We start from the raw sequence: 72,089 nt of genomic DNA on the forward strand, positions 1-72,089 counted from the left end.
CACACCCCTCTGCCACTGGTTAAACCAAACAAAGCCAACTTTCTTTTCTTTGTAGCACTAAATAAACCTAAGCAACTTTGAACATGGACATCCATCTGTGGAATTGTACACTCTTGGATCAAGCTGTGTTTGGTATTATGTGTTTTCCAATCCCAACTGGAATAACAGAATCTGCGTTCTCCACTGTAATGGAGGGTCATTAAACAGTTTGAAGCCACAATGAGGAGTCTACACCTCTGAACTCTATGATATAGCCTACACACATTGGTTTGTGGCCCCTGCTCTGCTGTGGTCTGATTTTGGCCAAGTTTGCTTTATGAAAAATACTCCCAGCTTGACTGAGGAGGCAAGAGAGAGAGGATGGCCCTGTGGGATGAGCACACAGTGTGCAACCAGTGCTCATGGGAGTGTAATTGAGGTTAGACTGCGATACTTTATTTCAGATACCTTTTGTAAACTTTTTATTTTATTTTAATATTTATCTAATATGCTACCGAAAAATGACCCGCCAAAGTAGCTTGTAAGAGTTACAGTGCACACCACTGCCGAATTCTACCTGCATATCAAGCCCTGTTTGAAACAGAAATTATCTCTTCTAGCTAAAAATGAATAAATAAATATAAATGAATACATAAGGCAGTGTAGGCTTCCAGCTAAGACTGTAACAATGTAAGAAACACAAGATATAAATAACCTGGAGAGGGAAGTAACAATGAAAATAACTTGAAATATGTTATTTATGATGTCATGACATAATAAGTTATCTGTCCACATTTTTGGCCCTGTTGAAATGTTTTCTCAGAAGAGAAATGTATTGACTTCATGGAAGATATTTCTTCTTATCTTGAGTTTTAAATACATTTTAAAAGAATACTGGGGCTCAGAGAATCACTGTGGCATGTTTCTGTAGCTCCAAAGCTAACTGAAATATTCAATGGGAGCACAATTATTTTGAGCAAAGAAGGAGAGTTGCAACATCTTTTGAGAAACACCATGAACCACTACGAAGATTACACTTCAGGGACACTTAAGCTTTGCGACAGTGGTTATTTCTTTGAATGAAATCACCACTTGACATCAACATACAATGAGTGATATTGTGCTGTTCTTCACTCTTTAAATGACACGTACATTTTACATTATAGTGGCGACTTACCAACATCAGAGTGTTAATGGACAACACAGAGGCTGGTAGCATATGCGCAAACTGACATCATCGAGTATGAGTTACCAAGGTTGGCCTCGGTTGGTACATTTGGCTTTCAGTCTTCTCTTCAGGAAGTGAAATGCATGTTCAATTGGATTCAGGGTGAGATGCCAACACAAGACCAGAACATATCAGTGGCCCTTAAAAACTCAGTGGTTTGTTTTAGCGTGTTTGGGGTTATTTTACCATATTTCTGAGGCATTTGGTTGAATCTGAATGGATAAGATATTTCTGTACACGTCAGTAATTTTAACCAACTCTTTCAGGTCTTGAGGCTTGAGTGCTTTGCATTTTGCAGTGAACCTTCCGAGGTTATGCTGATGTGGGCTTCTCTTTATTTTAGTCTTAGACTTCAGTCGAGACATGTTTTGATTATTTCTCGATTGATCAAAAGTCAGAGACACTGCATTCATGAAGGGCAAACTGTTGAATCAGTATTTTAGTTTCATTTAGAACTTCTAATGGAATTTCAAAGTGCTTTGGGTTAATGAACAGGTTTAAGTTATTAATTTCATTTTACTTTCCTAGCCAAGGAATCAGGGAAAGCAGATTTGAGAGTCTCTCCAGAGCCCATCCAATGCTACTGCACTGGTACTGAGAGGGACGGCCACCAGCCAGCTCCTCCTGCCTCACGCCCACCTGACCCACACATTAGCCGTTGCTATGGCAACATGCATCATCCTCCTCCCAGGCTGTGCAAGGACACACTGGTCCTATTATAGCGACTGCTTTGTTAAATTTGCAGACAGATACAAATCCCTATGAGGAAGAGACCCCACCCCCCCACCCCCACCCCAAAAAAAAGAAAAATGCAGCTCGGCCCTATGGTCTCCACTTCTCCATTGGGTTCTGCCAACTGCACACACAGGGTAGATTTTGGGGGTTGTTCATTCCACAAAAGGACAAATAGACCTGAATCTCCTGTTTTGGCAGCAGTGAAGCGAGCTTTGTCGATGATAAAATAGGCTTTCATTTGTTATCAGTGGCTCACAGCGTGTTCTGTTGTGGAGAGCAAAATGGGTTTTTAGAGAAGTCATTGGGTTCATGAAGACCCACTTTAGTCAGTCTTTAGTCAGAAGAAAAACACTATTGGGGAAATCGGCTGAGATACAAACACATACATACCCCGCAACAAGGAATGACACCTTTTCTGAACATTTTACAGAAATAAAAGGCAAATAAACTGAAGTTTGCTCAGAGGAAGAAAGTCCTCAGACCGTTCATTTAAACCATCTGACTTTCTGTTCTGCTGAGGCATAATTCTAATTTTTCCACTTACAATTGTTCTTAGCGGGTCTTGAAATAAAACTGCAAACACAAGGGAGAATGCATTGCACTGTTTGAAACATGTATCAGTATTTCCCTTGCTTATATCCATGTATTTTGTCTGTGGGCGCTAATTGGAAATACAACAAAGACGTCACTGAGCTGGAGTGAGTAGTATCTTTCCCTGGGAATCTAAGGAACTCTGCACTGCAAGGGGGAAGATATTTATTGGTGGTTGGGGTTGGGAAAGCTTGATCATAAATTCTGTTAGATCTGTTGCAACTGTCGTGAGGTGAGCAGTGCCTCAGCATCCACTGAAACATCAAAAAACCTTCAGCCAATGAGAGCCCTGATTTCCATCCCTGTGTCAGTGGCGCAGTGTGAACGCAGGCAGGAAAACACGTCAGCCACTCTTTCTCCCCTCCAGATGGACTGCACTGCTGTTGTCCAATAAGCACACACTTGCACACAGCAGACACACGAACACACGCACACACACAGACGCACACACGTACAGTACACACACACACACACACACAGTTAAGGCATTCAACCCACTTTACAACTCCCAAAAAAGACTGCTGCCAAGTGTCTATTCATAGGTTTGTTTTTGATGGAGCATGCATGTCTTATTTTTGTTAATAATAGCAATGTATCTGTGGCCCTGTTCGATCAACAGATGTAAAATGACGCCATTGTTGCCTTTCACTTTTTAATTTAGCACAAAGGCAAAACATTTTTAAATAAACATAAAGTTTATCAGTTAAAAACACACACCTGGAAAATAAACAACTGAGCGGTAGCTGATCAGTCAGGCCATGGTTCAGTCCAGATTCAGGGCTTATATGGACGTCATTTCACAGGCAAATGTACAGCCTCCAAAGCAGAAAACATACTGATTTGTTCAGAAAGCAAAGAAAAAATTGCATCCATGATGTATTAGACTGAGCTGCTTCCTTGCGACCATTGTCTCCCTTACTGTTTACGCAAGCAGGATATTATTAATGTGTTCTGCGTCTCTGTGACTGCCCCGTGCAGAAAATATGCTTATTTATTTAGCTTTTCATTCAGTTGTATTTTTCCACTGCCTTGCCATAACTATGGCAACCCAGAGCACTTATAGAAAATCTGGTTCTTTTATGAAGAGGAATCAAATATTTCTGACAGCAGATGTTCTCAAGTGGCTTCTGGCTTTTTGATAGCACTCCATCAGTCCCTGTCAATGGAAAGGTTCCTTTTTCTATTAAACTCACAGAAGATCCACCCAGAAACCACCTACCAGCTGCTTGTGTGCAGCAGGCTACAAGGATATGTGTGTGTGTGTGTGGAGGTGTGTACTATACCTTTGACAAATGGTAGACGCTATAAAGGGATGTGCGTTCACAACAATGATTAGGTATGATGTGGCATTCAATTGGTGAGAAGTCTGCACTGTTGTTTATGCCCACTGTAGCCTTATCGTCCTTAGCTGACAGCCCATCGACTTCAAGGTTTGAGACTGTAGAAAAACCAAGTGCCTGCTACTTAACCCACTGACTACCCACGGGCTAGTTAAAATTGAAACTGTTGAAGTCATGGGTGCCGCCATGTTGTACAATTTGGAGCCCGAGAGCTAAGGGAATGATTGTATTTTTACTATATTTTTACCATTGAAAGGGGTGGCTGAAACAGCTACACTGGAGCCAACTGCAGTGGCACTAGTGAGCAGAATCTCTCAAGACCAAGAAATGAGCCTTAAAGTTATATGAACATTTGTGACCTTTCTGTTAGCTTAAACAAGTCTGACCTCTTTCATTAGCATGGTATTTTGCCTACTCACTTACTGGATGTTTATCACACCATTTTCTAGAGACTGGAGGGCATGATAAGAAAAAAGGAAATAAAAAGAAAGGTATGATTGTTTCATACTATGATCAAAGTCGCTTAGATCACAGCTGTTGCCTATTGTAATGTTTGATCGAACAGTAACAAAACATCCTCATGTCTGTATGCTTTATACCCTCATGATGTGACATTTTTTCATAGTTCACATGTTCAACAGTTTTCTTGTTATGGCTCTCAGTTTTCTGTGTGCTCACTCTTTCTACCCTCTAAGCAGCTGACCCCAAAAAGCAGAGGCACATTCCCCCATTGGCCCACGCATGTGGCCCTCCAGACAGCAGGGGGCTCTGGTGAGCGGCAGCACCAGCCCTTCAGGAGCTGTCAACATTTAAGGGACCAGCATGATCAAAGGCTTTGGGGCAAGATGGAGGAGTTCCACCAGGAGGCTCGGCCCAGGGCCACTCCTCACCCTGGGAGGGCAGGCCCAGTGACGGGCATGTGCCCCCTCTGTGTCTCCAGCGCCGTGTCTGGGGAGGAGGCTGGCATTTCCCTTCTTCCTGTCGGTCCTAATCTTGGCTGTCAGTTGATGAATTCTGTAAAAAAAAAATGATGGGGTTGAAAGAAAGAAGGAAAGAAATAAAGAGAAAGAAAGAGAAATAAAGATGATGTTAATCAGGTATACTCATATTAGCATTTGGTTAGTTCTTACAAATGTAAAATACCAATAATATAACCTTATTACCTACTTGGTACATATGTAATGACTGGTTATCTGTGAAATATAATTGAAAAAATAAAATGATAACATTTATAATATACAATGATAATACACCCAGAGTGAGATATTCTCCACAGATAAGTGGTAACACGTTAAACGTTTCCAAACAGTATAAAGGTGTGCTGAAAATAAAGTGTGACTGACATTAAGATGCAGTTGACAGAAGTAAATGAAATGAGTGGCAGCTCTGGTGGAGAGGGAGATATCTGCCAACCTCTTCTCCATCAGTCCATCACTTCCTCACAAAAGAGTGAGTGAATCGCTCAGCTCAAAACCAAAAGTGTGGCTGGGAAGGGCACATTTCACATTTTGTGTATTACGACCACCCTCAATCCTTAGTGGATGCTGTGTTTCCTATGTGCAGATACTCTGTTTAAATGTGTAATCTTAGTGATGATGATGATGATGATAATGGTGACGATAATTATGGTTGTTATTGCCTTCTTGGTCTTTGAAAATGTTAGTCCTCTGTGTGCTTTAGTCACACAGGTTTTGAACACAGAGTCTTGTTATCCCGCTGAGTTGAAGTGTTGACTTTTGTGTTTCGCTGCTTCGCTGGCAGTAAAGCACAGATAATGTCACCCAAGCTTGCTTGCCAGTGTCATAACACTTGTGTGACTGAGGCACCATGGTGGGGAGCACTGCACCCCAGAGAACAGGGTTGATCAAGACAATTCGAGAAGAAAGAGTTTAAAGAAGATCAATGTAAAAAGTAACAGTGAACCAGTCCAGGGCCATTCTGAACACAGTATATTATATACAGGGACAGAGATGAGCGCTGCATAGCTTCTGTCTCCACTCATTTTTATTTAATTTTTTTCAGCTCAAATTTCAATCACTGCCTCCAGAACTCTTGCCCAGACCCAAGGCCAGTGCTGTTATTGTGGTTCATGTCGGAGTGCTGTCTCCGCAGGCAGTCTCTCAGAACTGAAGGCAGTTGTGCCAAACTGCTGAAGGCTGACTTTACACTGGCCGCCAATGCTGCAGCTCTTCAGCACTTCCATATATCCATGTACACATCTCCAAGTCTCAGGATGTGGAAAGCCTCTATGGTAAAGCAAGCTCCCTCAGGAATGCACCACACATGCAATATGGATGAAAATACACTAAGAAATAAGAAAATGAATTGTTGGATTTACTTAATAAAATTATGGACAGTGGTTGCACGCAATTTTAAAGTATAATAGTATTTGTGACCTCAACTGATTAAGTAGTTGTACAAGTATTTAATCAGCTGAAGTCAAATACAGAATACTTAATATTGTGTGCAAGCACTGTCCATAATTTTATTAAGTAATCCAACAATTCATTTTCTTATTTCTTAATGTATTTTCATCCATATTGCATGTGTGGTGCACTCCTGAGGGAGCTTGCTTTACCATAGAGGCTTTCCACATCCTGAGACTTGGAGCTGTATACATGGACACCCACAATTATTTTTTTTGTAGGAAGATATGTGTGTGTGTGTGTTTGTGTGCGTGTGCGTGTGTGCCTATTTATCTGTGTGCGCATGCTACATATTCATGTTTCTAAATGGTTGTTTCATAACTGTTTCTCTCTGCAATTCATAGAACAACATGAAATATATGAATGTCTATTAAGCTAGAGTATGCAGAGCAGCATTTTTATGGGCTCTGTGTGATATATATGTTGGTGCCTGGATGAGTGCGTGTCTGGGTATGTATATATACATGTGGGTATGTGTGTGTCAGTCAGAATGATGAACGCTGTCACACTCGAGTGTACGAGTTAACATCCTTTCCTGATCTAACACCCAGGCATTATGGATGGTCTTGTTCAGCATGCACATGGCTCGCGCACCCGGACATCCCGAGCAATCAGTAACCGTGCCAACAGAGCGGGAGGCTTGGAAACCAGCCATCTTCCATCAGCTAACCCAGAGGCAGCATAGATTGCTATGGGCTTTTATACCCATGTAACTCTGGTGACCCTTTCATAAACTACAGACTTTCATCTCTGTGATACTGTTTTGCACACACACATGAAAGGTGGCAGAAGCTGCTGTAGTTTTACAGACCCCTCTCCCAGATGAACGAAAATACACAGTGCAGTGTACATGCTGTGCCATTAGACCCGGACATGTTACAGTGAAGGTAGACACCCAGAAACACGAACAGCACTCAGCCCAGAGAGTGCCCAGCTGCAGGCCGGTGGAAACCAAGGGCATAATTTTCCGTTCAACATTGGGAATTGGGAGGGACACAGGGCGCACCCAGCACCCAGCTTTTTTTGTCAGCTATTATACAAGCAAATAGCATCATTCCTACAAGTCATCGTTCCTACTGCTTAGCCTATGCAAGACGATGGACAATACATTTATACAATGCATATGTTACACATGACAGATTTCCTGGCTCGATAACTGGGCTACAAGTCCGCAAAGCATTGCTTCAGACAAAAATTACAGGGCTAGCTAGTTGGCTAATAATCATTTTACAATAAAATTCACCTGTAACAGCCTTGAACTTTGCTCTTCTCAAAACACTCAAAAGCTACAGGGGGCAATGGGCTGTCTATATACACCATTCTAGGTAACTCTACTACTAACATGAGGACAAATGAATAATCTGATATAACTTGGACAAATGTTTGCTATGTGTGGATTATACAAATGTTACCGTACACAATTTTTTTTATCCCCAGTACGGAATTTGTAAGATCAAAAAGACTTACTGAAATTTGCAAATAAACGGTCACTTTTATAAACCATGCATATGATTGCCTGGCGGCTTGGTTACAAAATTGAAACACAATCGTCGATAGTCTTGTCTCTTTAGGTAACTGCAGGTAATTCTTTAAACATAATAATGAGGTATCTCAGTGGGGCTCATCAAAAGTTCTGCACGAATCCACTTGAAAAACGAATTTGAATAGTATCAGCTAAAACGGGCCTGGAATAACAACCGCTGAGCAGGGAATTTTACCGATAAAGTTACTGACAGCCACAATGCACCTTGCAGCAGGACAATGATACATATTGCTGAAGCAAACAATGAGTTTTCAGGGCCAGAAAGTGGGATGTTCTTGACTGGCCAAGGCAGTCACCTGCAGTTCGGTGAAGAACAGCAAATGAAAGACTGCAAATAACTCCAGCTGTAAGAAGCAACTCATTCATTGAGGTAGATAAAATAAATGTACTTTACAAATGGAAAACAACCATTTGATATCAGTCCAGGTTGCTTGTGTAGTTACAGTGCAATCAAGACATTGGAATACATTTTGATGTAAAACCAATGTCTAGCTCACCAAACATTTTAATATGAGCTTTTGATCATTTATGTAATTTCTGAAATGTATTCATTTTCTTTGCAGTGTGGGCAGCAGGTATTGCACATCCAGCTCAAGCTCAACCTGTCTGGCTGTGGTGCAAATGTCCCTGTTATTTTCTCACCATTTATTTAATCCTGTTTAGCTGCCAATGCTGCCTCTTTATGAATATCTGTCTGTCACCTCCTTTCATCCAGTCACCCAGAGCATTCCTTTCATTCCAGAGCTGCTCTCAACAACTTAAGGGAGAATAGTGCGCAAAAATGTCATGTTCCCTCCCAGAATATTTTATTTATATCAATATTTCTGTATTTATTTATTTATTCTTTCCTTTCCTTGCCTCCACCACTAACGAGCAAACCTGAGGTTGAGGCCCCTTTCACCCAGTAAGGAATGGAATGTCCTGGTCTACAAACCCGTTCATATCGATTCAATGAATTTCCAGCATCCACATGGGTTATACATAGCCTGGGAATAGCCTCATACACTGATAAAGGAGAGATTAGAAAGCTAAAGAATTATACAACATTTTGCATTACAGTGATATTAAGAAATAATGAAAAGATGAACATAAATGTATGTTGGAACTACAAGTGAAACTGCTTCACTGCTGAAAGAGAAATGGTGGATTTTTATTTCGGTTCATATTACTTCATAGAAACTTGCGAGAGGAGTCTTTCATTCATAGAATGAGTACATATTTTAGGGTGCTGGGAATTGAAACTGGTGCCTTTTCAACACCATTCCTCTCTCCACCATATCTTCATCACAATGTACATTCATATGTCAGTTTGCACCCTAGTGACAGTTGTTTTAGCTTACAGTATGAAAGTACAATTTGGGAATAGCGTGGGGGCACAGTACACTTTACTTGTATTTCTAGAAAATATTTGTTTAAATGCACCTTTCCTTATTATGTTTCATATTACAAGTTTAAAGTATTTTTTTCTCCTTTGAGTGCACTGCATAAAGGGAGGGGTAGCTATGGAGGTTAGACAATTATAGAAAAATTTAGCAAATTCTATCTGTCCTTGGTTCCCTCTCTCTCTTGTGTGTGTCTCTCTGTGTTATACCTCTTCCAGTGGAGACCTGGCAGTGTCATAAATATGCTTCTATGGTCACATAGTCCCACAGGGGGCTTAGTCCTGAGTTCAACCAAACTATTTCTGCGCAATACAACAGTTGTAACAAGTGAAAAAAAGGCTTGTGCCTTTCAGGAGTTTGGGAAAAAAGTTCAAAAATGGAATCCTCACCACAACTTGGAAGCAGAGAAAATAGAATTCAATATATATATTTTTTTTTTTCACCAGCAAATGTTAAAATGGAAAACACCGTGTGTATCTGTTACCTTATGTAAGTTGTATACACTTGCAGCTGCTGGATCCATATGTCGTATGCAGATGAGTTTCAATGCTTAGGAGATTTATATTTTCATTTATTCAGATGGGATGCCTTTTAAATCCTCTTGGGAATTTATTTAATAAAATGTGCATGCAGTGTGATGGTGCTAAACAAATTTTAATTAGTGATGCATAGAGCACTTGAACTGTATACACAGTATACTCCATAATGTTTGGGACAAAGACTGATTTTATACATTTTGGTTTCACCATATAAAATGACAGCCCTTTTATATATAGTCTCTTAATTTCAGTGGGCCATAAAGTTTGGGACAAATGGCTTTAGATGTGTTTCTGATTAATCAGGTGTAGTCAATTGCTTCCTTAGTGCAGGTATAAGACAGCTTTCATTATCTAGTCTTGATTTTAATGTTTTGTTTGCCTTTTGGAGGCCTTTGTCAACATCAGCACCAGTGGTGTGTGGTGTTTGACAATAAACTCAAGGTTGCTGAAAGTCAAGCTACAAAGTACCTAAATGAATCTTCCAAGTTCTGGAAAAAAGGTATCGTGGACAAATGAACATATACCAAACAAAGCTTTAAAACTGCTCATACAAAGGCAGTCCTTTTCTTCAGCTTCCATACTGTGTCCACTGGGATCTTCAATCTGAGCACAGCTCTGTTGTTAACACGGCTCTGTTGCTCTTATTGCTTTTCTTTCACCGACTCAGCTATTTATGTTAGGACCCTGAGAGTCGAGGGCTAATTAGTTTACAGAAAATAATGGTACATTTGTCCACAGTTTACACAATCATGGGGATTTTTGTAGTAGAAATACAAGTTTCCTTCCATGGACCGGGAGCGTTGGGGTGCCACAGTCTCACAATGATTTTCTGAATATGATTATTAGCTCAAAGTTCTGCAGTTAAATTTCATGAACATTGATAAACATATTTGTCCATAGACTTTAACAGTACTGTATACAAAACATAGTGAAATAATGTCAGATGTGAGGAACTGCTTGATTGGCGATTGTGATACTGAAGAGCTGCACTCTTCCAGCACGTGCTTACTGGGGGCGGTGTCCTTAGTTTCAGTGCTCACTGGGAGTCGAGTGAGATGGAGAGAAACTATAGGCATGCTGGCTGTTTATTCACACAAAAATATATGCAATGGTTCCATCATGTTTTGTGCAGAAGCAATGTTATGCATTTAAAATATGCATACAGGATATCCAAACATCCAGGATATTGGCAGGGCTTCTGAGCCCAGCATCCACACAGCTGGTTTGTTTTTGATTGTCTGAGGGAAGTGATTTGTGCGACGGATAGAAGCGGCTGAAATAGATCAGAGCATTACTCAGTAAGGGGTGAATGATACGTGATGAGATATGATTTGGCATTTGTAATGGTAACTATGGAAATACACACCACCATCATACATTCACATGACATCAATGGAAATAACATCACTCCTGTTGCAAATTATCAATTGGATTACCCATTGAAATGAGAAATCTGTCTCTATAAAAAAATTAAAACTTTCATTTTAAAATCAAAAATAACTTCCTCGATGTACTGTTTTGGAAAATGATCAGTAATCTTACGACATTTCAGATGAATTGGTAACATCAAATAACTGGAAACATCAAATAACAATTCCATTAAAGCTTAATGGAAACTCAATTAAAATCTCTTATTACCAGTCAATACTCAACATCACAAAAGGCAATCATACTCCCATAGCTCCCAGTCAAAGGTATCTCAATTATGTTTTATTTGTAACTGCACAGGCATATTTAACAATATGTAGCCTTGCCAAATTCACAGAACACTTTTGATTATCTGTTACAGCATGTGACTCGTGCTGAATTTTAAAATATACATTTTTATTTCTGTGAGGTACGCTCAAACGCATTAAATTAAATGTTCAAATGCCAAAGGGAAGCTTATGAAATGATTTTCTTTGGGGAATCTGAAATGTAAAAATGGGTTTGTACAGTCTGCTGGGTTTGCAACTGAATTCCAGCGTAATTATGCAATTGCCCGAGCTAGGAATATATCCTCCTCTGTAATTGTTCTAAATTGATATACAAAATGCTCACCGGAGTGATCGGTGTCCCTCAGGTTTTTTTAATTTATTTTTTATCATCTGTCTCTGACTGTTATGATGCTTTCAGAGGACATGAGCTCTGTTGTCAGGGAAACCAGTGGTCTGGAACAGCGTCTATATTGTCAACCTTTGATTCATCAATGACATTCATGAATGGCAGACACAGAATCCTGCCAAGGCCATTTCAGATGGATCTAAAAACTTAGGAATGTTATTGTCCTCGCATTCTCTGCATCCATCTAAGTCCTCAAATGAGAAATGCACCAGTCGAATTGGCAGTAAAGGAAGGGCTTTCGCTGATGAATAGAGATCCTAAGAAATCAATACAATCCATACAATTCATAATAAGAAACTGCATTTGAACAAGCCATTTGGACTTCCTGTAACTTTGACATCCCAACTATACGCTCATTTACATATGTCCGAAGTTATATATTCAGCGCGGCCCACCACGTAGCTGAAACAAATCCAAGCGCTCAGCACCAACGGCGTTCATTTCTTTGCAGAACTAGCCTTGGTAAAGCTCATGAGAGACGCTGGAGAATGGAAATGTATAAATTTACATGTACATCCACACAAACATCTTCTTATGAATATCAGGGCCTAAAATGGAACACTGGAAGGGCATACAATATGGAACCTTTCAGCCAAATATTCACACTTATTATTTTTTGTCTATTATACTTGTGCAGGGATAGGGATCAGTAGTCATTACACTTCTTCATGTGTTGACAAACCCATTGGAAAGTAATATATTCACATTAAACAGATTGCATTTATATAGGGCTTTTATCCAAAGTGCTTTACAATTAATGTCTCTCATTCACCGATTCGCACTGACATACACACCAATGGTGACTGGCTGCCATGCAAGGCACCAGCCTGCTCATCAGGAGCAAATGGGGGTTAGGTGTCTTGCTCAGGGACACTTCGACACACCCAGGGCGAGGGAACGAACCGGCATCCCGCCAACTACCATCAGATTGCTCTTTCCTCCTGAGATAATGTCGCCCCCATGGATATTACCATATGGATCCAATGAGCTTGTACTCCCCCTCGAGAGAAAAAAGCCTATAAATAGCCTATATATTTCTTCTAACTTCCCACTACTGGGGGAAAACTGAAAAAGGTTCCATTGCTTCACTGTTTATTTGCAATGAAGAATGAAGACATTGTTTGACTTTTGGGGAGCATTATTTCCCCAAAAAAAGTCAAATGTGTTTTGTATTAGTGGGTGATGGTAGCATGGTCTTTCACCGCGATCGAGCGCATGACCAGGCACTCCCTGAGGGGAGACAGATGGTCCCTGCCACATAGCGGGGTCCGCATGCCCCATCTCACTCTCACACACCCCATCTCCTGCTGCTGTCTGTGACTGTCGTGCACATTTATCCCCACGGCTCCGGCTCGCAGCGGGACCAGGCCCTGCTGCCACCGCCACACTGCGGCCTCTTTGCCTTCTGGGAGCAGTCTGGCACAGGAACAGAGTAATATCTGTTCTGCCATTACACACTGTAACCTGGGATGTAATGGAGGAACCTGGTGTGTAATGGAGGCACCCCTGCTGCACGCCTCCTTGCACTCAGAGAGGGGAGAGGGTATACGACACGTGTTGGGGTGGAGAGCAAGATGGGTGCAGCACACCTGGTGACAACCTCACACCTCCCACAAAGCAGTTGGTGCTCTCTCTGAGGCAAACTCCATTTCCATGGTAACCATGTCAAGGCAGACCAGCTGCCCCAATTATGTCAGATGTCATAACTGAAACCTCCCTTTGTTTCTGTTTTTGGTTTAAACATTTACCAGTTTTCATACACTACAAAGGAAAATAAACACAGAGTTTTTTATTTATTTTTCACTCTGATGCAATGCCCCTTATCAGATCTCAGGATCACATCTTACTCACTAAATTCCTAAACAACTGTTGTTTCATTTGTTCATTTGTTTTTCATTCTTCTTTGTACTTAATGTTTCCCTATGTAGCCTGTGATGTGTTACCCATCGCATGCTCTTAACATCTGCGCCATCTGTTAATATTGTAAAATTTTCATTTTTAGAATATATTAATATATATTAATATACATAATATTTTATCAAGTTGAAAGAAACAGTACAGCAGATGCATAAATCTCCACAGGTGTTTTAGTAAGCAAGTTCCTGTAGAATGAAACAGATGCATGAATGATTAAAAACAGAGAGATAAATAATGTATCATTTTTTCATTTGTGTTCACTTGATTAAATTGACATTTTTCTTGGACAAAAAGAGGCAGATATAATTTCTGGGGATAAAAGCAGTGTGTACACTGAAGGCCTGAAGGTTGAATTTGGAGTTTGTGATTCTGTAGCAGTTTTTCAACTGGAGGAACAGAATGACAGTAAATGGTTGCATAAATGTTGGAGGATTGTTGAGAAACTGTCAAAACAACATGGCGTAGTCTGACAGCTGGCCCGGCACCTCCCAAAGGCTGCATCGCTCCAGTTTGTACTCCAGAAATGACATCGGCATTGTGCTTGCAGAGAAATCTGTGACAGAGGAATTATAAATGTGCAACTTAGGCTAGGATTCAACCACCCTTCACCCTTAACTTTGACATTCAGATACATGCAAGTGACAAATACAATTAACTTGGCAAGTTAATTTATGAACAGCTTGTGATATAAATCAGGAGCAATTGTATTTTATTGTAAATCTCAAAGTTCATAATATAGTATGTAAATGACTAAATTACAAAAAAAAACTAAATCATTGATTTGTTTCTAGAATCGTAACAGTTTCTCAGATTATCTGCGACTGCTAGCCATCATGTTCCAGGGCAGACTGATGTAAACAGAATCTGTCATGAGAATGCACGATGACCCAAGTGCAAGACCAGGGGGGTGTACTACGAAGCGAGACTATGGGGTTAAGTAGCTAAGCAAAGCCCCTTGACAAATCAAGTCCTTGGAAAGGGGCGTCTCCCCAAGATGTTCCTGCAGAGGTTGGAGGTCTTTTCGCTCAGTCGAGACATAATTAATCAACTGGCTTTCTCTGTGGTTACAATATACAAAAGATAATATATTGTATCAGGTTTACGTTTATGTGTAGCCTTGCTCCCTCAACAGAAGACTTCAGGACAATTTGATAATTTTCACGATTAGCAATCTCGACTAACCCTGCCAGAATCGGTGTTACTTTTTGCCATGTTCATCATTTCCATCCATTTTATCCATTCATATATGAGGTGAGAAATATGCCACTCGAGTAGGCTACAGCCCATGCTGCACTGCTATACGTTACTTTTTGCAAACACCACTACGTTTACGGGAACGTGTACACCTCTTGGTTAACATAGCCTGTCTAGGATAACTACCTTCGTAGAACAGATTAAGTCTGATTGCGCTTGTTTGGCTTTGTAAAACCACGTTACGCAAATAAAAATGTCAGCTTATTTTGTAGTACATCCCCCTGGAGACAGGAGTTGAAATGAATATACTTTAATTCACTAAATCTCTATTTGTGTAGAAAAACAAACAAAAACAAACTGAGTATAAATACATACAATATCACTCGCAGCCGCCTTTAAGCCTTCTTCCATTAGGCGATGTGGAATTACTAAATTAGCTTGGAATAAATAAATGTTGCTGCCAAAATTGGTCCTGGTGGTCCCATCCTGTTCAGGGCATCAGAGTCTCCCAAATGTGTCCCTGTTAGTGATGGAAAGGATTTAGAAACACTACAGTTCAGCACATTACCATTATCATACATGGCTTTTGTCATGATTACAAACAGTCGCTCTTGTGAGTTATTTACTTGAAATAATACATTACAACTGTCTTATCAAACCAAAACTATGACACTTTCTGCAAAGCAGCTACAACTCTCTATTTTGAAGTGATAAGTCTCTCTTTGCAGGCTGGAGCCTTTGAGTTATTAAAGGCTTTTTTAAAAATCTCTCTCTCGCTCTGTTTATTTATACTTTTAACAGCGGAAGATAGATAAGTGTGCCACATGTCCCATCAGCATGAGATTATTAGTCATTGTTGAAGACAATTCAGTGAGTCATGAAGTCATTGATGCATCTAAAAAATGCATGCATATACAGTACTGTGCAAAAGTTTGCATAGTACCCAACCTTTTTTTTTTTCTTAGAAGTTGGTTCCATTTTTTGCTTCTCTCAATCAAACCAATCCATTCAATGATGTTGAGATCTGGACTCAGGGGTGACGAGCCCATTGTTGTAATGCATTGGTCATAACCTTGCATTAGAAATTGTTTGCAGTTGGTTGTCCAGAGAGTACCGTGTGATATGTTAAGATGTGTTCATATGTCAGCATTGATGATGCCTTGTCCTTGTCCAAGTAGCACTGATCCTCCACCATCCTTGACTAATGGTTGTAGACATGGTTCAGAGAGTCCATCATGGCTACAGCGACATTCATCCTGCCTTCTCTTCTGTAAATCTCATCAGAAGTATCTTCTCTAGGCATTTTATATGCACATGACAAATAAATCTGTAAGACAGCTAAGGTATATTTGAGTAGTTTTGTTTGAATGTTCGAGTCACTTTTGAAGGCAAATGGTACCAGCATAACATCACTGACCCTTTTGGTAACAACTTTAATTGGGAGGACACAGCTGCCTTTTGCACAGTACTGTACGTACTGTATGTACACATATGCACACGTATATGTGTATTTGTATATATAATATGCAAAGCTATGTGCACGCACAGACTCACACACGGACGAGGAGAGAGAGTATTCCTCATCTCTGGCCAATCCTAGTCGTTCTAATGAATTCCTGTTTCAATTAAAGGAAATTAAAGGTCACTGATTTAAGCAGGCTGCAATCAACACCAGATTTTGCTCTTTAATATCAAGCTAATTATAAAGTATATGAGATCCTGTAGGGCATAGAGTTAACATATTCAACTCAATATATCAAAATTAAAAACAAGTCAGGACCTCATCAACATCTACTGGTCTGTGTATTAGTACACTCAGTACAATCAGAATTATTAATTATGTTCCATAAAACTCTCATTCTGAAAGATGAGCATTAGAATGATTTTCTTGAGATTTATATTATGTATAGGAGCAGGAGAAGAAGCCATCTATTATTATTATTATTATAAAGCAGCATTTAGCATTTTATGTAAAACCTGCCACCTGTTCCGTCCACCCCCCTGCCCTATAGTGGCTCTCCTGGCACTGGGATATGTTCCTGTCAGAACACTAGCTCTCAAAAGGACATTGGCCCCCAAGCAGAGAATGTTCAATAAGCACAGATCCTTTGGGTCTCCATTGACGCAAGCCTGAGCACAGCGCATTGTGACATGGGCCTAACCCGGCTCATGGGAAACAAGTGCAGAGAATCTGCATTTCAATCTGTCTTGGTTTACCTAGATGTGAAATCATTGCAACTTATTATTTTGACTTGTTTTGTTAAGTTGTTTCGATTGCAACTATCTTATATTGGATGCCTTATGATCATTTTGCTGCCTTGCCATAATCATAATTTCCAAATAAATTAACCATTTTCACTTCCCTGGGCTCTTAATGTTGTCTCATATTTTATTACATGGGATTTCATTAACCATATGAACATAATATGCTTAAGCTCAAGCTACAGTACAATTAATCCATATGCTCTCTAGAAATCATGTGCATTCTAATCGCACTGTAACACACTGTAAGAGATCTGAGAGACCCAAGAGTGGAAGTCAAGATGTCACAATGCTCAGTTGTGAACGCAGTATTGTGTGTGGGCCTTATTGATCAAGAGCAGGGTCAGAGAAGGACAGATGCTGACCTAGCAAGCTCCCAACCCCCACGGGGGATGTCTCACTGGGCCAGGTGGCAGTCCATTACATGCTGTACTCAATACTTTCATTTACTACATTGTCGATACTCCACAGTGCCTGTCAATTGCTCATTTCATTTTGTACCTCAGTTTTGGAATCTGTGTACACAAAGCCCACCCCACTCTCTGTCAGGCGTCAGGAATGAAAAACAAATAGCAACCCGGAAATAATCTGAATAAGTGTCTTCATTAAACAACAACCAGCTCAGGCAGGCAATGGTCAAATGCAGGCAGACTGGTACGACAGAGGCAATCAAGTTCATAATTGGGGTCACAGGCAAAAGTCCAAGCAGAGGGCAAACGGGTATAAGAAGGATAATTCAATTATTGGTCGAGGTCACAGGCCAAAGTCCAAACACATAAGGTAGGCAGAACAAGCAAAAGTACAGAACGTGATCCAAGAATCGACATCAAAAAACAAAACAAAGAGACACAGGTGAACTGAATGAATGAATGAAAACTACAGAAAGCGAATAGGGAAAAGGGACACCTAAAAAAGGCAGAGAACAGAAAACACTACAACTGGGGAGCACGGAGTGTGACACCGTCTTACTAAAGATAACAAAAATTAATTTGATCAAATCCATCTTCTCCTCTTGTTGTTTTTTTACAAGCAGCCAGCCACGTAACCCAGATATATCATAATCTGATGGTAATGCATAATTCTGTACATTAAAAATTACAAGTGTCTTTATTAAACGACACCCAGGTCAGGTAGGCAGTAAATGACAAAATCTGGCAAGTAGGCAGTCTATATTTTTTATCCAAATGTGGATGCAGACCTGGGAATCAGGTTATGAAATCAGGAGTGTGGAGGTCTGGTTCTGAGTAACCGCTGGTGTACCAGGGAGCACTTTAACCAGATGTGCTCCATTAAGTATTCTTAAGCTGTATACATGTACGCCAGTGTAGGAAGAGCTGTGCTTTGCTAGCGAACTGTGGCAGTGCAATCTTGTGTTCAGATTTCTTGTCAGCTCAGCTTCTCCAAAGAGTTCTTCGCAGAATCTGTAGAAATAAGTAATCTCGCTTAACTTCAAGGAATCATCTAATTTTAAAAACATAGAGTATTTGCGAAATGTTTTTTTTTTTTGTAGGGCACACACTGAAATGCAAAAGCAAAAGCAATTGCATGGCAATTTTACTGTATCTCAAAAATATGATCCTGCTGGCAAAATTCTGAATAAATAATGTATGACTCAAAAGGTCTGTTTAGAAAGTGGCAAACAAATGCTTTCTCCTCACCTAAATCTCTTTACCACTATTTCACTTGTACATTTTTTTTCATCATGGAGGGATTTTTTTAAGTTCTTCAAAACAGTTGGGTGACAGGGTGTTTATCTACTGTATAAAGATGCTATATCTTGCAGCTTTGTTTTAAATGTTGCCTGAATGCAGATGTAAAACTGCAGCTAATGGTTGTGCCTGTCCTCACCTGGGCCCAGTAGCTGTGATCTATAAATGTGTTCCTTTATAATAATTTGTTTCATTTGAAGAGCATCTTAACAGTATGTACAGTTATAGAAGGTAAATTCTGCTGTACCACTATCAGTGTTTAGCACCCATCTGGGTGGTTCATGGTAGCCACTACATGGTGGAGAGGGAGAGATTATTTGGTCAATAAAACTAGGAAATGATGAAATGGCCCTCTAAGCAACAACTATACACACACCAATGATTGGGATTGTTTAAATGGAGGGACCCCATATTTGTATAAGTTTCTTCTGCAAGGAAAGTGCATTATAAATGACCATGGACAGAGTGCTCTTCTAAATTGCTGGACTGAAAATGTATTTTTCAGGGTGAAATTGTTAAGTCATTTCTCTAGAGGAATTTTCTTTTTATGTGTTTAAAATTTTTTTTTTTTACATTTATTCTTTCTGTGGCCAAGTGAAGGAACACAGTCTCACCATTCGGGTTATGTTCACACTTCTCCACCTACGGAGGAGGGAAGGTGCCAGTGAGAGTGACAGCAGAAGCCCCGGACTCATTTAGAAGTCAGGATGCAGGCTTGCTTATGCAAAACACACTTCTCTATATCTCCTTTCCAGCCCCACTACATTCATCTGATCTGAATCAGGTTTTCTGCCACAATGTAACATCCTGGAGTTCTGTTTTCACAGCGAGAGTAAATGTATTCTTTTCTGTGTAAGTTTCTCATCAGTAAAGCATTTTGTTTGTGTATGCTAAAAATAAAATACTGGGCATGGGGAACAAATGTTTGACGTTTAGACATTGTACTCCTGCACGAAAAGAGACCAGCACTGAAGATTAATATGAACTTGCAGACACTTGTTTGGAAAGGCAACTGTCTGTGTGTAACCACATCAAATAGGTTCTAATCAGCATGGCTGTCCTAGCATAGGATCTGCCCTTTTAAAATATTTAACTAAATAGGCCCAATGTTGCACTTCTGCAGTATGTTTTTGTTGTGAAAGAACAAGACCACAAGAACTGACCTCATTATATGACCTGACCCGAAATGATAAATGATTGTTCAGCACAATTAATTTCAAATAAACTCTAACAGATTATGGCTCCACGACGGCCAAATCCAGTAGGATGCAAAATTGAGCACCCTTGGTTTAAATATCTGTTCAAATGAATCTGTTTATGATCAAGCAAGATTGCTTTTTATTTTAATTTTTTACTATTTATAAATAATATAAAAAGGAAAAGGGCCCCAATCAAAAGTTTTGGAACCCTTTTGGAGTACCAACGTTTTTGTAACTTTTTTAAAAGATGATTACTAATGCCTAGACCCAGGTGATTTACCCATTAGGGCTTCAATGAGTCAGGTGAGTATAATTCCAGAGCTGAACTTTTTATTCTGAAGTAAGTCCATGCCTTCTAAAGTATCTCACTTCAGTGGCTGTTCTACCTGTTGTTATTAACCATAGGTTCCTCTAAACAGTTATCCAAACCATGAAGATGGTTCAATTTCACCGTTAAGGGGAAGGCTACAAATAAATATTATTAGAAAATGGAAAATAAAGTCAAGGCAAGGTCTGGAAGGCCAGGAAAGATTCCAGAAGCGTGGTTGGGAATCAAGACAATGATCTAAAACATACCTCAAAATCACCCATGAAGTATCTTCAGGAAAGATGGAAGAAGGTTGTAGAATGACCATCACAGTCCCCAGACTTGAATATTATTGAAAAATCTGTGGAGAGATCTCAGAAATGCCATAAATGCATGGAGGCCGAAAAATATTTCTGAGCTAGAGGTGAAGAATGGGGAAAAACTCTAAAAGTGAGAATTGAAAGACTCTTAGCTGGCTACAGGAATTGTTTACAAGCTGTTATAGTTACAAAGGAGGAGTAACAAAGTAATAACTGACAGGGTTCCCACACTTTTGCAGAGGGCTTTCTATTATTTTGAAACTGTAAAAAATGTAATTAAAAGTAATCTTGCTTTAAAATTTTAAGAAATGTGTCATGTTTAACATTGTACCATTTAGAGGTCAGGTTCGCTTCTGTTAACTTAGATATTAATTGTAAAAGGTTTCTGACCAGTGGTGCCCACATTTTTTTCACAGTACTGTAAACTCGTTAGAGTTTAATTAACACTGAACATTTTACTGTGTGGGTGACACGGATTGGAATCCAGTTTCAGGAAACTGCTCACTCCAGGTAGATAAAATCATTTGCAACAATTTACTGGGACCACTGTCATTTTTTGGAAGTTGTATTTTCATTATTTATATTGTCGAGGTTATGCTTCAGATTTACAAGAGCATTAGGCTAAATTACGCATTTTATTAAAACCAATTGCTATAATAACGATGATGCTGATGATTGTTCGTCTTTTTTTATATTACTACTAGTTACTACTAAGACTACTACTACGACAGGCTTGGTTTTTCTGTAGAAACTATATAATTGCATCCACATAGACACTTACATTTGCGCTGGAAAATGCGCGCAGGGGAGAGATGTCAGAAGAGCATCACTCATAGCTTTCCATGGATAAGTATTTATTATTCAATGTTATTTGAATATATTGCCTAGCCACACCCCTCGGCTGTTCGTCAGATTAACTCGCTTAACTCCCTCTTTCTCTACCCCCCTGTCTGTGCGCTATTCTATCATAACGCCGTGTGCTTTTCACTCCTCAGTCCACAGCGAAAGCCTAAAGCGCGCAGCGGGTGCAACAGAAGCGCTAGGATATACCCCCTGACTTTTTAGAAAGAAGAGTACTCTGTTTAAAAAAAAAAGAAAGTCGTAGGAGAAGATCATCAGAGCGGTCAGTCGGACGCTTCCTTCTGCGAAGAGGACTGGGAAGGGAAACACGACAGTGGAATTGAAACATTTACTGGCCAATTGTTGTTTTTAGGTAAGTGAACACAACTGGAGTATGTTCATACTGACTTGTCACTTGGCGAACTGCAGTGACTGATTTGCACTCGATAAATCGTGCAGCAAATAGGGTTAAGCAATTGTTTTTGCAGGGTAAACGATTTCGCGCTTTCCACGTGCAGCTACTTTTCTCAATTACTGCTGGATTTCACGGAATAGCTGCATTACATCTGCAAAGTAGTATTTGGGGGGGCAGTGTAAGTCCATGCCTTGGTTAGGGAAGTGGGCTTGCAGGTTCAATTCCCAGATAGGACACTGCCGTTGTACCCTTGAGCAAGGTACTTAACCAGAATTACTTCAGTAAATATCCAGCTGTATAAAAGAAACTGTATACTAAGAAACAAACTGTAAGAGCGTCTGCCAAATGCCTGCAATGTAGCGTAACGTTATTAAAAAAACTTCAAACGTATTCGATTGCTACATGTGTTGGTGAGTATACGAAACGGCTGAATGAGTGCAGAAACTGACAAGGATGTATCAGCATATCTGTAGTTAATCACAGACTGCTGAACATTGCGTTATGTTACGCTTTAGAGACTGCTCAATATTTATACTTTTATTATCGTAATACGCTTACTTTTTACCATTTTGGAATGATTCGTCAAGACCACAAGCAACGCACTGAGCAACACTGCTGTTTCAACACGATTATAGCATTCTTAGTGAAATGCATTTATTTACTTAAAAATGAATGGCTTTACCATAAACGCATAGCATTGTGTTGGACAATTTATAAGATGCGTTTTTAAATTTAGCCTACATGCACTATTGAGAAGACACATTTTATGCCTGGTGTGTTTTTTTTTCTTCCGAGTGCGACATATGCCTATAATTTAACTTCATGTAAGTATTTCAGTACCAAAAATGTATTCGAAAACAGGCAGAAGGCAGGCGGACAGCCTTGGTAATCAGAAGCCATTTGGCGTGATTACAGTTGAATTTCCGAACAAGTGTCTACAATTTCAGCTCTAATCTGAGCTAATACCAACAACAACAAATACTGGAACAGCCTATCACTTGTAAAAAGTCTTGAATTACAATTTTCCCGATGCACTTAAACACGAAAATATTTCGCTAAGGACCGATGAAACATCTTAGGTATCCGAACTGCGTTGATAGCGAAAACTCTCTTAGCATTATGTTGTAAATAATCATTGTTTGATTTGAGGCAATATTGAATGAAAACATTTTCACACTTTTCCTATGAGGTTGTGCTGAACAACAAATGGTTGCCTTATTACTTCATTCACTAGTTTTAATGACCACAACACACCACATTTGGCCTACTGTTCCCTCTTTTGTCATCTGGCCGCACAATCTGGTTACCTTATATTGGCTGCTATTAAGCTCAAAGTCTATGTTCAGCAGAAATAAGAAATTTGGCATCTGCTAGAATTCAGCACAGTAAAATCTTACACAACTGTACTTTACTGTATAGCATAGTAATTCATCCTAATGCAAACAATTTATTACTGTACAATACAGTAAAATATTGTCGGCTGACAGACACTAGCCTATACCTTTGCTCACATTTGTGACAGTTAGATCCCACATAGGAATTGCATGTTATTTAATACATTTCTGACATGTAATAATATTAATTATTTCACATTATTTGTTTGAGCTCATGGTTTTCCATAGCTTTCCTTGTTCAAGTGCAGAACTAGGAGCAAGAGGGATGTGCGAGTGAGTTTCTATGACACTCATATTGCAAGCACTTAATGCTCCAATTTTCCCCAGCGCTTTCGGAATGATAAAAGGCGAATATTAACAGCATGACTGGATGTTCCTGTTTCTGCGTCCACACGCCGAGCTGGGCTGTCAAACTATCTGCTGGCAGTGGACTCTCTTCTTACATTTGAAATAACTTTCTCTAGTGAAGTTCAACATAGAATGAAATTCAACAAGTTTTATAATTTTGTTCAGCTGAGAGCGATGGCGCGGTTACCGTATCAGATTTAAAGTGTGACTCCTTTTGTGAGACAGGTAAACAGGTTTTCACATTTCCCTTGAAAAGTGAAATGTTTAGTGCGGCTTGTTTAGAGCCGATGTTGTTAGTTAGTTGTTAGCTCTAATATGCTTCCTGACAAACAGGTGGGAAATAATCTTATTTTGCTGTCATGTCAGGTTCTCCTGTGATGTAGCTGAACAGTGATGGAAGAACTGAGTCCTTTGTACGATCCAAGCTGTGTGACGCACGTTTTAGAACTAAATGAATAAATAACCCTCTGAAGACCGGAGGGGAATATCATGAATCAGTCCCTCTTCCCATTTTTGAAGGGTTCCAGGTTTTGCTCGGTGAACTTATCCAGCTAACTCAGTAATCCTGCTTCGTGAAATACCAACCCCCCCCCCCCCCCCACACACACACACACCCTTTCCTACTGAACACCGACAAGGATAGAGTTTCTTAAAGCCAGTGCTGCTGTATGGGCGAAACATTCCATTGCTTCTTTCAATGACAGGGCGTTCTTCTGACAAGGTTTGCCAAATAAAGTCCCAAAGTCATGCCATAATTCTTTCCCCAATATTGTGAGTGATGACAGAATTAATTCCTCAGTTCCTGTTGAAGGTCACATTAGCAAAGGCTAATGATTAAGGTGAAGTGAAATATGAGATTCTGTCACCAAATTTGGAAGCTACTCTGCTTCTCATTTTTAAAAAGCTAACATGTTGTACCTTTCAATACATAGGTCATTGATTTTTTAATGTATTGTTATTTATGTTACACCGTGACACTTTTTCATTGCTTCTACATCCAGAATCGTTGCACACTGAGTGCATTGGCTTTAGGCTGAATTCCTGTGATGTGATGTCTGATGTATTGTCTTGTGAGTCCTTAATTATGTAATGTGTTTTCAACACCACCTGTTTTATTATGCTCATTTTGTACACTCATTACTCAGAACATAAATTGTATTATCATAATCAGGTGTGAGTGGTTTATGGACAGCTGATAGATTAATGTCTACACACAGAATTCACAGATTACCATGGCATTTATTTTCTGGGAAGATGTAGTTGTGTTGCATATTACGCAATTTCATTGAATTAGAATGCTTAGAATTTATTGTCAGCGTACAGATCAGCCCATCTGTGGACTCAGTTACACTGGATAATGTGCTCCATTGATTATTTCAGCAGCCTTTTCTTATCTTGTGCCTTTGGAGATCTTAAGATCTATGTCATATATGTACATCAGTATTTATTTAGTGAAAAAGTGCAGAAATGTCTCTGTGTGAACATAATATTTTCAAACCAATATGTTTTTCCTGACTGGCTGTGATTGTTTTGATTGTGGTCTCTGTAAAGACAAAAATCATGTTTGCTTTCAGATTTATTTCCTTTTTTTAAGTTTGACTTCAGTAGGGATCCTCCATTTCCTCTATATAAGGGATGGACAAGGTGTCTGTGTTTGTGATGATCGGCAGCCTCTATACCTCATCTATACAGAAGCACAATCTTATGGCAAGGTCCTATGGTTAAAGATTGTATAGATTTTCCTCCTTATTTAACATATTGATCAGAACATAAAGGGTCTTCTCATTGGTGAGCTCGAATGCACACCTTCACTCCTGGTGGTCCTGGTGGCAAGGTTACCTGTCGCCAGAATCTTAGCCAGTGAAGAACAGCATGTTGACAGAGAACATAGACACTGCCACGACCTGAAGATAATTCTACAGCACTGAATAACCACGACTGGTTGTGCTAAGTCTTTTACAAAATTGCATTATGAATTATGGCACAGTGAAGTGTAGTGTAGCCGGGTGTGAGTTGGCTCGCACTTTAATGTATTGGCTAGGGGTCTGTGTCATTGCTGAAGGTATACCAGTATTTTGGCAGGCACACAACACTGTTTGGAGTTCAGAGCTGAGGATGACCGAGAACCACAAACACTCTTGCTTCAGTATGTCATCTACTGTACTGTATTCTACTGTATGATCTCCCCATCCTCTCCCATTGACATTCTTTACACTTACTACTACTACTGCTACTAATAATAATAATAATACTAATAATAATAATAATAATTATGATGATTATTATTATTCATTCATTCATTCATTCATTCATTCATTCATTATCCTAACCCGCTTATCCTGAACAGGGTCGCAGGGGGGCTGGAGCCTATCCCAGCATACATTGGGCGAAAGGCAGGAATACACCCTGGACAGGTCCCAGTCCATCGCAGGGCACACACACCATTCACTCACACACTCATACCTATGGGCAATTTAGACTCTCCAATCAGCCTATCCTGCATGTCTTTGGACTGTGGGAGGAAACCGGAGTACCCGGAGGAAACCCACGCAGACACGGGGAGAACATGCAAACTCCACACAGAGAGGCCCCGGCCGACGGGGATTCACACCCAGGGTGTGGGATCATTTTGTTTTTCTGTACTGAACTGACCTATAATGTTTTGTTCTCATTAGAAGTTTCCAATACAGGATCCCTAGAAAAGTCAGGGTGTTGACAGATCAGTCGGTTCTTTTTGTCTATATGGCTGCCTTAATGGGTATTCCTTAGGTTTATATCCATTAAGAGAACAGTAAATATATATTTTTCAAAAATCTTTATTTTCCCTTCATTTCTTTGTATTATTCTTGCAGGAGTGTCAGTTTATTGATGTACAGTAAACGGTGGAGCAGTTGAAAGCTGCCGTGGGGCGTTTTTTGATTGTTTTTCTTTGAGATTTAACAGAGCCTGTCTAAATGTGCTCTTGCAGTGATTTACACATTCATTATGAGAGCATATCTATGGCTCTGGTTCTATGGCCAGTTTATTGCTGCATTACATTCCCTCTCTGTGATGGCTCAGGCGCTGCTGCTGTCCAGTAAAAAGCATAATGGCTTCCCTACAGTCAGAATTCTCTGGCCTCCCCTAACAGAGCTTTTTTTTTCTTTACATGCACTGAACTGGTTCACCATGACAGCAGAAGCAGTTGGTAACATTGTTATTCAAATAAAGGAGCCCATCATTATGCCAGGGATTGAATTGTGCTGCATTGAAAAAAGCCCTGTGTTATCTCTAGCTGCCATGATGGCTCGCTGCGCTTCAAAGAGGAATGTGGAATTAGCATGGGCTTCATCTAACAGTGGTCTCTCAGGAGATTGTGTCTGGGTGGTTAATGGGTCAGGTGTCAGAGTTCCGAGAAAGACAGTTGTTAGAGTTCAGAAATTCATTTTTGGGACTTTTTGGGTTGGTTGATAAGATCTATTTTTTTGTGCTGTCTCTATTTTAAAGAGGATTTTGGTCACTTGGGAGTTTTTGGCAAGTCCCAACATTGTCCAAGATTGTCTATTAACCTTTGCTTGGAGATGAACAGTTCCACTTTAGTATGTACACCTTTTGGAGGAACGATTGATTTATGAAGGTAAAAGGCAGCATCAGGCATGCCACACTGCCTCTGCATGGGGAAAGGAAGAAGCAGTAATAACAGGAAACTGAAAAAAAGATGAATAAATTGGAAGATGTCAGTCTCTCTTTTGTCAAATAAATAATACCACAAAAAGCTGATGTGTACTGTTCAGAGTCAAGTATTTGCATTCTTCTTTGGCCAACGCACAATCAGTCTGCTACATAGTACTTAATGATGTGTGCATTTTCATGGCTACATCAGTGTTGCTCATTCTCGATGCACAACCAGACCAGTAACTATGCAGCCATCTAAGGGCAAATAGCCTGTAGGTCAAATGCAGATATGCCCTGCTGCACACAATAATGATAGTGACAAATGCAATTTTTTTGTATATGTCTGTAAATGTCGCTTGGAAAAAATAATATAGGCATGTACATGACAGATTATATGCAAACATTGCCCTCAATATGTCTTGCGTATGTATACGCACTGAGAGCCTTGCTGAGGAATAGGAGACTGAAGGAGGAATGACACAATGCTGTATTAGTATTTTAATATGATAAAAAATTGTATTTGTGTCTTCAGGACTTTCCGGACTGCGTCTTTTTTTTTTTTTTTTTACCTCAAGACACATTGCACTGCTGTTTGCTTCATTCGGTGCAATGGCTGTCACATGCAAACAGTGTTACCATTGTTTCTTTAGAAACCCCTCGCAGTGTGAATGGAAGTATACAATGCAGGTCTCTCAGTCTTGCTTTGTGTGCATGCCTGCACATTTGTGTACGCTTGTTCAATGTCTTCTGTCTTTTGTTGCCAAGATCTTGTTTGTTCTTCATGGGTTTTGTTTTCCTGGAGAAAAAAAGAATATCAAAAGCTGTTTCCACAATGCCCAATTTTCCCTCTTTTCACAAATGCTGTGGAAGACAAAACAAAACATAAACAGATTTATTTATTTTTATTTTGTATTTTATTTATTTATGTATTTTTATTTATTTATTTATTTTCCAAAGGGCAAGCTGAAGTGTTTATGAAAATGTAAGATATAGTCTGTCATGATGATGAAAATATCTGACACCAAACAACCTTTGACCTCTCTCTGAGTGGGCGTTGGCAGCGCATAGACGCTGAATGAATTGGCCATATTGAGGGAAGAGAAAGAGCAGCGCGATGAGGGATTTGCAGGCCTGTATGAAGAGAACATCCCTTGAGGCAGTCCTCCAACTCATCTCCACTGAAAGGGTTACGCGTGGCACCAGCCAGCTTCAAAGAGACTCCGACAGATAGCATCTACAAATAGCAGTTTTAAAGGGGAATTTTTAATAGAAATTGATTAATATTTCACCTCCGGTTGATTCATGCTGCCACCATCGACATTTTCATCTTTGAGAGAGTCAGTTATGTACGGACGGCAAAATGGGCATGTTCTTCTCAGCTCCTTCACCACCATCCTCCAGAGAGGGGCGGGTCAATCTAAGTCCCCACAGAACGAGCCTATAAGGGAAAATGCCCAGCACTAACATAATTTGACACCCGAACCACTGGCTTTGTTCTCAACTCGAGCTACCACTGGGCTGGCTGTGAAAGGGCCGGGGCGGGGAGCGGAGCCTCACAGGCTGTCTAAAGTAGGAGATGCTCCTGGTTCCTGCGGAGAAGCCTGGTGTTCTGCCTGCAGCTGTTCTTCATCTGAAAGAGAAGGGCTCTCTGGAGAAGAGACAGCGCTGGGTCCACAGGGACAGCTCAGTTACAGCCCTGCTGGAATGCAGAGAGACAGCACCGTTATCATCTGTGGAGCTGCGCTCCGCGGGGATAGATAATAGGGTTTGTTCTTAATGCCTTAACGTCATCATCACAATTATTAGCTGCATTGTTGAATCTCATGTAGTCACATGGAGGGATGTATAGGGAATAAACAATGAACAACAACGGCAGTACAGTAAATTCCTGGGCATGCAATTCACTTCTTTCTTTTTTTTCTTGTTCTAAAGGTGGAAGACTTTAAAAATAATTACATTTAAATTTAAATTATTGATCAATGGATGTTGCTCACTGTGAGCTTTCTGGTGCAAAAAAGAGTGCAGGGTCTGCATTTTTTTTTTGTTTTTGCACCAGCATCATGGTAGCAGGGATTTCAGAAAAACTACAATATCCATGCATGTATTCAATAATGCAATGAAAACAGTTGCATCAGGGAAACTGCAGGAACTCGGTCTAACTTGGTTGAGGGGTGTGCTGCAATTATGACTAAATCTGGGTCTTAGTCCTTCCAGGGAAGATGATGTAATAACATGGTCAAGAACTTACTTATTTATTCACAATTCTCTCAAGACAAATGCTAATATGTTCTGCTTCTTTAAGTAGGTCTTTTTTTTTACTTTAGTGTTGAAGCGGTACAGTGGACTGATTCCAACCACGATGAAAAAATGACGATAGACACCTTATGACAGTGTGAGAAAATGTGAAAACTGTTCCTCTCCAGATAACTGCTTGTTGGATAGAAGGCTGAACGAGAAAGAAAAAATACAAAAAAAAAGAAATTTGCGCCAAAAAAGGCCCTAGAGATTCAGAACTTTTTATCACTTCAAAACAGGAACAAGCAAAAGTGGCCCTGCTGCTCCAGGTACTTGTCAACACCTAGCAACACGCTCTAACAGGCCTGCTTAACAAGCATTACCGCTGAAATTGGTATGTGGGCCCGGTGCCAGGAGCGGAACGAGGAGCATCGCTGTGCTCAGTCATTTGGGAGTGAAGGTGTTCTGTGTGCGGTAATAATGACTTGCATGGCTGGGCCGCATTGAGGAAAACACTGTGGGTGGTAATTGTGCTTACTGTGTGAAAAAGCACAGAGTCGCGGCTCAGTGACAGTGGATACTGATCCAATACATTTCAAACATTCAGAGTAGGTTCTCCTAATTACACAGAATTTGTTAGCTCTTTTTGGAAGCATTGCATTAACTTGTCAGATTTTAGCCAACAGGTGATTAGGTGAGTCAACATGGCGAACTGCAGGAACACTAATTGCATTGCGCTTTTGAATGCTTTCACATATGCTGCTAAGGAGCGCTCCAAAGCTCTGTTTGTTAAATTGGATGAACAAGGTCTGCACAGTGGGCATGGGTCAATAGGTGTTACCAGGGAGAGCTGGATTTTATCCCATTTTGATTTAGGCATTTTCCACTCTGTTGACTCAGTCCTGTGTTGTTATTACAATTACTATGACAGGGATTATTTATTATAATTATTTCTCCCATGTTCTGGTATTAAAGGAAAGTTGTTAATTTTAGTTTATATTGATTTAGTTTAGCTTTGTAGCTATGTTTTTGAATGGAGCAGGTTTGTGTGCAATGCAGAGTGATTTAGATACAGTTTATCAGGACCTGATGTGCTTACAATGCCTGTTGTAGGTTGAGCTGCATTAGAGCTACCTGAAGCGAATTTTCTTCCTTTAACTACCAAAACCAGTCATCATAATTCCACCAGATCGTGTGCCTACTGTATCTAAAATATCTGTCATCTCCCAGAAATATAAATGATACAATGAAAAAAATCTTTTTAGGTTTACAATTAACTTATCGCCAGAGGAGCAGTACATAAATAAAAATGTTCCAGCTGGCAGGAGCTCAGTAGAAATGGAGCATTTATCCTCAAATGTGAGTGTTAACTGGCAGTTTGTGCCGCCAGCTCGGTACATTCTGCGAATTATTGTTGTTCTTGTCGTACAAAGATGGATGGGAATTCTTGACAGTGGTACAGGCACAGCACTGCAGCACTTCTGTAGCACTTAAGCCGGTGATGTAATAATGTTGTGGTGATCGTTACCAGTGTACTCCATTGTGTTTGGTCGTTTGTATATTTATTGCTGTGTTGTTCTTCCTTTCCCTTATGCTGTCAATGGCATCATCACTGACCATGCATTCTGATATAGCTAAGGTTAGTTACTTTTGGTTGACTCAAGACAACGCAAGTGTTAAGCTGTTGCTAACCTGGTTTGGTGAGCGAGAGACTAGGTGGCTCCTAAATTTAGCCCCTACGCATCACAACAACACATTTTGTCCTCCCCACCCCCCTGCATTCATCAGGAAGCCACAGTACGCACACACAGATGAAAGACTTGGTAACCGAGGCAACAACAAAAAAAAGAAAAGCATATGCATCAGAACACCATGGGCAGCTCAACCAGTCCATATAGTAAAGCATGTAGAAGATCAAGCTCACCTTCTTTGTGAGTTAGCTGTGCTAAATCCGACATGTGCTCCCTCACAGATCTTTAGATCTACCTTACTACTGTACCTGTGTGCAGACATTTACAGTAATTACTTGTGTGGTCCATTGAACAATCTTTGTCCCACCATGGTTTTGAAAGCACTGCTGGACCTTCCGTGATGTTCTACGGCGTTTTCACATTTTCACTGTATGGTGTTGTCATCAGGGCGGCACGGATGGTGCAGTGGGTAGCACTGCCGCCTCACAGCAAGGAGGTCCTGGGTTCGAATCCCCATCGGCCGGGGCCTCTCTGTGCGGAGTTTGCATGTTCTCCCCGTGTCTGCGTGGGTTTCCTCCGGGTACTCCGGTTTCCTCCCACAGTCCAAAGACATGCAGGTTAGGCTGATTGGAGAGTCTAAATTGCCCATAGGTATGAGTGTGTGAGTGAATGGTGTGTGTGCCCTGCGATGGACTGGCGACCTATCCAGGGTGTATTCCTGCCTTTCGCCCAATGTATGCTGGGATAGGCTCCAGCCCCCCTGCAACCCTGTTCAGGATAAGCGGGTTAAGATAATGGATGGATGGATGGATGGATGGATGGATGGATGGGTGTTGTCATCAGTATTCTAGTATTCTCTCATAGGCTCAGTTTTCTAAAACTCTGTCCTGGAGTGTTCCTTCACGGTGTTGCAAAATATATGAATAAAAATAAAACATATTAATATATTGCTTGTCCTTGATTGAATGGTGGTAGGTTGCATTCACCCTGGTGAAGTGAAAGGGTTAACTTCCCATTCATGCGTTCCCCAGCTCCCATTGCGTGAGTCACCGCTCGTTCATGGGCTTCACAATCTTCTCCGAGACGCGCACTCTGCTCTATAGAGTCACTCACTGACATAGTGCTGTAATTCTGACTGATCTTCCTCATGTTTAGCCCAGGCGGAAGTGGAGTGGACATGTTGAGGTTTTTAGTGTTGAAGTGATAGGCTCGAAAAAAGGCTTTCATAAATAAAAGGCAAGTGTCACTCAAGCAGAAAGAATGCTGAGTTTCTGTTTAGTGATGCAATGAGTCAGAAACATTGTCCATATTTGTCTGACATTTTTATGGAACTGTCAGAAGTCCTTGAGACATTTCTTTTCCCCCTGAGTCTTAAAATACACTTCAGAAGAGTATGACTTTGTCCTTTGGCAAGATGTGAAATGTCACAATTGTATTAGTAGGGTATTCATGCACTATGGAATGTTGGTAATAAGGACATGTATATCAGCAAGCTGAATGCACAATAAATTAATAGTCAATGTCGAATTCTTAATTGGAACTGTAAAAATGTAAATATTGAGGCATGGGAATATGTAAATTGTGTGTAAAGAGTTTGCGCATAAAAGGGAGGAGGAGATGGAGGAGGAGAAGGAGGAGGAGGCAGAGACATGGCGAGGTGTGTGAGTCAGGAGGTGCACCCAGCGGGGGGACATGGAGCAGGTGGGCCCTGCTGGTGGGCAGGGGGGCTACTGCTCCTTCGAGACTCTGGGCCATCTGCAGGCCCTCTCCTGGCCCCGCCTACCCATCCTCCTGCTCGCTGCGTGTGTTACCCTGGCCCTGTGGTGCATCTCACATGGCAAGTGTGTGTGTGCGTGTGTGTGGGTGTGTGTGTGCGTGTGTGTGTCTGTCTGTGTGTGTGTGTGTGTGTATGTGTGTGCACGTCTATGTGTGCGTGCATGTGCTTGTGTGTGTGTGTGTGTGTGTGCGCGCTTGTGTGCGCTTGTGTGCGCGTTTGTGTGTGCATGCCTGTGTGTGTGTGTGTGTGTGTGTGTGTGTATGTCAGTGTCTGTGTGTGTCCATTTGTGTTGGAGAGAAAGCCAGTTTATTAAATCCAATAGGCATTCATCCACCATGTGTAAGTGTGTTGATATGCTGCTATAAAAAAAAGTAATAATGCATTTTCTTATTGATGAATGTCATAAATGTGTTATTAATTAAGCAGGCACTCTGGTCAGCCTTACCAGGACCTCAGAAGTCACAGTCCACCATGTCTGGACTGCAGCCACCCTCCTGAAAGAGCACCTTGTTAGTGACCCATATTATCTGCCCCCATGTCGCTCTGTGTGTGTCTTGAGTCAGCTGAACGGGATTTCAAAAGTGCAATTTGCTGAATTTGGCTCTCCGTCCCCCTCAACACAGCACGCACTTTCTGAAAGTATCAGCCCCTCAAAGTGTTCAAAGGCAGGCCTGAGGCCTGGGGATCTGGATCTCTGGCTTAGTGGTTAGCAGCATGTTTTAAGACTGTTGCCTGCCTATAATTGAATCTCCAGTCTTTATGTCGAGGTTTGTTATTCACACAAAATCTGCATGCAGGCATGAGCTATTTTAAAGAAATGTTGTGGTCTGTTTGACCCAGGGAAATTTGCTTTCATCTGAAATTAGTTCTCAACTGACACGTATCATCATGCAATTATCATCTGAGTAAAAGTAAGTCCGATTGTTGAAAGAAAATCAGTCAAATGAAGTGCAGACATTGGACAAGACAGTATGAAATGTTATGGGTTTTTGTTCTGGCGTTTGCTGGCATTTGCTGGCATTTTATTTAGGCAAATACTATGTGTTTATTTATATCCAGCTGTATTACTCGATGGAAAAATATTATGCAGGCTTGTATTGTCATTTATTTTGAAGAGGCTAAAAATATCCATATTGTAAATTGTTTATTGCATCTCCCATTGATATCCAAGGAGTTGTTCAATACCATAGGCCATACCATTTTTTTTTTTTAGCTGGGTACTATATTCTGTTAAGTGTATTTTTACAACAAAAAAAATGTATGTGCTATGCAAGTAAAATTGGATTGATTAATTGATGCTTGATAATTAATGAATTAATTATTTTCTACAATATATACAGTATGTATTGCATATTGTGCTTTCGTGAGGCTTATTGAATCATGATTCAGCATAGCGATGATGTATTGGGATATGTGTGTGCTGAATGTGTGCCTGGGAGATTGGGGTTGGGATGGGATTGCAATGGGGGCTCAAAATGGAAAATGTCATAACTGAATTACAGCAGTAATATGAGTAACTTTATACTTCTAATCTTGATTGCAGTGTGCTAGATATGAGCTAACTGAGATTCATGTGCTGTGTGAATAGGGGATTGTCTTTCTTTGCAGTGGGTGTAGTGAGAGACAGGGGTAAATAATATAATGACATATTCCGTGTACAGAGGATCTGTGCCTCCTCTCAGTTCTGTGCTGTACCACTGAGCTGCTTATGTTCTTCCATCTACTCCCCTAACCCCCCTGCCTTCAAAACCTTCTCATCCTCTGCTTCTCTAACTTTGTCTTCCTCTCCTTTGGTCAATTTCTGCCTCTCTTCTTCTCTCTCTTCTGCCCTCTCACCCTGTTTCTCCCTCCCTCTGTTCTCTCAAAGCCTTTCTCTTACTGTGTCTGTCCATCTGGAAAGTTAAGAAATGTCTCTTATATAAGGATTACAGACGACTTGCCTGACAGAAGCTGTCTTTGAAATATCCTTTTTCTTCTCCCTGCGACAAAAAGGAGTTTCATTCAGTCTATCTGCAGCCAAAATTAAAACCAGTGTTTTAAAAGCTCTTTCACATGTTATCAGGCAGGTGATGAGTAGAGCTCAAGGTGAACACTTCAACCTGATGACAGGAGCATTAAAATGGTTGTTTTCACCCTGCCTTGTCTATCTTCATTGGGAGAAAAGGAAAAAGTAAATGCAAGGGGAAACTGAATCATTCCCGGCATGCAAAGAAAGCAGACAGCCACAGTACTTTTATTCAAACTTGTGCATCCCCTTGGCCCATTATGTAACATGACACAGTGTACTTCCAGCCAGGATCGCGGTGATCAAAGTAGGCCTCCATCAGACCAGCTGTGTGTTCACTGTCTTTGCCATACTAGTGCACTAATCAGAAAATAAATATTTACATCCTTGTCACAAAGAAAAACAGTGTTATGTATAAATATGTGCGATGTACACTCACTAAGCACTTTATTAGGTATTTGTTAGACTTATTTTTTAGACTTATTGGTCTTCTGCTGCTGCCTATCCACTTAAGAGGTTTGTGTTCAGATGTGCTTTTCTGCCTACCACTGTTGTAATGTGTGGTTATTTGGGGTACTTCCTGTCAGCTTTGACCAGTCTGGTCCTTCTTCTCTGACCTCTCTCAATGTTTCTGCCCGCTTTCTGCTTGCTGAATGTTTTTTGTTTTTCGCACCATTATCTGCAAACTCTAGAGGCTGTTGTCCGTGAAAGTCCCAGGAGATCAGCAGAGATCAGCAGAGATACTCAAATCACCCTGGCTGGCACCAACAATCATTCCTCGGTCAAAGTCACTTAGATCACATCCCTTTCCCATTCTGACGTTTGTTCTGAAAAACAACTGAACCTCTTGACCATGTCTGCATGTTTTTATGCATTTAGTTGCTGCCGCATGATTGGCTGATTACATAATTGCATTAACAAGCTGGTGTACAGGTCTACCCTAATAAAGTGCTCACCGAGTGTATATCACATGAGATGTCGGGCTGTAATGATCTGAAACTGATATTGAGCGGAAGGGGATTGGTCAGGGATTTTCGTGCTGAAGGCGGTATGTCCCAGCATGCCTCATTGTGGCTCATTAGCTGTGATGACGTTCTGCCTGTGGTGCACGGTTGTTTGCACGGTAGTGCAGGCCAGTGAGCACTTTCTTCTGGGTGAATGGCAGGTACGATACTGTGTTTTGGTGGGTTATCTATTCCTTTCCTCTCTTTCTCTGCTTCCCTCTCCCTTTTATCCACTGATATTTAAGCTCACTAAGCCTCCTTTTCCACTGATCGCTTGGCAAGCAAATAAATAAATAAGCACATAAAAATGCAATTTGCATTTGTATTGTAACAAACAGTGTGAGGGCGCTTCACTTACCCGCTTGTGCTCCTCCAGTGAGTGTGGGGGTGAAAGTGCCAGCTCAGCCATTCTGTCCTTCTGGAGACTTCAGAGAGTCAGGTCAAGCTGAGGCCGCACTGCATTTCTGCAGTAAGGCCTTTAGACCAGCCCAGTGTCACTCAGTGTGGATGAAGGGTGCAGGCTTTCTATGAATGTATCACGCCTGGTGGACTGTAGATCCTGTAAGGCAGGTTTAAACAGAGAGCAGAGCAGGCTGTTTCAGTGTTGGGTGTGCTGTCCATTCACCAGGCCAGGACTGTGGTTGGTCCACAGACCTCACCAGTCCCATTCGCAGGAATGGCAACAGCTTGATGATTGTTATGTCAACTGCTCTCTTACCAATGGTCTTACCAATGGTTTTGTTCGCTGCTTTCTGACACTACGCCACTGTGCCTCTTAACACTAAAGATGGAAACTCAATACTGAGCACCCTGGAACTAAATCCTTGCGTGTAACGCTAGTGGACTACAAGATTAAAATATGGATTTGGACCAGATGGTCTTTGATTTATTTTGAAAGGGAAAGGCTAACAGGATTCTAATTAAAGTTTGTCTGAAAATGAAAATAACCCTGTTTTGAATGGCAGCCAACAGGGGGCGCACACTAAGCACTTTCCATGGGGTACACTTTCAAATGCTTATTTACATTTTAAATGCATGTATATCTGATGATATGATATAATGGATTCATTTGAGGTAATTGAGCATTTAAGAATAAATCCCAGGGAAAGCGCTTATTTGGACGTCCCAAGCGCACATCACTTTTTTTTCCTCAGATCATTAATAACAAAAACTTTTAAGACCATCTTAAAAACGCAAGTGAAGTTTTACTATAGTGGCATGAGATTCAGTTTACTATCACAATGCTGGGGAGATTGAGGTGTTGCTCAGTCCATACGTTTGCCGACCGTAAGCAAAGTTCAAGTTCACATTTGATCTTTTAGTTGATTTTCGTCTGAAGTATTTGTGAAATTATCTCATTAAAGTGGCTGATTGAAAGTTGTGTAGCAGCACAGAATGTGATTATGCATCTGATTATTCAAGGGGAAGGTGATGTCATGATGACTTTTTTATGTAGTTAATCATGTTTTCCTTCTTACTTCTTAGCAATTGCAGTTTTTCCTTACATGTCAGAAGTCAGTTACATCAAATTGGTTATCTTAATGGTGACTGTTATTGACTCAGGACTGTGGAGAGCTGGTATGGAGAGCAGGGGGACTGAACCTGAGTCTAACAGGAAATCTGAAAGTGAGACGCTCTGTAATGAAGCAGAATCCAGAGTATGAGAATGATAAAGCAGTAGTACTTCGATTGTAGGTCTCCAAGGAAAAGTAAGTTATTCCAGCAAGTTGTGTTGTTTGGCCAGTAGGGGATACTCTTCATTGTAAACCATAGACATGAATATTTAACTTCACAGGCAAGCACACCTTCTGCTATCCTAAGTTTATGAATCCCAGGAAGTAAGCCTGTGATTCATAAGACTGCAAAACACTGGAGTGAATGGGGATTATCAGACTTGTGCAGGTATTTTGAAACTTGTTTAACAATTGTTACATTTCATTTTAACAGATTGTAAAAATTATATATAATAAACCATGTACGTTTTAATAAACATTTCCCCAAAATGTCTGGATCAAAGCAACCATTGTTTCACAAACTGCTACACCTAATTAACTTGTGTGTGTGTGAGAGAGATAGAGAGCCAACAGGATATAATAGTTATAAAGCAAAGCAGGTCCTGAAAGAGACAGATAAACTCCTGGGACTGACCCCCAAGGGTTTCTGAGAGTGTGAAAGGTCCCGTGGGAGGGAATTAGGCGGTTCATAGGATTTCAGAGTGCTTTTCTGCACTGTCACATCAGACAGGTACATATTCAAGGGCAGTGTGCATACATCGAAACATGCAAACATGCACACACTCACACACATGTAAAGACATTAAATCAATTCAGCAATACACTCATTTCTTCATGAGATTCCCTCTTTTGGAATTAGATAGTTTTGCACGGAACCAAGCGCTGTTGCTGTCCCCCACAATATCCTTTCAAGGGATGTAAGCTACAGTAAGAAGCCCCACTTATATATTATATATATTTTACTTAATCATATGTTGAGAAAAGAGACATGATGTACACTGCAGGTGTGCAAAAGCAAGTACAGTATTTTAAATCTGTGACAGCATAGTCAGCATCTCTGTTTGAATAGAAGGATGGAAAGGAAGATCTGTCCTGCTGGAAAGCTGCTTTTGAGAACTGGCCGACTCTAACGTGTAGAGAACATTCATCATCACAGTCTTTATTGCTCTCTTCTCTGTTTCTCAGCTCCTCCGATTTACTGCCTGTCATTTGTCCTGCTTTGCACTTCCAGGACCCCGCAGTCAGCACTCTGACAGTGTCTTCAATTAGAAGGTTAGACAGGTGGGCCACATTAAAGATGAACCGCCTGTTATTTATGTGAGGCATGAGCCAAATATTTCATGCTATGTCATTCAATGCAGGGAACAGAAAGTGTCTGTAAGCACAACAGCGCAATGAAAAGCCCAATCTAATGAGATTAGGACCGGAAGTGACTCCTTTCATCTTCAGGGGAGGAGAGTGACTCAATCTGAAAACGGAAGATGTTTTCATTGTTCCTAGTCATTAAAATGTGCTTACATTGCACAAATCTATCTAGGAATCATTATCCCTCATTTTTAATGCTAGTCATTTCTAGTTCGAGTAATATACATACATCCAGCAGCCACTTTATTAGGTATACCTATCTCGTACCAGGTTGGACCCCTTCTGCCTCTTGAACAGTCTGAATTATTTGCGGCATGGATTCAACAAGGTGCCGAAAACATTCCTTTTAGACTTTGGTCCGTTGACTTGATAGCATCATGCAGTTCCTCCAGATTTTTCAGCCACACATTCACGCTGTGAACCTCTCATTTGGAAGGATCCATAGATGGTAGCCCTAAAGTGATGCACATTGTCAACAACAATTCTAAAGTGGGCATAATTACGCCAAATTCTGACTCTGCCATGTGCACATCACAGCAGAAAGATTTCTCAGACCAGGTGACATTTTTCCAATCTTCAATCATCCTGTTTTATTGATTATGTGTCCACTGTAGCCTCACCTGCCTGCTCTTAACTGACAGGACTGGAACCCAGCGTAGTCTTATGCTGCTGTAGCATCTTCACTGTGTTGTGTGTTCAGAGATGCTCTTCAGTGAACCACTGTTGTAAGTGGCTGTTATTTGAGCATTTGTGACCTTTCTGTTACATACAAGTCTCCCCATTCTTCCGTGACCTCTCTCATTAACAAGGTGTTTTTTAGCTACAGAACTGGCACTCACAGAATGTTTTTTGTTGATCACACCATTCTCTGTAAACTGTAGAGACTCTAGTGCATGGAAATCACAGGAGGGCAGCTGTTTCTGTGATGCTGGAACCATCATGTCTGGTACCAATATTTCTGATTACCCTGACATGTCCATATTTTAATGAATTATGATGAAAAGACCTACGTTGAAAGACCTACTTTTAGCCTTCTCATTTTAGCCAGCTCTACGTAAGGAGCTAGGCTCGGTTAGTGCTTGCATTAAAGTTCTCCATGTTAAACTAGATCACTCCTGAAAGTGGTTTGGTGATGGTGATGTAGGTTACGTTCAGTACTCCAGTGGGGACATTCTGCTTTTGGGAGGTCTATTGGATCAATCAGATAAGGTGGATATGGGACTCTTGTTTCCTCCTCTTTGCAGAAGGCATGTTTGAATATATGCTTTAAGGGACCTTTGTCTTTTCCCAGAGAAACAGTAGGAGGAATGTAGAACATTTCTCCATGGGTGGTCTTCATGTTGAATTTGCTCCATTCTACGTTTCTACTGCAATGGGAAATTAAATGGGTAGTGGGCTTGCTCAGCTTTGAATAGGGCAGTAGGAGTGTGACACAGGAAACATACTGATGATATGCCCTACATCCAGGCCTATTTCTGTCTTGATCTTCATACATGTGGTACATAACATCGCTCTTGTTATGGGTTGGACATGGGGTGACGGCTATGGGAACAGGCCATGAGGGACTTTAATAGCCAATGAAAGTTTTCCCATTGGAGTGTGAGGCAGATTGGATGCAAGGCAGTGGCAAGAGGCAGTTTTTGTTTTGAGAAAAATCGCAGATATCCCGTTTAATTTGGGAGTTAACCCAACCGTTCCCTTTAACTGCTCAACCCCTGGGTGCCTTCCTCGTGAATAATTCACTGTGATGTTTCTCTCTTGTGGAAATACATTTTAAAGGTAATTAGGTACCCTGAATTCATTTGGTTCTCCACAGAGAGAGCTGCACTGCAACCCTCCCCCCTGCTGCCTTTCAGGGTGAGGGACACTATGTGGTCCTTCATGCAGTGCTGAAGGCGCGCTCACACACATACACATACTGGAAAGACAAGCACACACACATGCACATTGTGTAAAGACAAGCACACAATCCTGACAGAATCCTGTCATTCTCTTCTGCAGTGCACATTTGAATTTGAAGGAGCTGGCAGCACGTACATCAAACCAGATACATCTGCCCTAAGCAAGATCATAATGAAATGAAGTCTTGGCTGGATTCAGCATCACAGCCTTCCTGCGTGCATGTTAAACATGCTGTTCTTCCCATCACACTTTGCCCTGTGCTGTGTCTGGTGTGCTGTGCGTGCCCCTGGTGTGACAGTTTAACTGAGAGAGGGGACAGTCCCCTCTGCCCTGTGCTGTGTCTGGTGTGCTGTGCGTGCCCCTGGTGTTGGGGGTTAACTGAGAGAGGGGAAGATTACCACACAGCGAGCTCACAGAATGGTGCAGAATAAAAGCTGCTGGCAGAGCGCTTTGGTTATCTCCATTACACAACCGTCTTGAGTATGAAAAGTGAATAGTAAGATTAATGCTGTTTTAGCCGACAGCAGATTAGTGCTGTAAGAGGGAGGCAGTGGTGTGGAGCTGTGAGGCAGCTGGGGGTAAATACACCACAAAGCCTGCAAGAGGCTAGTGCAATCTTTTACAAAAATGAAGATTAATTTATTCTTCACCAGTGCATGTTTTTGCTCATCTTTGAGTGTATATTCATTCACTTTTTATTTTATTTTAAATCCTTAATGTGAGGACAGAAATACTGTGTGTCGTTGTAATTTAATAATACGGTGTGCTATCAGGCAAGAGACTTTGGCTGGATTTAGATGAGAAAAAAAGACAAAACAAAAATATAAAAGGGAGACTGAGAGAAGGAAGCGGAGGCAGTCAGACACAACGAAAACGAGTGGGAGACAGAGAAATTCGATTTTTTACTTTCGACATGTAAGTCTGGGGCACATATGCTGTCTGTGCGAAGGAATAAGCATTGCATGAGAAAGTAAAGGCAGGCGAGAGAGAGAAAGAGGCAGAGAGAGAGTTGGAGCATCCATTAAAGGCTGAATCAATGGACCCGTGCGGTTTTCGCAGAGGGGGTATGAAATAGCCGAGTGCCTGTCAGGGTGCAGAATGAGAGAGAGAGAGAGAACCCAGAGGGGCTGGTGCCGGTCAGGTGAACTTGCGGCCTGGCGTTGGAGGGAGATGGAGGGGCACGCTGTGATGAAATACGCTCACGCCCCTTCCCTCCATCCTGCAGCCACCACAATGCTTTGATAGGGAAGAAATTCAAAGGTGGAGAGACACCAAGGCTCCTCGGTGCTTTCAGACGGTGCTGCAACACACTAATAATTGATCATGGTGCGGTGTTTTTTTTTTTCCTTGCTGCTCATTATTTTGCACTACCTCTGTTTCGTGTTGGGGGGAGGGGGGTGAAAAAGCCAGAAAGACAGAATCGGACCGTCCACTCCAGGCAAGAGATCTCTGCAGGCCGAGTGGCAGCTGAGCTGCATTACATTACATTAGATTATTGGCATTTGGCAGAGCGACGTACAGTTGTTTAGACTAAGCAGGAGACAATCCTCCCCTGGAGCAATGCAGGGTTAAGGGCCTTGCTCAAGGGACCAGCGGCTGTGCGGATCACATTGTGGCAATACCGGGATTAGAACCACTGACCGTGTCCCAGTCATTTACCTTAACCACTACGCTACAGACCGCGTTGCATTCACTTTCAGGAGATGCTCTTTTCCAGAGAGGCTTGAGTTACAGTTTTTACTGGTTTTATAGACACTGAAACCTCGGTTGCCCGGCGCTTTTGTGCCTCTTGTATGTATCCAAATCCAACAGGAAGGCAAAGTAGTGTTGAGAGCTGTTATGGATGCGGAACTTTCCTAAGCAGGTGAACGACGTGATGTATTCATGAGGTGCTGTCATACTGCAGCGCAGATGTACCCAAATCAGAGGAGGCACAGAGAGTCCTTTGGAAAAGCGAAATAAGGGGTACGAGTTCATTCTGCGCGATGCTCTGGCGCACGCTGTGCTTTTTTAGACATTGTTCACGCAGGACCCCGATGAAGCCCTAAAGTAGGCTGTATGATGTGAATAATGAATCCCTCTGCGCCTCTGTCCTCATTATAATCCCTATTATACGTAGCCGTGATGGATTCAGTGCTGCTGCCAGCCCTCTCTCTCGCTATGATATCTCTTCCTGCCTGTTACGTTCTCCACACAAGAGAGGGTATGTCATGTGACGGATAAAACAAAAGGTCTGATGCATATTACGGTGATGTGTTTGTTATTATTCAGTATGTGGTCCTGTATCACCTGAGATACCATTATGATGAGTTGTTCTATACTGCCTGTGATTGTTTTCGAATCTGCTGTCTCTGCAAACTTCCGTTCTTGTAAAGCTGTTGGATAATCATAATCACAAATAGAGCTGCTGGGTTTGTAAAATATTACAGTGACAATAATTACTCATTCCTGGCTGTTACTAAAGTGTTTATAAAGCATTGTTTTTGGCATAGTCTTTGGCATAGCTTCCTCTTGTCTGAGAATACTTTGACACTAATGGTGCTTTTCACAGATATGCTATGTCATTAGCATACACAGTCACACCCCATTGTGAGCCTTACAGGATTCCTGTAGAGCCAGAAGTTACATCATTCACTTTTACATGGGCTTCGGTATTAACAGATTTCATAGAAACAGTCAACATTATCACTTTTCATGTTTAATACAGGGACAGACAGAAAAGAGTACTCATAAAGGATACTGGTGTGTTCTCCTCCAGGTTTTGCTATAAGCAGGGTGCTGAGAACTAAAGCCCAGCTGTCAGCACTAACCTGCTATTACTAAGACCTGGAATGGCTGAAAGCGTTATGTATTGGGAGCGTAATAAAAAGGTGCCAGTGTCTGAGTGTGAGAGGACAGGTGGTGAAAGCAGGGAGCTGAGGAACGAGTGTGGGTCAGCGAGCAGGTTGGCATGCAGCAAGGCCGCGCAGGGACCAGCCACACCCGCTGAGAGTCCTCTCCCGCTCACAGCCGCTGCGTAAGCAGAAATCATTCCCAGATATTCCAGAGAGAAACAGCAGGAGCACAGCTCCGCTCCCAGAGACAGGCTGCATTCCGGAGCCCGTCTTAACCCCCTTAACCTCACACGTGTTCCCTTCCCACCCCCACCCATCTCACCCCTACTCTCACCCCTCTTTTCAGCCCCTCCCACCCCTGTCCTCTCACTCCTCTCTCTCCCCCACTGCCTCCCTCCCACACCTCTCTCTCCTCTGCCACTAGCTCAGTTAATGCTCATCCAGTGACATTTAAGTGCTCTGCTAATTGGCTGTTTGTTAAGTAAGTCCCATGGCCAACATGCTTATTAAAGTTAAAAGGAACACAGAAATGGGGGGAAATAAATAAATAAATAAATAAAAGACCAATGTGCCATTTTAATTTAGGTTACAGAAAAGACACAAAGCTGTTGGCAAATGTTAAACTATAACTGAATATTTAATTTTTAATTATTTTTATTGTTTCATAGCATTTCCTTGGGAATGATTCATTGATGTTGAGCTTTGACAGGCTTGTTTGATACCTCTGAACTGTGGAATCAGCCCACACTCCCAACTGCCCCTGCTTCTCCGTTTTCCCTCCGTGGAAACAATGGGGCTTTCATTTGTCATGCTATTTGTACACCCGTGATTATATTGTAATTATCACACACATATCCATTAGGGTAAGAGCAAACAAAGAGTAGTGAATAGGCTCTTTTTGAGCATCTCCTGTGCAGATGTTAAATGTGATCAAAGCAGTGATGTCATCTGTTTTGTTCACCTCCCACTGACTGTTTTCAGACCCTATTTAACCTTGACACCTGTGCTGAGTAATAACCGCCAACTCTTTATGTGTACAGTTCCCAGTTGTTGAGATAAGAGAAAGTTAAAGAGATAGGGGGTGTCAAAGAGGTGAAAGACAGACAAAGAGAAAAGGAGAGATAAGAGGGTTTAAACGTTCGAGTTTGAGAGATTCCGTGGAATGGAGAGACATAAAGGGAGTCTGTCGGAGAGGGGTAGCTGGGTTTTCTCTTTTTGCTTACATTATATCCAACAGACTTCCCTGGCTGCCCCCACCACAGTGACCATACCACACAGCTGCACTGCTGCAGGCACAACCACATCAGAACCTCAAGAGAAAAGGAGATGAACATCGAAGAAGCTCAATACTTAATAACAGGGGGACTGTGTACTAAGTCATGTATTAAACAGAGGGAGCTTCAAAAGACCGCTTTTATACTTTAAAAATAGCACCGCACTCAGTTTAATAAATAAAAAAAGTGCTACAACCTCCCATTTCTTTGCACTTGTCAAACAATTGCTATTGTGATCCAAACAAGCTGTGCAGTGATTTCAGAAGGCAGAAGGAGAAGTTTTGTGGCAATAAGAGTAAAGAAAATGCCCTGACTTTCCTGGCTCTGAGATGCTGTCCACTTTCTGCATCAGATATGACAAGTGGTGCAGTGGTTATGTGAGCTGTAAGAACCCTGGCTCAGCAAGGCCTGCTTACATATAGTGCAGCTGTCTCAGAAACCTGTTTTAAAAAATGGTGCCCATTGCCTCTTTCTTTGCTACTAGGCATTTTAGTTTTTAGCACTGTCCTTATCGTTTCACTCAGTGACCAGTTCTTCGCCTTTATTTCATGGAGTGACAGCTTATGCCGCTAAAACAGAACACGGTCTCCACTATAAGAGTGGCAGACAGGGTGCTGTAGATGTTAGATTCTCTCACACATTTAATCAGTCAGGTCCTCAGGGTTGAAATCTGAAAAGTTAATCAAATGAGAAAACTTTGACTATGAAAGCTATTTAGCATTGCAGATAACTAAGTTTTCAGAGTAGATTTATCTGACTTGTGGAAGGACAAGATTGATCTAATCTTACCTTTTATGCTGCAGTGACATGATGAAATTCGCCTTGGCTAGCCCCAGGATTAAGTTTATAAACTCTTAAATTATCAATCTATAAAAAAGTCCATTTAGATTTTCTATTCCAAGCCAAGGGTCTATTTTAAACTTAAAACTTACATGTCTGTGTTTATTTATTTACAGTATGGATGTGTAGTATAGTAACCGTTTGGCTCCTAGTTTTTGTATGCTAACATCACTAATACTGCAACCCTTGCACTTTTTACATGACTTTTAAAATTTTTTTTTTGAGGGCAGTGGTGTTTAAGAGATAGGAGGGCAAAGGTGCTTATTTAAACAGATTCACTGGCATAGGATAATATGTACACCAGGAGGTAATCAACATTCTCCGTACTTTTGAAATGTCTCATTGATGCAGGTATTTGGTAGAAAATGAATGAATTGCTGTCTCTGTGGTTTTTTAGTAAATGTCCCTTGTACAGCAGTTACTTAGTAGTGCACACGTCATTGTGTCAGTGGTGACACATGTTCGTTAAGAAGGACATTGGCTGGTGAGTCATTCATGGAGTGACATAGAGTCCACTGTCACTCAGCTACACGTATGTTTCAATGGTCCTTGGGCCATTGAATAAAAAAGGATGTAATATATTTATCTTTACAAGAAAGCACACAACAGCAGTTAACCTAATTTGAACATCTCTAATTATGAAGTTTTTCTGTGTTCTGTGAATACAGGCCCCAGGGCTGTACTGGATTTTGCATGATAAAAGGGACAATGTGACATCATAGAGTCATATGGTGTCACACAATGACAGAATAAAAAATGAATTTGAAAGCCATCCTGTCTATTGCGGAAATGTCACACCTCCGCCACTCACTGCTGGAACAAAAGCTCACGCAGAGCTGCCAACTGATCTTTTCAAAACAATTATGCTAATGCTAAATGCTAAAATTAAAACACATTTAGAGACAAATAAAAATACTGATCACACAGGTCTAATTCAGAATGCATTCTTAGAAACAAATATCATTTCAGTTTCTTATTATAATGCGTAAAATATTTTTGGATTACATAAATCAAAGCAAAATTAGGAAAAATATGATAATTTTGTTAAATTGTAGACCTGACAATTCACACACTCATGCATATAAATACAGTATACACATTCCACTACCAGGGAACAGGGATCACGAAGATGGATTTCAAAGAATACAATATATCTGCTGGTTTCGATTAATTTAATTAAGGAATTATAATTCAGTTATTTAATTGAACAAATCCTTGAAGAACCTTGTGACCATTTTAAGATCATGAATTACATTTTAATTAGTTTGCAGAATTTAGTGATTTTAAATGGATGGTATATTAATATATTACGATGAGAGCAAGTTTAACTCTGTTTTCCTTGGTGGCGCACTCTTCAGGGGCAGCAGAGGTAATTGTGTTTTAAGTTTTCATATCTGCCGTTTCTCCACACTTGCAGTCTTGCTTCGTTGGAAGCGATTGCATATTTTTCCATTTATTAGCCATAAATCTTTATGTCAGACAAGCGTACTGTTTTATGTATTGTACTGTACATTCCTAGAGCTGGATTCTATTGAAGGAATATACACTATGTGAACCACCTTTCTCAAGTGCTCATAAGAATCAAATTTCCAATAACCTGACTCTGAATCATTGCACAAAACTGAAAGGGTGTATAATTTCGTGTTTGTGCATACTCTGAATTTGTGTCTTTGTTTGTGTTGTTGCATAATGTTTTGTGTGTCCAATTGTTTTTTGTTTTTTTGTTGTGTATTTATATACTATATGTTGTGTAATGCTGCACAATAGTGAACGATGATGTGTCTTTCAGGGTAGGAGTGGCCATGCCATTCGGCTGTTTAACGGTGGGGGAGAAGAAGGATTATAACAGTCCATCAGAGGTGGCAGATAAATATGACCTGGGACAGATTGTTAAATCGTGAGTACCCTCATCTTCTAGAATAGGACGGGAAGAGCTGAATTGATAATCATGCTACTAATGTTCATTTGTGACTACAGGGTCTTATGTAAATGATGACACTTGTGATAGGAATAGTCTTTTGAGTAGCATTTGCCCTCATTTGCAAAGATGAACTGTGCATTTGCATGTAGCTCAACTAAATTTGATCTTTACATTTAATACATTCAATTTTTACACATCTCTCATTCTGGGGATAACATTCTTCAATTATTAATCATTTTAATGTTCACTATGTTAAAGTTGCAGCATCAATCTGGGGTAAAATATTTGACAGGACCATCCAATTTAATGTTGATTTTGAGAAGGTATGTCCACTGCTGAATTTAATAGTATTATTCCATCATTTTGATGAAAGAATAAAGCTGAAGGATATATGTGAATTCCCAGCGGATGGTTGGGTAACGTTGTCGTGTTCATGACTCCCATCTGCAGGGAAGAATTCTGTGAGATTTTCCGAGCCAAGGACAGGAACACGCTGAAAATGTTCACCTGTAAAAAGTTCCTGAAGAAGGATGGGCGGAAGGTCAGGAAAGCAGCCAAGAACGAGATTCTCATTTTAAAGATGTGAGATTATGGCCTGCTTTAATACCTGTGTGATTTCTGTGTGTTTTGTTTCACATATAATCATTGCACAATGATACATTCTGTGGCTGTAAAAGGTTTTATACTTTAGTTGTTTTTCTATGTTCATAATGTACTTGTGGTAATAAGAAGAGCATTTTAAATATTTAATTCTATTTTATTGTTTTATTAATATTTTATTTAAATGTTTTGGCATCAGCACATATTCTTTGTGTTTTTCACCATTAAATGTAATGCTTATTAATCAACATAAAGTTTTTTCGAAGCTACATAATATAGCTGTGAAATCTTTCATCTATTTCTGCATCTCCAGAGAGAATATCATGTAGGGTAATCACGAAGGCAAGACTGAAAAAAGCATCTGTGGGAACATTTAAATGCAAAAGTAAACCTACTGTGTTCCACTGAAAAATATATTTTTGCAATATTTACCTGACAAATATTCGTCTCAAATATGTGTTGTTTTATAACCTTGCCTTCCTATTAGACCTACATTACAATGCTCTGAGCTTCATCAATCTCTACAGGCTGCAGCAACCACTAAAATGATGGAAAAAAGATTAAAGAGAGATAGAAATGTGTTTCCTCCTTAAGAGCAAACATAGTGGTCTTTGAGTGTTTATAGCATCAATACATCTTAAGAATTACAAGTTATTTTGTTGTGTCCTGCACAACAGGCAGTATGCCATTGGAGCATAATGTGGATCTAATTAAAAAGAAACAATATTATTGTTGGTTTGGTGGCATAAACGGAAATGTGTTCAGACCATAAGAGCACATAATGGTGAGGACAGGTCATTCAGCCCACCGACTGTATGCTTGCCATTTTCTCCATGTTTAGCTATGGTTTCCAATCGCATAAAACAGATTGCAGTAATTTGCAACTATCTTGAAATATGTATGTCCTGTTGGTTGCTGCGCTGGTAGTTTAATTTTAAAAGTTCAGTTGGTGTCATCAGAAGCAGTGATGTATTTCGGAATATGTTTTGCACTCAATTGCGCAACCACTGCAAGTAATCTGAGCAACAGTACAGTACATTCTCTTCAGTATTTGTGTTAGCATTTTTCTGCACCTCATTAAGAATATGTGTCCTCAAATTTAATTCCACCAACCACCCCCACCCCTAAAACGTAATTAAAATAAAATGTGTTCCATATTCTTGACATGTTGTTAAAGTAGCTACCTGAAATAACCTTGAGATTACTCCCCACAGTCTGGATACTAGACATACACACAGCTGAATAAAATCTATTTTTTTTGTATATGTTTTAGATTTGTTTAATTAAACATTTTGTTGTTGTTGTCCCCTTTTGGGCATCCTACCTGACTGAGATGCGTGAGTTAATCAGGAACATTGTGCATGTGCATTAACATCAAGCATGTCTGTCCAGTTGTGTCCTCATCCTCTCGACTGGTCCTTATCCTATCCTCTCTCCTCCGGCTGTTTGTCATTCACAGGGTGAAGCACCCAAACATTTTGCAACTTATCGATGTCTATGAAACCAGAAAAGAGTACTTCCTGTTTCTTGAACTGTAAGTCTGCTTTTGATTCATCTCAGAGGAGTATGTTTCCACACTATGAATTTAACAGATTCACCGGGAATGAGACTCAATAGCCTGAGGGTGGCCTAACAATGCTTACTCTAATGAGCCCCCCTTACATATGCACTGTGTGCTATTTATGGACCTGGCAGGCCTGAAAGGTCATCAGCTTTGTTTTTTGTAGGAAATGGTATTGTACTTTTAATTTAAATATATATCACGCTGAGTATTGTGCGGCTTATGGAATCTCTTCCTTTGGCCAAAGGGGCCATTTCCAAGCTGGAATCTGATATAAAAAATAATAAAAATCATATTTATGTATGTTCAGGCGTTCGATAAATGACTAGCTTCTGATTTGTATTCTGGATTTATTGTCCATTCTCAGGAAATTCATTTCACAGTTCATTGCAGACCAATGCCTTGGGGTCTATACACACATGGCCATAGTGCCATCGCTGAAATAAAACAAGCATTAGGGATGCTGCCCAATCATGCTTATCGCAGTTCCGGCTTTCAGTGCAAATGCAGAGCACATTCTAAAATAAGTTACTTAAATAAAAAGAGTTGTTTTGTCCCTTGTTGGGTTGTTCAACAAGACAATTAAGTTCAGGATTTTGGAATGGCCACCTGTCTCCAGACACGTCATTAAAAGTCTGTAGGGTGATCTCAAACATGCATGCAAGTACAGTGAGCAAGAACACTTATGGGAACTGGGTGCAGTAACTGTTTGGAAGCTGTTATAGAAGTGCCAAGGAAGTGTTACTACACATTACCTGACAGGGTTTGCAGGCTTTTGCAAGAGACTATTTCACTTTAATGTATTGTTTTGAATGTGTAAGAAAATGCAAAATAATTACTCATGGATGCAAAAATTGTAGAGGCCAGGTCAGCTTCTGTTCACTGACCTATACTGTATATAGTAGTTTGTACGCATTGCACAGAAACTGTTTCCCTGGTGGATTCTTTCCACAGTGCTACAGGCAGAGAGGTGTTTGACTGGATCCTCGATCAGGGATATTACTCAGAGCGAGACACCAGCAATGTCATCAGACAGGTGTTGGAAGCAGTGGCCTACCTGCACTCCATGCAAATTGTCCATAGGAACCTTAAGGTACAGTATATGGGGCTCTACCTTGTGCAATCTCCGAAATAAGAACACAGTGGAGGAACTTTGTTCTTATAGGAATACATTTCAGAGATTTACCATGAAAGTATAATAATGATCCATTTGGGTTCTAATAAGTACCTCTGACATGCAAAAAATGTACTATGGCTCTGGGTACAATTATTGACAAGTGGCAAGCCGTTTTTAGGCACTTTTTCATACATTTGTTTCTGAGAGCATGGTGAAAGATGAAAACTATGCAGTCCTGTCACATATTGTGTAAAGTTTTAAGTCTTAAATAATTGCTATTTTCCCTTCCCATCATTGCATATAGATGTACTGTGTAAGGGGGAGGTGGACATTGGATGTAGATGGTATGTTATCATTGACTCCACCTCCATGCAGGCATCTCACTGAATGAGATGTTCGTCCTTGTTCTGAAAGTTCAGAAGGGAAAAAAATGCCATTTTTCTGGTGGAAACAAATATGTCACCTGTCTTTTCAGCTAGAGAACTTGGTGTACTTCAACCGTCTGAAGCAGTCAAAAATAGTCATCAGCGATTTCCACCTTGCCAAGCTTGAGAACGGCCTCATCAAAGAGCCATGTGGGACTCCGGAATATTTAGGTGAGAAGAGGGATGGAGCTTATACTGAACACAAACTGCATGAGGAGGCTAAATTAGAGACTGCGCAGAGAAAACTAAATCATCTTTTGTGAGTGGGGGCAGAGCTTTTGTAAATGAAGAGCCTGACCATGACAATAAAAAAGGGTCTGGTGCAAGGCTGCATTATACTGTACTGGCTGAGCTCCTAATTGGGCCTAGAGGATGGGCAAATAAAATAATTCAGTGAGAGTTGTGTTGAATATGGCAAGCGAAGAAGTTGAGGGAGAAAATGAGTTGCATTTGTGAGAAGAGTTCATTGTAGGGAGTTTGGGAGAGATGTAGAGTAGGAGAGCTTTATGAGCCCTGGTTCTCCTTTCTCAGCTCCTGAGGTGGTTGGGAGGCAGAGGTACGGCAGACCAGTGGACTGCTGGGCCCTGGGCGTCATCATGTACATACTGTGAGTATATAGTGCTCAGTGATGCAGGGCTGTCTAAATACTCCACTCTTAGTACAGACTTAAAAACCTGTCTCTGTGTACAGGCTTCAATACCTCTCTCTGAGTACAGACTTAAATACCCAACCTTGAGTACAGACTTAAATACCTCTCTCTGTGTACAGGCTTAAATACCTCTCTCTCTCAGTACAGGCTTAAATACCCCTCTCTCTCTCTCTCTCTCTCTCTCTCTCTCTCTCTCTCTCTCTCTCTCTCTCTCTCTCTCTCTCTCTCTCTCTCTCTCTCTCTCTCTCTCTCTCTCTCAGTACAGGCTTAAATACCTCTCTATCAGTACAGGCTTAAATACCTATCTCTGTATACAGGCTTAAATACCTCTCTCTCAGTACAGACTTAAATACCTCTCTCTCAGTACCGGCTTAAATACCTCTCTCTCTGTGTACAGGGTTAAATACCTCTCTCTCAGTACAGGCTTAAATACCCCAATCTGTGTACAGGCTTAAATACCTCTCTCTCTCTCAGTACAGGCTTAAATACCTCTCACTCTGTGTACAGGGTTAAATACCTCTCTCTCAGTACAGGCTTAAATACCCCAATCTGTGTACAGGCTTAAATACCTCTCTCTCTCTCAGTACAGGCTTAAATACCTCTCTATCAGTACAGGCTTAAATACCTATCTCTGTATACAGGCTTAAATACCTATCTCTGTGTACAGGCTTAAATACCTCTCTCTCTCTCAGTACAGGCTTAAATACCTCTCTCTCTCAGTACAGGCTTAAATACCTCAGTACAGGCTTAAATACCTCTCTATCAGTACAGGCTTAAATACCTATCTCTGTATACAGGCTTAAATACCCCACTCTGTGTACAGGCTTAAATACCTCTCTCTCTCTCAGTACAGGCTTAAATACCTATCTCTGTATACAGGCTTAAATACCTATCTCTGTGTACAGGCTTAGATACCTGTCTCTCTCTCAGTACAGGCTTAAATACCTCTCTATCAGTACAGGCTTAAATACCTATCTCTGTATACAGGCTTAAATACCTCTCTCTCTCTCTCAGTACAGGCTTAAATACCTCTCTCTGAGTACAGACTTAAATACCCAACCTTGAGTACAGACTTAAATACCTCTCTCTGTGTACAGGCTTAAATACCTCTCTCTCTCAGTACAGGCTTAAATACCCCTCTCTCTCTCTCTCTCTCTCTCTCTCTCTCTCTCTCTCTCTCTCTCTCTCTCTCAGTACAGGCTTAAATACCTCTCTATCAGTACAGGCTTAAATACCTATCTCTGTATACAGGCTTAAATACCTCTCTCTCTCTCTCAGTACAGACTTAAATACCTCTCTCTCAGTACCGGCTTAAATACCTCTCTCTCTGTGTACAGGGTTAAATACCTCTCTCTCAGTACAGGCTTAAATACCCCAATCTGTGTACAGGCTTAAATACCTCTCTCTCTCTCAGTACAGGCTTAAATACCTCTCACTCTGTGTACAGGGTTAAATACCTCTCTCTCAGTACAGGCTTAAATACCCCAATCTGTGTACAGGCTTAAATACCTCTCTCTCTCTCAGTACAGGCTTAAATACCTCTCTATCAGTACAGGCTTAAATACCTATCTCTGTATACAGGCTTAAATACCTATCTCTGTGTACAGGCTTAAATACCTCTCTCTCTCTCAGTACAGGCTTAAATACCTCTCTCTCTCAGTACAGGCTTAAATACCTCAGTACAGGCTTAAATACCTCTCTATCAGTACAGGCTTAAATACCTATCTCTGTATACAGGCTTAAATACCCCACTCTGTGTATAGGCTTAAATACCTCTCTCTCTCTCAGTACAGGCTTAAATACCTCTCTATCAGTACAGGCTTAAATACCTATCTCTGTATACAGGCTTAAATACCTATCTCTGTGTACAGGCTTAAATACCTCTCTCTCTCTCAGTACAGGCTTAAATACCTCTCTCTCTGTGTACAGGGTTGAATACCTCTCTCTCAGTACAGGCTTAAATACCCCACTCTGTGTACCGGGTTAAATACCTCTCTCTCAGTACAGGGTTAAATACTTCTCTCTGTGTACAGGGTAAAATACCTCTCTCTCTCAGTACAGGCTTAAATACCGCACTCTGTGCACAGGCTTAAATACTTCTCTCTGAGAACAGGGTTAAATACCTCTCTCTGAGTACAGACTTAAAAACCTATCTCTGTATACAGGCCTAAATACCCCTCTTTTCCTACAGGCTTCAATAAATCTCTCTCAGTAGAGGCTTAAATACCTCTTTCTAAGTGCAGGCTTAAATACTTCTGTCTGTGCACAGGCCTAAATTCCTTTCTCTGAGCACAGGCTTAAATACTTCTCTCTCAGTATGTTCTCTCCCTGAAAGCTGCTTTTCTCCTAGGCTGTCTGGAAACCCTCCTTTTTATGACGAAACCGACGATGATGACTATGAGAACCATGACAAGAACTTGTTCCGTAAGATACTGGCAGGAGACTACGAGTTTGACTCCCCATACTGGGATGATATTTCAGATTCAGGTACCTCTGAATAATGAATGCATCTACACTTACATATGATATATTATGTATCTTAACTGTTACTATTCATCCGTTTTGTTGTTACATGACTTAACCCATATACAGCCACTCTTACCGCATAGCCATTTAGTTTTATTCATTTAACATACTGCCTGAGTTTCTAACTAGTGCTCCTCTGGCTCTGAATGAAATCAGACCTAATGCAATTTCTCTGTTTGGCTCAGCTAATAGAAGTGACTTGAGTGTTTTCTGTACTTTGGAACTGTGTCTGTCTTGCAGCAAAGGGACTGGTGGCTCGTCTAATGGAAGTAGACCAAGACCAGAGACTGACTTGCCAGGAGGCCATCAACCATGACTGGTATTACTTACTATGAACAGTATTTCTGTTATTCACTTCTGAGAGAGAGGGAGGGAAGGACAATGGGAGTTAAGAGACAAAGATTTTTGGCTGTCTGTAGCACATTTCTTTGCCAAATTACAGTTTATGAAGTATATTGCTCTTAGCTCCTAAGGCGGCTTCTTTATTCCCAAAGACAGAACGTTATTTAAACATTTTTTTTTAATAATCCTAGGATATCAGGGAATGCAGCTTCAGACAAGAACATTAAAGATGGTGTCTGCGCACAAATTGAGAAGAACTTTGCCAAAGCCAAGTGGAAGGTAATGCAGTATTTCTTGTTTCACCTCTGTGTCCCATGTCTCATTTTACATTCAGCCACATGTAAACAGACGACAGAGTGAACTGCAGAAACTCTCTTCAAGTAGATCACCTCCTCCACTGGTTTGGACAATGAATATTTGTAAATAAAGCCTTAGCCCATAAAATGATAAATCATCCGTACACATAGTTATTAACACACTTTGGGAGGAGCAAAATTGAATCCATTATCAGTGTAAAGAGAAATCTTTATCCACTCAGCATGTCTGAGGTCTCACAGTCATCGAAGACAGGTGTTGAATCTCCCCAGTAAGGCTGTGAGATCGCATTAGACTGTAATTGATCCCCAGTGATCAATGTTACTCCCTTAACAGAGAAAGCGAAGCTCTCTTAATTGAGAAGAAAATCATTGGACTTGTGCTGTAATTACAGCACTACAGAAATAGGGATGGTAGTGCAGAATAATGGTGAGCAATTGGAGCTTGTAAATCACAGGTATCGGGTCAAGTCCCAGATGGCTGTCTGCTTTTGCACCCTTGGGCAAGGAACTTGAAGTGAATTGCTTGAAAGGCTTGAATTGCTTCAGTGAGTGTTCAGCTGCATGAATCAAAGTGTAAAAAGGAGGACACAAGCTGTCTAAGTCAGGCCAGACAGGTGTCTTCCATGAAAATGAATATGTACTATGTATGTAAGTAACCCTTTAAATATTGCCCCTTTTCTTGAAGGTTAACAATGACATACCCAAAATAAAATAGCTTTTACACTTCCATTCATGCAGCTGCCCTGGCCCACTGAGACTTAAGTATATTAAATATGAGTGCAACATGTACAGTATGATTCAGTTGTGGTTGTGGTGTGTTGTGTCCTACAGAAAGCCATACGCGTCACCACCATCATGAAGAGGCTGAGAGCACCGGACCAGAGCAGCTCAGCATCAGTCAGTCCGTCCGCGGACCCCGCCACGGCCGTCACGCCTGCCACGGAGAGCCCAGACGCCCCTGCTCCAGTCACACAGGCCCCCAGCGCTGATCCACAAGCCACCACCGGAGCTGAGGGGCCCGGCAGCGCCCCCGCCCCACCCCCTGACTCCGCACACACCAGCCCTGAGCCCATCCCCGAGGAGGCAGACCCGTCATCGCGGTGCAACGGGGAGTCCCTAGCGCCCCAGCTACCCGCTGCTAGTCCCGGAGATGAGCAGAATGGCTAAACCCTCACCCCCCCCAAACCCTGCACACTGTATATTAGCTGCTGGCATGGTGACACTGAATCTGCTAAAGTCTCACATCTTTCACAGCCTGTGGTCCATCTTTCCTGATAGACTGCCTGGCCTGGGACCACTCTCTCCTGGGGCATTTGTTGGCCTGTTGAACACATTTGATTTATTTCACAACCCCCCCACCCTCACCCTCAACTATCCGACAACCTTTGCTTTTAAAGGTGACATAACTCCTTCAATGTTCCTTTTTAATTCCATTTATCAGTTAGTCCAGTTATCGCCTTAAGCTTTCTCTCTTTCAGCGCACCCTAGTGATAAAGATCATGAGGGAAGACGAATAAAATGGCAAACTTGAATTTCTTTTACTTGCACCATTCCCTGAGTTTATAAAACTCTTCCAAATCCTTTTTTTTAAGTGCCATTTCATGCCATTTCTCTGTTGTTGTTAACAGGTTGGCTTCTTTACTTCTTGTAATGCTACAGTAGGTTTGCATGGTAATATTCTCCCTGTAAATGACCCTTCTTACAATGTACCCCCTTTAAAAACCGAGGTGCACCCAGCTCCAGGCTACAGTGGATCTCCCTAAAGAACCATTGTTTTCATGAAATATGGCCATGTACTTGTCACTGTATGATTTATTTCATTTATATAAAAGTATGTATTTATTGGTTAACCAATGATAGGATTGAGTGCTCACCTCAAGAACGTGCCACTTGGCTTTTTTAGTGTAACAATATTGTAAATATAAACCTCTGTAGCCAAATGATATATGTTGGTTTTGAATTGTTTTATGTACTTGATGGAAAATAATTGCTTACTTCCTGCTTTCATAATCCATCACTTTTTTGCCCACGGTAGTATATTTCTGACACCGATTTCGTTACATTTGTTTGCAGTTTTTCAGAAATTCTAACTTTGTGCATACCCATGTTGGAATGGCTGGCAGACCATCAGGTTGGGGGAGCAAACCTATTTAATATAGTGCTATTGTATATGAGTGAAGATCACCTTCTGTAATGCTAGCACAATAAATACTTTAAAACTAGGTGAACTGTAGAAATGCATGACCGTGTATGTGCCATCATCTCAGACTGTAAAATCAGCCGTGCACATAGAAATGCTATTCTTGCTCCAGACTGCCACACAGTGACAGCACATTATGCTTACATAATGTGTGTTTCAAAAGCGCTGCGAACATGCAAAAGCAGTTTATAAAGGTTATTATTATTATTATTCCTGATCCATATTCAGTATTTGACACATTTGCCAGTTTTCCCAGCCGCCTCTAGGCGTAGGCAATAAGTAAGGGCAGTTTGCCAGTGATGTTGTCTTTACCTGATATTAATTCTGCTGTCTGCTCGCCGTTTTAGGTGACAACTCATGAATTATGTCAAAAATGCTGTGAGAAACTCCTTTTTGCAGATGGATTACTTTTAAGTGTCCATGCCAATAACTTATTCTACCGATTCCTGCAGTCTTTAGTAGACCCAACACTGCTAATGTGCATTTTTTAAATTGCCATTTTCCTGCTGTGTGACGCTAGGTGATTGGTGTGTGCATCGTCCCAGTACTGTACGCTCTGTCCCTTCCCCACCCCCAGCCCATTTTTTTATTAATTTTGCCAAAAAAAAAAAAAAAAGCAGAGTAAATAATAAAAAAAATAGATACTGGCATTTAATGGGACTGGAGTGGGTATTCAGCAGGGCTGATGCAATACGAAATATAATGTATGATGCAGCTGCATTGGTATGTATGTATGTATGTATTTATTTATTTATATTTGTTTTATGTTTTAGTTATTGCTCTATATAGTTCCTTCGTCCAGGGCTCCCACTGTACGAGATGGTAGAGATTTCATCACTAGGGGCAGTGCCGGGGTCACTGTAATTATTATTCATTGAGCAATACTGAATTGCTACGAATACTGTGAGTCTCCTGTGTATTTATTTCTTAATGTACACATACTGCACCACTGAGAAAGGTCTGAACTGTCAAACAGGAAGTGCCCAAATCCCAGTAGTCACAGTTATTGACTCTTTCCTTAAACATCCTACTTCCTCGTCCTCTAACTTCCTAGTTCCTACGCTAACTTAGTCTGCTATGTGTGAGGATTAGCAGCCAGAGTGAGACTACGGTCCATTTCCAGTTTTTCTCTCCATTTTTATAACTTCTGTTTAGGCAACATTGTTTTATACAGCTTTTACATAGAGCTTTTCTCTTTCCTTTTTTTGGTGTAATGTAATGATTCTCTCTGCAGTGCATTGCTTGATGTGCAGCTACAGGTTTCCGTAGAAGTCTGTTACTTAGATGCATTGGGGTCATTTTCTACTTTAGAAAATGACTTTCTGTTGATTGTTCATTAGTTTGATAAATAAGTCCTAACTGCCCAGTAGGCTGTAAATGTATGTCTTTCTGAAGTCTGTCAATATATAGTTAATTATAGCTACATTAATGTAGAAATGCTTTGTTTTTATTTTATTGAAAGCCCTATAGATTTTTATAAAGAGCAAAACATGACTGAAAGTAAACATTTATTGAAAAGCTGTGTAAGATGTACTGAAACATAATTATTGTACTCATACTCATACTTAGTTACGACCGCAACAAAAGACTGTGTTACAGTTCAAAGCAATGCTTTTTTCAGTGCTTACCACTGTATTTGGTATTCAGTGTTTGTTCATTTTCCCACATGTATTTATAAATGTTTGTGTCAAAAGTGCCCATACGCTCCTATAGATCCTGTCTTATCATTCTTAACCACTGTACTCCTTGACTAAGTTTATGAACTCGATGGTAATAAAAGTGTCTTCATGGATGATTTGTGTACAGGATTATGTTCTTGCTTTCTCTTCCTCTCTCACTCTTTACCTCTATCTCTCTCGTTCTCTCTAGATGCATTAAAGGTTTAATCAATTATTGTTATTGTTAATAAATCATACATACTGTCCATGTATATATCCAAAACATACAGAATAATACTTAACATAATAGTTAACATTGTTTTATTTGGATAATAAAATATATTATATATATTAAAATCTGAGTGACCATGCTTCAATATCATTTTCAAAGCATTTCATAGTTTGACTTAGCTTTTAGATACAGAAAAATACAGAAATGTGGATCTCTTCATCAAATGTGGCTGTGAAGTAAAATTTCTTTAGTTCACAGCTGACGCCATCTTTTCTAAAATAAAACATGGGATGCTTGTGTTAATCTTGTATTAAGCATGCTGTAGGCTCACACATGTTTGATCTTATTGGATAATTAGTGTGTGTAAATCCATCGAGTGTAGAGCATAGATTTCTTACCCAGAACCCACTGGGGTTGAGTTGACACTTGACACTTCTTATGTGAAGTGTTTCATAATCCAATTTCTCCTTTTTTTTCTTACATAATAGATACGTATCTCTACGCAACTACACTGGAAATTAATTACGCAGGGGGTGAACTGAACAATGGTACTTTCACATGTCATTTTAAGTCTATGAACTACGCTGTAATATAAAACCACAGAGCCAACACTTGGTCATATAAAGTATATATTATGAGGATTAGTTCTTTTTCTCCATTACAGCACTGTGCTCAGCTGCCAGTTCTGATGTGGGAGCCTCAGAAATAGTGAGAGACAAGCAGTCTCAGTGCTCAAGGTCTGCCCTCCCTCTGGTCCCTTCCACTCTCCATTGCAAGTTCACATGATCTTCTTCATCAGTTATGAATAAATACATCTTTTTTTTCCCCATGACATAAAGAGTTGACGGAGCCTGACTAATGAGGCGTGCGTTTCCCTCTCCTGGCAGCTGAATCACCTCTCCGGCAGGGACTCATGCGATTCATGTCCTCGGTGGTGTGGTCGGTGCGTTGTGGACCTACTGGGGCCCCTGGGGGACACCGTCTCATGCACTGGGAAAAGTTTGGGGGGGAATATTAATTAGTGTAACATCTGCCGGATGTTTCTTGCTTGTCAGAGCATCAGTGACGGAAGATGAATAAAGTTCTCAGAAAGTCAGACATAAAACCTGTGTTAAAAACAATGTCAGGAGTGTATGGGCGTGGTCTGGGCTGCCTTGCCACCCCCATATCCCTCCTCAACTCAAAGTAAAGTGTACTGGAGAAGGAGGGAGTCTGGGAGGTGGATAAGGCTGGTTGAGGGATTCAAATCTAAAAAAGCAAAATTCAAACTCTACACAGAAAGGCCCCGGTTTTGATTCAAACCTAGGACGTTTTTGTTGGGAGGTGACAGCATTATCCAATGCACCATGTCCCTCATGCTCCAAATCTGTCTATAAAAAATCACAGCAATCAAATTTCATGAAGCTATGGGAGGAGATATGTAATGAGACTAAAACATATATTGGCCATAAGGTCAGGTCCCTCTTGATGCTAATGAATTGAACTCCACTCATTTAATTTCCACAAAAGGAATAGATAGATGCTGGGACTGATATAAGTCCATATTGCAATGCATTTGATTTAGCTAATTTTACTGATGCTTAATATATGCCACAATAACCCCATGTAGCCTGAATCCATTCACAGATTTATCTTTAGTCACTTTTAGTTTCATCTTTGGGTTCAACTCAGAGAGAAAATCAGAGAAGAATCTTCTGAAGCTGGCATAGTAACTATACTCTGCTGCATATACATACAGTATGAGTGGTTTGATTTTACAAAATATTCTTGCTTTGGGTTAATCAAATTTCATTAACATAATTTTTTTGTTTTGGAAGGAAATAAACAGGGTATTGTGTTTCACACTACTATTGCCTCGGGCTTTTCTGTTTCTTGTTAATTTCAGTCATTATTCAGGCCACCACCAAAGTATTTCTGAAGGCTCTGTATATTTTTAATCTGATTAATCTAAACTTAATTTACACATGAGAGATCATGTTCTGACCATAAACACCTCAGTTTAGAACTCTTATTGTGTTTTTAAAACACAATAATCTAATTATCTTGACTGATCAATTATCTTGACTGATCGCTTGCAGGCAAAACAAGTTTTCTCTAAAACCTCCATGGTTGCAATTGCAGTACTCTTCGTGAGCTAACAGGGGGCTCTGGTGAGCAATGGTCAGAGAACGCTGCTTACAGTAGAACAGCCAAATCCATTATAATCAAAATATTGAACCTGATTAGCCACTGATACTGGACTAAATCAAACATAAAGGGACTGATGAACATCAGAGACAATTGAAATATGTTATGTTAAGGTACCTTATCTTCAAAAGTTAATAAAGAAATATTATTCTTGCTGGTAACTTGTAACTGCATCCACAGGGTGACAGCAAAGTATCATGGAAGTAAAGTTAGCCAATTTCTTCATTGTATGAACAATATGACATTTTAATGAGTGACACTGTAATATTATGTGTTAAACAGACGTCATGTTGAGATAAAGGCCATTTATAGCAGAGACAAACACTTTTTGATCTATCTATGGCAGTAAGTATGCATAAGTGATATTGTTGTACACAGTTATAAGCGCAACAAAAAAAACCTTGAGTTCAAGTTACAGTCAACAGTAAGGTGATGTTATTGGTGTATCTAGTTTTGATTTATCTCTTTGTGTCTGGGTTTGAATGACATGTTAATCCAAGGGAATGTGCAGTGCCTGCAATTTGAGATTCAGTACATTCTGTTCTACAGCAATACAGTAGGATGGAAACTAAAACTTATTCAAGGGGACCAGCATGCACACTATTTTTACTGCCAATTCATGGACCTGCTGCTTTGGTCATTGTGTGAAACCACTGTCCTCAATGGATAATAGTAATAGACTCCATGCTGGAGATCTGATCACTACATCACATTACCTCCACTGCAGCACAATTCTGTTATTGTCATTGTTCCGCTGCTACCCTGACTGCTGGTAAACACTGTTAATATGACCACTGTGCCATACTGTCCCACAAGATTCCAGGGATTTCAGGGTTCAGACCATTGCTAACCCATTGTTTAAACCACACAGAACCTCAGGACCTTACTGAATAAATAGTGACTCTCTCTCCCATATACAGAACATCTCTCTCTCTCTCTCTCTCTCTCTCTCTCTCTCACTCTTCATGCAGTAGGGGTTAGCCTTACGTGAATGCTGTAACCATTGCTGGCTAAGTGTTCCTCTTGAAGTCTTCTCCTGCCCTTTCCAGCTCTGCTGCCTCCCCAGGGCATGTGGAAGAGAGGATTACCAGGACCATATGTGGCCTCAGGGGCCCCAAGGAACAGCTGTGAAAGCCCAAGCAACAGGAACAAAGCTGAGGACTTACAGTGCACCACAGAGAGGAGGAAGGGATTCTCCCTCTGTGTTTACTAATCAGGGGATTATCCACTGTGATGGTCCCCTATGTGGTCCTAACCCCTACTCTCCCGGAAACTGTCTGAGCTATTTCTAGATCTTACCAATGTTGCTATGTGCAAAAGAAACTTTTGACATATAGTTTTTGTAACACTGGTGGACTGACAATATGGGCAGTCCTGAGAAAAGATGCATTACGATATTTGAGAGGGCTGATATGATGATTACACTCTTAGAAATAAGGTAACAGTGGAGGTACATTTTGTTCTTCAAGAATCAAATTTCCTAAATGTACTGTGAAAGTTACTTAAAAAAGGTACAAATCCATTATATATTGCTGGCTAGGGGTACAATTCTATGTACCTAGAGGGTCACCTCAGTGACAACAATTTGTAACTTTTTAGGCACTTTTCATACCTTTATTTATACTTTATAATGAGGTGGGAGGCATTTCCTCTGCCACAACCACTACTTTATGAAGCAAAGGCACTGTTTTAGACAACAAAAACACAAAATGATATGGGACCCATCACCCCATATGAACCCCTTACCTGAAATATATCTCATGCCTTTGTTGTGCTTTCATACTCAGAATCATCCACAGAGACCTGACGCATTTCTGCCAACAGACAGGACTGCATTTTCTTACCTTTCATCACTTTCTTGTCTCCCAATGCTACCTGTGTATGCATAACCGTGACCTGTTTTGCTTTTTTTGCTTGACAAGCACTATGTAAATGTGTCTTTGGCAAAGGTGAGAGGGGTCTTCTGTTTAAAACAACTTTGTTCTGCAGCTTAAAGTGTGTCTTCTTTTTTTCTCTCTGAGTTCCAAAAGCCACCTGTTGAACAGGCACTAGTTGCAGCATATAAACCAGCTGCAGGTGCTACAAGCCCTGCTGAAAAAAAAACTAGCTGGTTGACCAGTTCAGACCAACTCCATACTCAACATGTTTTGACCAGCTCAAGCTATGTTTTGAACCAGCTGGTCACTGGAATTTCCAGGGGAAGGTCTTTCCTTGTCACCCAGGTCAATGAATATGCATGCTTTTATAGGAAAAATGTCAGAGTTTGCTCTCAGAGCTGACATTCATGTCCATTTGTGGCCATACTAACATAAGAGTAGGCAGATGCTGAATGTATTATTCAAAGAATGGCTCAACTAATTTAAAGGCTTTTATTAATGAAATCTCTCATAGGAATGGTTTTAATAAAATGTTGGGGTATGTTTTTTTTTTGTTTCACGTGCAGAGGCCAGGTGTTTGTAAGGACTGTGCTCCAGAGTAGACTTGTGGTGTTTTACAGTCGCTAAGGGCCACAGCATTGGTGAGGTTTGAGTGTAAAAGACAGGTCATGGTCTTGCAACAGAGAGGGTCAGGAGTGTGCGCTCCAGCCTCGACATCCCTGGTCCTGTAAAATGAGCGCATTACCCAACCGCCAAAACCAATAAAGGTCTACTACATGTGCGCTGACCTTCCTGCATGGAAACTCAGCCGGCCTGTCTGTGTGCCTCCACAGGGGAACAATGTCAGTATGTTTCCCAAACCCAGACAATTTTGTATTGTTTTTTTATTCTGAATTTTGTCAATTTAGATAAATAAATTATACATGTATACATGTCAGTTAGTTTAATAACCTAGTTATAAAATAAATTAATAAATATGCTATAAAGTCAATAAAAGGGCGGTTATTACTTATTATCACTTACATAACTACTCATTTGATGTCAACCTTTGATCTCAACCTATCACTTTTATGACACGTCTAGTTTCTTCCACCCACCTGCTAACCTTGTACCACACTGCACCAAGTCTGGGACCATGAACACCCAGACTCTGCCCACAGTGGTTCCAGTCTTTACAGAGTCCCGGTCATACCGTCAGAGGAGAGCAGAGGAGCGGTGAGCAGCCGTGACAGGGAGGAACCCTGCCTAGCAGAGTGTGTATGAGCTTATGGATCTGCTACAGAAAGTGAACTCATCCACTGGAGCCTGAACTAGAGTCTGATTAGTCTTGGCCGGAGACCATCGGTCTGTATGTCTACCAGCTTATCATCCCTCATTATGAGTTGTGCTTACAGGAAAAGTACAATGGAGCTGACCTCATTACACCTGCAACCTGAGACTCCAGTGCTTCAGAAGTGACAGTTTACTCACCCATCAAAGTCACTGTACATTATGACATCAGGCCCATTCTGCACTGTCACTTAGTATACACAGCACTTAAAGTGCATAATCTGACAGCTCCAAACTGAGAGAAACCTGATCTGTGAAATGAGAGCAGCTTGAGTCACTCATAGGACACACAAGAGCATCAAAACAGGAGGCACAGTACACAGTACACAGCACGCAGTATGCAGGCAGAGGAGAAATATAGTGCACTGGGCAGCAAGAGGACTCTTTCTACTCATTTTTACCAATAGATATTTTACTTTCTTCCTTACCCCACTTTGGAAAAGCTTGTGACCATTAGTTTGCTTTAGTTCTAGCATACCTCAGTCTCTACCTCTCCTGCGCACATGCCTAATATTTCCTGTTTGATTTTCCTTCTCTGTCTGTGAAAGGATGCCCAACCAATGTACAGTCTAACAAAAAGCCCTTACTGTTGTCAATACAGTAAGTTAGAAGCTACAGAAATCCAGTGAGGTGGGGTCAAGAGCCCCTCCATGCCCGTATTGGGGTAAGCTTCAACAGGGCAGAGGGAGCCACATCACTGTAGCGGCCTGATGGATGGCTGGAGCCTTAATGAGAAAAGTGTGCATTAATCTCCCCTCCACAGGCCCATTATGCCCCTGTGTTCCCGGGTAATGAGAACGTGATCTCACTTCATCACAGACCTTCAGCTGCACCATCTGCAGTGGCCATCTTACCATCAACGCTCTCATGGCAAGTCACTCATGCCTCTCTTCGTTGAGCTGACGGTGTCTTATTGAGCACTCATGATAACTGTGCAGAAAATGCTCAAGTATTGCTGATGCATTGTAGCCTTTATCTGTACAGTATATCTAAGTTTAAAGGTCAGTAACACCTGATTGCCATTACTATGTGCTGTAATTCCCCAGTAAATATCTTAAATACAACTTCTAAGAGAGCAGCAGCAAAGTTATATATAATAGATCAGAACAGTATACAGGGATAACAGAGGTAAATAATATGTCCCTGCAGCTTCCATGTCTTTCAGTTTTTTTTTTCGCCTCGTTACCCTGTCAACTTCCAGTTCAAATGGCTCTATGGTATAAGACATGATTCTGTATGACAGTGCAAGTCTGTACAACCACACAACAATGAAGTTGCAGTGCATGTTTAATGATCATAAAATAAAACAAGGAAATAAAAGGTACTTATTCTGTCCATGATGATAAAAATGGTCACTATAAAAATAGCCGTTGCCAAAACACCACACTTGTTTAATCATTCTCTTATGAATCATAAGTTGCACTCAACTCACATCACACTATGTTTTTTATTAAAAGATTTGAATCATAATTTGGAAACTCTTGTTTTGGTGGCAGCCTTGCTCAGAATCAGAAGGTCATTATGCTGTTTCAAGCTTAATCCCCTGTGACACACTAATGTAGCCAGAACGTCTGAGTTCTCGCCCATACATGGGGTTAACACGCAGAAGAAAAGCGAAGTGCCCCAGCATGGCATAGCAGAAGAATTTGTGGCATACCTGACATGCATGCCTCCATTGCTACAGATAATCCAGGGCACTGTGCGCCAGGCACAGCTGGGCTGAGCAAAACTCAGTGCTGTTAAATGGTGCCAGACTGTTGAGGTGCATCTGGCACCGAAACACATGTTTTCATTAGTCATGACTCTTTTGGTTCATTTGGAAAGGGAGCATGGGTGTGGGTCCGGGACTTATTGTATGATTATATCTCCCTTCAGACCCATGATTTCTATTAAAATCAACAGTTTGTTACAGAGAATTCCTTCAGTGCGAAGGCAAGGAATGTGTTCTCCCAGAGGTCGTAATGTTGTCACCTTTGATAGCCGGGAACCGGTGCATGTAAAGCCGTTTTGAGCTTACATGCTGCAAGGAAATTTAGACGATTCAATATTGTTTATGTTCAAGCTTGGTCAAGTCTAAAACTCAGTTGCTCTCTTAAAGTAACTCACAGAGTACATACAGATGAAAATCCTGAGAACCTCTGTCATAGATGGGCTTCGCCGAAAACGGGCTGCCACACTTTTCTCAAATAGCACAGCACTTTTGTCAAAAAAACACTAGAGGGCAGTAAATGCAGACATTAAGCATAAACTGGTTTTGTTCAATGCTGTGAAAAAGCCTTGCATGGTATTTTGTAAAAGTTTGTTCTGAGATGTTGGTGAGCTATGAATTAACAAAGAAATAATAATAATAACAACAAAAAATCTATAATAATAATAATAATAATCATAACCATCATAATAATAATAATAATACTTAAAGCAAATTATGCTGGCATCAGGGTCGAGGTCAGATGTTAGAGTCAGATGTCATGTCAGAGCATCAACGTACTTATTCCGTTATTCCCTGTTTGCAAGTCCCTGTTGCATTGTACTTGCTTTGAGCTGAAATGTAATTAAATCATATTTAAGTATTCCTAAAAAATTGGGATGACATTTTCAGTAAAAAAATAACAGGTGTAAGTGTTAATCCAGCTGTCTGTGTACTTCTATTATTTACTTTTACAGGTATTGACGTTGAAAGTGAATTTATTTACAGACCACTAAAATACCTTGGGGGCTATTTTAATGCGAGTTCCTGAACTGAAGCAATCATTATTTTATGAGCAGTGAATAAACCCGTGGACATGATGCTAAATCACAATCTGAGGATTAGAGGTTTCAAGCTCAAACTCTTGACAGGCACCTAAAAACACCTCATTCAGCTCAACACAGGAAATGTAAGAACCTGAATGGCAGCTCTTTTCCTTGCAGTACTGTAAAATCCTGCATCGCTACCTCCCGAATAAGCGAACTATTGGATTATCTGACACCCTCGTTTCAATGTTAATGTCGGTTTCTAATCGAGATTGATGGCCTGCTGAAGTGCAACATTTTATACAGCTGCAGTATACATACAGTATACAGTGCATACAGTACATCCATATTTGCATATTGGCATCGTAAAATTGTGTCAGATGCCATGCTTAGTTTAAGTTTCTAAGTTTATCTGACCTTGTATACACTCAGAGAGCAATTAATTAGGTATTTATTAGACTTTTTTTTTTGACATATTGGTATTCTGCTGCTGTAGCCTATCCACTTTGATGTGTTCCGTGTTCAGAGATGCTCTACTGCATGCCACTGTTGTAATGTGTGGTTATTTGCGTTACTGTCACCTTCCTGTCAGTTTTGACCAGTCTGGGCCTTCTCCACTGGCCTCTCCCATTAACAATGCATTTTTGCCCGCAGAACTGCTGCTCACTGGATGTTTTTTGTTTTTTACACCATTCTCTGCAAACTCTAGAGACTGTTGTGCGTGAAAAGTTTCAGTAGTTTCTGAGATATTCAAACCACCCTGTCTGGCACCAACAATCATTCCGCAGTCAAAGTTATTTTGATCACATTTCCTCCCCATTCTGACATTTGGTCTGAAAAACCAAAGCTGAACCTCTTGACCATGTGTGTAAAACTGCTATGCAATTTTAATGCAAAACTAATCTGTTGAAGGTTACCTTCAGCCACCATTTGAGACTTCCTTTGCACCCATCTTCATACATAGTCTATTTCATTAAAAGTCATAACTTTGGCTCCAGGGCGCGGATTTGTTGGAAAAGGTAAAATATGTTCATGTTAGCTGACCTTTTGATACTCTAAAGGTGGGCTATATTTACATATAGATTGAGTATTTATCAGAAAGCCATGTTTAAAGTCAATGTAATGTAGTTTATTCAATATGGCCTTGTAAGATTCATACACGCCTAATGAGAAGGGGATGCAAAGAGAACAATCCTTTGATGGTTCTGTAGGTAGGCACAGGGGGTCACAGAATAAGAAAGCAGGGGGTAGCTATATAACCAGCATACTGAGCACAACACCATCAGTGTGTAAATACAAAGCATTCAGATGGAAACATTTTTGAGGATTATGAAATGCCATATCTGTGAAAAATAAAATTGCATCACCGCTTTTCCTCAGGCACAGGAGAACACAGGATAACAAACTGTCTAAAAAGACAAGATTTAACTTTTTTCTCTTTCTCTCTGACTTATTTTTTGAGCTCCATGTTATAACATTTATTCTAACACCTTTCTTTTTTATTTGTTTCAATTTTTTCTCTCAATTTGGTTGCCAATTATCGCCTGTTTATTTGAATCACCATGTTGAGGAAACATCGCTACAACCCCGTCCCCTGGTGGCCAGAAGGAGATTGTCACGTCTTTTTCAAGCCATATAAAGACAGACTCAAATATTTTGAGTCCAAAGGACCAAAATGTTTCACCATATTTTTTCAATAGTGGGAAAAGTAGCTTTGTCGCTTTGTTTACATTTACATTTACATTTTAGTCATTTGGCAGACGCTTTTAATCCAAAGTGACTTACAAGTGCATAGGTTCTACCATAGTCAAAGCATCACATCCAGAAACTAGCAAAATACACATGAAATGCTGTTCTAAACATAGTTGTCATCAAAAGTGCATTTTTTTTTTTTTTTTGGGGGGGGGGGGTTAGACAAGGATAGGGATATCAGAAAGGAGGGGCAGGGGAAATCAGGAGGGAGGACTAAGGTAGAGTTTGAAAAGGTGGGTTTTCAGTCTGCGTCGAAATAGGGGGAGGGATTCTGCTGTTCTGACAGTGGTAGGCAAGTCATTCCACCACTGAGGAACCAGAACGGAAAACAGGCGTGAACGTGCAGCTCGACCGCCAGGTGCACGTAGAGAGGGAACCGTAAGGCGACCAGAGCTGGCAGGGATTGTATGTAAGGTGGGGCAGTCCCCTTAGCAGCCTGAAATGCCAACACTAGGGCCTTGAAACGGATACGGAAACAGATTTGTTGTTATACTTATATAAATAAAATAATTTTTGAAATGTATTCTTCCCACCCTTGTGGGCTCTCTGATTGGGCTGATCAGGAACTGGGGTGAAAGGCCTCCACACCATTTTGTACAAGTGAATGGCATTTGAGATTTTATGTTCAGACACAAGTAGACACCTGCACATTCAAAGGCTTGTGGGGGGATAATGGCATACACTTGGAGACTGTCAGAAAGTCAAGTTCAGTGGTGGGTCCTGGTCTGAAAAGTCTACCCTGGCAGCACTTAGGCCAGATGCCCATATGACATATGTCTTTCCAACAGTGTCGCCAAAATACTGCCAAGCTAAATTTCTGGCACGACAGCCGATGTTGGTGATCCTTTCAAACCTTTGCTTGCTCTAAATTGTCCAGCTCCCAGACCTGGAATTTTTAATTCTTGGGGGACCTCAATAATATTTCTACAGAACAGTGTCTAAAGAGTTGAAGGGCTCTTTGTGGTGCGCCCCACTGGCATCATTCCAGTCTGCAGTAACTCACAAGAATCACATAAAGGAAGAGGAACATTTGTCTCCATTATCCAAAAATAAGAAGAGCCAGTGACATAAGCAGTCAGTCAACCCCTGGAAGACCAAGCCAGAGCGGGCGTGAAGGCCCCAGGTCATCTACCATTTCTCTTCCATTCACGTCCCGGCGCCTCCACATTCCTGACCGACAGGACCTCCACCCTCCCTTCTCTCAACCCCAGATCACATCGAATCATCCATTACACCACTCCACACCTCCCACCCGGGCTCCATGATGGATCTGACATCTGGTTTCCAGGGCGTTCGGCGAAGGAATCATAGAGGAAATCTTGACGGCTGCTTTTTGTGTTGTTTTTGCACCTTGCAGGACGATACGGCAGAAGCTGATTTTATCCTGCTGCTGTGAAGCCCAAAAGACCTACCAGAGGAGACCTTTACAATGGACCGTCTGCTGTCTATGTGTTCCTGCAGGAGCTCTAGAATGTCAGGGACATTGTTCCAGCTCTGCACCAGGTGTCAAAGAAATTCCAGGGAGACATGTGCAGTATTCACTCTAGGTCACTGTGGATACAGACAGGACAATGGCTGAATCACCCATTACCCTCAGATGGCTGAAATGTATGTCAAAAAGGATTATTGGGGACTAACATGGTCACTTAAACCCCATGAATGAAATATATGATTTTTCTTAAGCTGCACGATTGATTATTTTCTTGCCAAGTTCTGAGGTTTGAGTTCATTCAGTCATAGTCTTTTCTTTATACACTTTCAACTGCACTGCAATGTGCCCAATACATCTTCATTTTGCTCCTCTCAGTTTACAGAGGAACTCTACCCTGACAGAGTGTTTTGTTCATGATCAGAGCTATTTGTTTCCTGAACAGTGTCTGCATCAGACTGATGTACTTGGGAATAAAAGCCAGAGGTGTCTTAACTTACTATGAACAGTGGGGGTCATTATTTCAGCTGCGTTAGTCCTGTAATTGGGCTTGGATGGGTATGGGGCAATTTGCAATGGAGAGGGTACTGATTTTACAAGATATTTCCATTCACTGATACCACGGTTTACCCATTCTTTGTCCTGTGTCATCATTGGCTCATTTTGGCTACATTTATTTATCTATAAGTGTACCTTGCTGCCACGAAAAGTTCTGCATTCGCTTGACTTTTTAAATCTTCTTTTGCATGTTTTCCACATTATTAGGGCACCCACAACCAACCTTATGATAGGAAGGTTGGAAATCTCTGTCCTTTTTGTTTAGTCAACGAGGAAAACAACACAGCCATTACATGTTGAGAGCTATTATGGAAAGCCAGCCACAAGAGAGACAAAGGGGAGGCTTACACAAATCTCCTGTTTATTATTCAATAATTCAATTCCATAATTCAAACAATTATTCACTGTTTATTATTTTTATACCGTGTCCTCTCTTTCACTTTCTTTTTCCTCTTTCCTGATCTCAACAAATATGGTAGAGTGGCTGGCAGGCACACAATGCTTTATCTTATTACAGTTGAATACTTGAAAAAAATGAATAAATGTGTGAATGATTGCACATGCTGAGCGTAATTATTGCAGTCGTTTAAGGACCTGAAGGGCATGGAAGAGCTGCAGTCAGGGGAACGCCCTGTTGATTTGAATAATTGCGTTCTTCATGCAAGAGAGCAAATTCTTTCGAAAAAGATAGACCCAAATCCCTCCCTAACCTTTCCATTAGTGGAAATTCATTTGCCTTAAGCCAGCATTAATTGGTCAAGCATGTCTTATATTGTGCCTCTATTAGTCCTCATTGCTATCTGAGCAGAA

The 72,089-nt window shown here is 40.7% G+C and overlaps 1 protein-coding gene across 1 annotated transcript; it reads left to right on the forward strand.

The window, feature by feature from the left end:
• Positions 1-21,807: 21,807 nt before the first annotated feature.
• On the forward strand, positions 21,808-56,491 carry camkvb (CaM kinase-like vesicle-associated b). The gene is made up of 11 exons (XM_061220064.1): positions 21,808-21,987; positions 47,656-47,763; positions 48,238-48,369; positions 49,847-49,921; positions 50,903-51,041; positions 51,541-51,661; positions 52,022-52,097; positions 54,490-54,626; positions 54,906-54,984; positions 55,199-55,286; positions 56,156-56,491. Exons 2-11 carry the CDS (start codon positions 47,669-47,671, stop codon positions 56,489-56,491), a joined length of 1,278 nt encoding a protein of 425 aa, XP_061076048.1. The 5' UTR covers positions 21,808-21,987; positions 47,656-47,668.
• The last annotated feature ends 15,598 nt before the right edge of the window (positions 56,492-72,089 follow it).

Source organism: Conger conger, chromosome 14 (assembly GCF_963514075.1).
Source record: "Conger conger chromosome 14, fConCon1.1, whole genome shotgun sequence".
In the NCBI taxonomy this organism is placed as follows: Eukaryota; Metazoa; Chordata; class Actinopteri; order Anguilliformes; family Congridae; genus Conger; species Conger conger.

Excerpts from the sequence above, each read along its gene's own strand:
- camkvb (XM_061220064.1), top strand. The coding sequence starts at position 47,669 with ATGCCATTCGGCTGTTTAACGGTGGGGGAGAAGAAGGATTATAACAGT. Across the intron at positions 52,098-54,489 it reads GGCGTCATCATGTACATACT|GCTGTCTGGAAACCCTCCTT; the intron begins GTGAGTATATAG and ends CTTTTCTCCTAG. Across the intron at positions 55,287-56,155 it reads TTGCCAAAGCCAAGTGGAAG|AAAGCCATACGCGTCACCAC; the intron begins GTAATGCAGTAT and ends TGTGTCCTACAG.